The 72,089-nt window shown below is 31.7% G+C and overlaps 4 protein-coding genes and 1 pseudogene across 4 annotated transcripts; 3 read left to right on the forward strand and 2 right to left on the reverse strand.

Annotated features, from left to right (window-relative positions):
- Positions 1 to 3,209: 3,209 nt before the first annotated feature.
- LOC149878168 (uncharacterized) lies at positions 3,210 to 8,223 on the forward strand. Its single transcript, XM_090072496.1, has 5 exons — positions 3,210 to 4,025; positions 4,081 to 6,034; positions 6,137 to 6,217; positions 6,275 to 7,009; positions 7,574 to 8,223. Exons 1-5 carry the CDS (start codon positions 3,210 to 3,212, stop codon positions 8,221 to 8,223), a joined length of 4,236 nt encoding a protein of 1,411 aa, XP_089928622.1.
- Positions 8,224 to 13,907: 5,684 nt separating this feature from the next.
- On the reverse strand, positions 13,908 to 39,151 carry LOC149878169 (interferon-induced very large GTPase 1-like). Its single transcript, XM_090073383.1, has 4 exons — positions 39,032 to 39,151; positions 33,267 to 33,841; positions 28,824 to 29,096; positions 13,908 to 18,867 (listed from the first exon to the last, which is right to left on the reverse strand). The coding sequence occupies exons 2-4, from the start codon at positions 33,699 to 33,701 to the stop codon at positions 13,969 to 13,971; spliced, it is 5,607 nt and encodes a 1,868-aa protein (XP_089929509.1). The 5' UTR covers positions 33,702 to 33,841; positions 39,032 to 39,151; the 3' UTR covers positions 13,908 to 13,968.
- LOC149878170 (uncharacterized) lies at positions 21,112 to 23,408 on the forward strand. The gene has a single exon (XM_090073236.1). It carries the CDS (start codon positions 21,861 to 21,863, stop codon positions 22,167 to 22,169), a length of 309 nt encoding a protein of 102 aa, XP_089929362.1. The 5' UTR covers positions 21,112 to 21,860; the 3' UTR covers positions 22,170 to 23,408.
- Positions 39,152 to 40,197: 1,046 nt separating the features above from the next.
- Positions 40,198 to 41,574, forward strand: LOC149878171 (uncharacterized; annotated as a pseudogene).
- A 5,397-nt stretch (positions 41,575 to 46,971) lies between these two features.
- LOC149878172 (uncharacterized) lies at positions 46,972 to 48,445 on the reverse strand. The gene is made up of 2 exons (XM_090073105.1): positions 48,235 to 48,445; positions 46,972 to 48,102 (listed from the first exon to the last, which is right to left on the reverse strand). The coding sequence occupies exons 1-2, from the start codon at positions 48,321 to 48,323 to the stop codon at positions 47,859 to 47,861; spliced, it is 333 nt and encodes a 110-aa protein (XP_089929231.1). The 5' UTR covers positions 48,324 to 48,445; the 3' UTR covers positions 46,972 to 47,858.
- Between the last annotated feature and the right edge of the window lie 23,644 nt (positions 48,446 to 72,089).

Raw genomic sequence — 72,089 nt, forward strand, 5'->3', positions numbered from 1 at the left:
TTGATATTTTTTCAGTCACCTCCATAAACTTTTCTTCTTCTGCCGTCATACCCTTTTTATCGTTAAAAGCAACAAAAGACATGGAATACCCCGTCAGCTCTTTCGTTTCCAAACTGCGGCTTTCAAACACACCCAGAGAAAACAAAACGGGAGTTCTTAAAACAAAAGGACCTTTTCCAGTCGCATACTCATAATACAACCGAATCTTTTGATTCTGAATTGACTTTGTGGCTGCGTAAATCTCTCCAACCGATAATTTACTCTCGTCAAAATTTTCAATCGTCACAAAATTCATCTTTTTATATAAGAAATAAAATCTTTTAGATCACATTTTTTCTCGCATAACCCCTCACATAGTTTATCCATTTTAAATTCTTCGACTCTTATTCTGCTCTTTAATTTTATTTATTTTTTTGCGAGCATACTCAAACAGGTTTTTTTTCACAATACCGCTTTTTCCAAATCGTTTTCAAAGCTGTAAATTTTTTAATGGTACGTTTCAATCTCGGGCGTTTTTTTTTAAACTTCTTCGTAATCCTCGGTTTTAAGGTACTCATTAATAAAAGGCTCAGTTAAAACAATTATCTCACTCATTTTTAACGGAAAAGAAAATGATTTATATCACTCGAAAGCAGACTAATAAATTCTCTATTATCCACCCAAGTGTTGAACGAGTCTGGGTACCCCAGCCATTTAACCAGTGATTTGCTCTTTGTTTTTCGAATGATTTTTTCAATTCTAAATATTTCTTGATTGGTTTTTGCATTTCCTGCTCGTAAAAAGTGCCTTGAATTTCTTCTCCGTTGGCGTCAGTGATTTTATACGTGGGCGTATCCGTGTACTGAACATTTGACACTGTGAAAACCTCCTCAGTCCATCTCTGCGTGTACCCTTTTTCAAAATTAGACTTCTTTTTTGTAATTTGCACTTTGTCGCCCATTGAAAATTTATGAGGTTTTGACCTTTCTGCCTTTCCATATAGATTCATCCAAACCTTATTTTTGTTCTTTTATTCGCTGGCTTAAACTGGAGTCATTTTTATGGAAGAGTGCTGTGTATTTTAATTTTTCACCATTGCATCTAAAACGTCAATGTATTTATTAGTGTTGTTGGCTAAAAAGTATTTAAACATTTTCTCTTTCATCGTTCTGTTCCATCGCTCAACGACACAACTTTTTTCCTCATTTTCAGTGGAATACAATTGCACACCTAGCTCTTTCACATACTTGTTATAAAACTCTTTCCCTTTATCCACCCACATTTTTGAACATTATCTCTTTTCAAAGATTTTACTCAGCGCTTCAGCCACATCAAGACCTGTTTTGCTTTTTAAAGGAACAATTCATCCATACTTTGAAAACACATCAATCACCATGAGCAAGTATTTTACACCGTTGTTGAATTTTGAAAACAGTTGCATGTCGACCAAATCTGCAGCCCATATTTCATCAACGTCATTCACAATCACCCTTCTTCTTTTAAAATGATGAATCACTGGTTTATGAAGCTCCAGCTGCAAGCTGATCCGTCCATTTCAGGTTCGTCGCAGGAATTTTTTTTTTTTACCAACACCCATTCCGAATTTAGCTTTAGCTTTGATGACCGGCGTAATCAATTTTCTTTTGTTGATTATTTTTTGAGTGGGGTTGGGTATGGAATTCATCTCTTCAAGCATCTTTTCATCCGCCACATTCCTGTTTTGTCTGTCGTTAAAATATTTATTAGCCAAATCGTGGTGATACGCTGCAATGTCCACTCTGTCCCCCGGCTTGCTCCATTCTTGATACATGTCCGTTGAAGTCAGTCTCTTGTCCAAATTTGTTCCCGGCCCTGCAAAGTTCATGCCTTGAATATGCATTTCTCCTGGAAATTTTGCCCACGGAAGCTTAATTTTGCTTGACAGTTTATAAATCGATTCCACCAAATCTCCTCCTTTTGTCGAAGGAACAAACTTACATTTTGTCGTTCCACAAGCGTCGCAAGTCCCTTTCAACATATTTCTCTTGTTTCTAGACACTTCGTTCCTCAAGTGAATCGTCTCTGTTTCTTTTTTGCATTTAACGCAATACATTTTACGTATATAGAAAAAAATTTTAAATAAAAATGGAAGTCATTGATTTGTCATGGAACATCGGTAAATGCAAAAGGAACAACAACAAACTTTTGCCGAGAAGCATAAGAGGAATTATTGTCGGAAAGTCTGACAGTGGAAAAACAACTTTACTTTTAAATTTGATATGTATGTGCATGTGGTAATAATTGCTTTATAGTTGTTTTATCAATGTGTTTTTATAATAATGTAAAGTGTTTTTTTATTGTTTGTTTATGTGTCAATATGTGTTATATAAATGTTTTAAAAATAACTTTAAATATGTTATAAGGTATATATTTAACCTTATATACATATTTAAACACATTTATTGTGTTTGTAGTTGGTACATATGTTTATATTATGTTGTTTCCGTGTTTTCAAAGTGCTGTGACTTGGTAAACATCTACCTGAAAATCAATTTGTGTATTTTAGAGAAGGAGCAGAACAAATGGCTTTAGATTGTGCAGCTCAACGTGATAAGTACCTAACGGCATGGTTTAAGTTAAATACTGAAAATGAAAGAGCACATTGCTATTCTTATGTTGACATTCCTTATCACTTTATATTTGATGATAAACATTGTAAATGGAAGGTTAGACAAAGGGGTGGTAATAAGGTTGTAAAAAGTGTTTTACATTAGACGGCTTTTTGTTATTTATTACCGGTTTTATCTGGATTTTCTTGATTTTATTTTCTAACTGTAAAAGTTTTATTACAGTTATATTTTTGGTTAGTTAACACGATATTTCAACGAAGAGAGCATCCTTTCTCAATTATTGTCTAAAAAATAATTGTCCTAGAATTATTTACATGGCACCCGATGCAAAAAATAGAAACGAAAGCTGAACGAAGAATATTGCCAGAAGAAAAATATTTATCCAATTGAACTCAGAAAAAGAATCGATTCGACTTACAAAAGTTTTTGTTTATATTTGATTTGGTGTAAGATTTGAATTGTGTCAACAAACGTGCTGGTAGGAAATAACATTGTTTTGTTGATTGAAAGTAGATTTGTTGTTGTTGTTTACATATTTTTTCATTGCTCTTTGTGAGTATTGTGTGTAAGAGCGAGTCAGAAATTGTATAGAGACCGTATAGTGGTATTAGATAATAAGTTATGGCTGCATTATTAGGTAGGAAGATAGCTAAAAGGAAAGCATTAAGAAGTATCTTTCAAAAGAATGTTTTAAAAATTAGTGAGGCTTTGGAAGACCCTGACACCTCACAGTCTGTGCTTATAGCTTTAAAAAATAGTTTGAGTGACTCTTATACCAATTTAAACAACATTGATGAAGAAATAATTAATATACTTGATCCTAATGAGGTTGAGGAGGATGTTTTAGCGAGTGTTGAAATAACTGATCCATTTCACAATATACTTTCAAAAATAAGTCTTAGGTTAGAATCTGTTAAATTAGATTTGGAAAATAATTCTGAACAGAGTTCTAAAAATAAAATGAATTGTAGATTGCCAAAAATTGAACTTCCAATTTTTAAGGGTAATTTCCTAGAATGGCAAACATTCTGGGATCAATTTAATGTTGCCATACATAACAATGATGACCTAAATGATATTGATCGTTTCAATTATTTAAAAAAATATTTAGGAGGCCAAGCATTGACTACTATTTGTGGTTTAACCCTATCATCAGAAAATTATAGAGAAGCAGTTAGTTTATTGACTGAACGATATGGTAACCCGCAAATTTTAATCTCTGCACACATGGATTTATTATTAAAACTTGTGAAAGTGAAAAATAGTGATAATCTTGATGGCTTAAGAAAACTTTATAACGATATAGAGGCAAGTGTTCGAAATTTGAAATCATTAAAAGTTGAAACTAACACATATGGAAGTCTTTTGATTCCTATTTTAAAAGAAAAATTACCAGATGATTTGATTCTGTTAGTTTCAAGAAAATTTGGTGGGCAGGTTTGGACTATAGATTTATTGCTAAAATATTTTCGAGAGGAATTAAATGCAATAGTGTTGCTCAACGAATAGTAGAAATGTTGAAAACAGGAAAGTTAATTGTCAGTCTTTCACAACTGCAGGATTATATTCACATAACATTAATCAGAACTCTAAGAATAATTACAAAAAAGTTTTTCCAAAATCATTTGATAGAGATTATCAAAACAAAAGAAAATATAATTATCCTTGTGAATACTGTTCAGAAGATCACAACCCTTGGGAATGTAAAAATGTGACAAATTTCTCAACCAGAAAAGAAACTTTAAAAAAGCAAGGTAGATGTTTTAATTGTCTTAGAACAAATCATATATTCAGGAATTGTCAAGCAAATTATATTTGTAGTAAATGCAAAGAGAAGCATCATATTTCTCTGTGTGAAAAAGAAAACACTTTTGTTGGGCATGCGACACATAACATTTCCCAGCAAACTATCTTGTTGCAAACAGCTAAGGCAAACATCAGTGCAGTTTCAGAAAATAAATCTTTAAAGGCAAGAATCCTATTTGATAGTGGAAGCCAACGGTCATATATAAGTGAAAATATTCAAAAACGGTTAAATTTAAAAGTTATTAGAAAAGAGAAAATTATAATTAAAACATTTGGGAAAGATAATGAACAAACATTGCAATTATTGAATGTTGTTCAGTTTAAGGTCAAACATAAATATTCAGATTATAGTGTTTATATGGAAGCATTATGTGTACCTATTATTTGCAGTCCTCTGCAAAGGCAAAATGTGTCATTAGCCGGTGATCAATTTAAACAAATATCTAAATTTTCATTAGCTGATCATGATGATGAATCTCTTGATTTTCATGTTGATATTTTAGTAGGTATTGATTTTTATCATGGTTTTATTTCTGGAAGAATAATTAGAAGTCCAATAGGTGGTCTAGTAGCTAGTGAATCAGTCTTAGGGTGGGTATTAAGTGGTCCTATTCCACTAAAACACAACACAAAAACATTTCTCAGTAGTCATTCTATGCATTGTGAGGTTGAGAGTGAAATAGATGAGCTTAGGCAAGATCTAAATAAATTTTGGTCTGTTGAGACTATAGAATCTCCTGAGAGTTGTGTGATGCATCAGTTTGAAAAAGATCTTACACATAATGGAGAACGATATATAACAAAGTTACCATTTAAAACTGATCATGATCTTTTACCTGATAACTATCATATTTGTAAAAAATGTCTGGCCAATTTAAAAATAAGATTAAATGATAAACAATTGGTTACTGAATATAATCAAATTTTTGTAGACTATGAAAAGAATAATATAATAGAAAGAGTTAATGAGTCTGATATATTTAAAGAACCAGGGTGTGTGCATTATTTGCCTCATAGGCCTGTCATTCGAAGAGATAAGGATACTACAAAAATTAGAGCTGTTTTCGATGCATCATGCTCGACAACAGAACCGTCTTTAAATGATTGCTTGTATTCAGGTCCGAATTTACTATCTAAAATATTTGATATCTTACTAAAATTTAGGTTTAATGCTATAGGGATAATTGCTGATATAAAACAAGCATTCTTGAACATTGAAATCTCTTCTGAACACAGAGATTACTTAAGGTTCTTGTGGTACGAGAGAATATCTGATAAGGAGGCTAAATTAATTGTATATAGATTTTTTAGAGTTGTTTTTGGTTTAATAAGTAGTCCTTTTCTTTTAAATGCCACTTTAAAACACCATCTTAATAAGTACATAAAAAATGATAACAAATTTATTGAAAGATTAATAGATGATCTCTATGTTGATGACATATCCTCTGGCTGTGAAACAATTTCAGAAGGAAAAATGTTTTATAAAAAATCCAAAAGTATATTTTTAGATGCAGGGTTCGATTTAAGAAAATGGATTACAAATGATCAGGAATTACAAAATTATTTTAATAAAAAGGAAATAATTAAAAATGAAAACTCAAAATGTAATCTAAAAGTTGATGAATTAAAATTTTTTGAAAGTGAAATTATGAAAAATAAAAACAATAATAACAACAGTTTTAAAAAAATTTTAGGAATTGAGTAGGATATATTAAAAGATGAATTTGTTTTTGAATTTAAAGATTTTGTTAACAATGCAAGAACGCTAAAAACTACTAAAAGAAATATTTTAAAGATGGCAGCATCTTTTTTTGATCCCCTAGGTTTTTTAACACCAATAACTTCAAGAGTAAAAACAATTCTTCAATTAATTTGCTGAGATAAAAGTGGATGGGATGAAATAGTAGCAGAAGTAATAGAATTAGCTTGGACAGAATTTTTAAAAGATCTTGAGTTATTAAGTTTTGTTAGAATTCCAAGATTCGTGTTTGGGAGAGTTAATGAGAGTAGTAAGCGTTTTCAATTGCATGGATTCTGTGACAGTTCCAAATTAATTTATTGTGCAGTTATATATCTAGTTGTAGAAACAAGTTTAGGAGTGAATATAAAGTTTTTAGTTTCAAAGTCACGTGTTTCACCCTTAAAAGAATTAAGTATACCTAGATTAGAGTTATTAGGTTGTGTATTACTGAGCAGACTTGCAGAGGAAGTGTTAAGAGTTTTAAGTGGAAGAGTGCAATTTGTTGATGTAAGTTGCTGGTGTGACTCAGAGGTAGCATTGTATTGGATCAAGGGTAAGGAGAGAACATGGAAACCATGGGTGGAGAATAGAGTGAATGCCATTAGAAAAATGGTTGATAGAGAAAAATGGAATCACATTAATGGGGAGTTGAACCCAGCTGATTTTCCTACGCGTACAAGTAATTTTGTTGATTTAAAAAATTGGTCGAAAGGACCAGAATTTTTGTTAAATATGAATAAAAAGATTAATGAATTTAAAGTTGATAGCAAGTTTCAGGTCGATATTATGTCTGAGTGTAGGAAAGGGGAAAATGTAGTTGTTTGTAATGTTGTTTTGGACTCATCACGGAGTTTGAGTAGTGCTATCGATGCATGTAGGTTTAGTTCATTCGAAAAGTTAATTATTAGCACTGGATATGTATTTCGATTTATTAACAATTTGTTAAAAACAATTAAGAGGCTACCATTAAACAAATAAGTAACTTTGACTGCAGATGAGTACAAATTTGCACTCAATGAATGGATTAGAGACGAACAAAGAATTCTTCAAAACGATAAAAGATTTGATAAACTGAAAAACTCATAAAAATTATTTGATGGTGAAGACAAACTACTACGATTACAAGGAAGATTTGAAAATGCTAATTTAAATTTTACAGAAAAGCACCCTTTAATATTACGTAGCAAAGAAAGTTAGTTCACAATATTACTGATTCGTAACTGTCATGAACAAGTTTTGCATCATGGAGTCGAATCGACGTTGAATAAAGTACGATACCAATTCTGGATAATAAAAGGAAGATCGACGATAAAAAGTATTATTAGACAATGTGTAACATGCAAGAAATTCCAAGGAAGAACATTATTACCTCCTAGTAGCCCGGATTTACCTGATTTTCGAGTTAATAATTTATATTCTTTTCAATCAACTGGATAAGATTATGCAGGATCTTTATTTATAAAAACACTTAATAAGGACGCTGCCTGTAAGGTCTATGTTTTGCTATTGACTTGCGCATCTAGTCGAGCAATCCATCTTGAACTGACACCTGACATGAAAATTCCAGCCTTCACAAGAGCTTTTAAGCGTTTTGCAGCACGAAGAGGTTTTCCTGATCTTATTATCTCCGATAACTTTAAAACCTTTATATCTAAAGAAGTTAAAAGTTTTATGCTGAAAAATGATGTGCAACAGAGGTTTATTCTACCAGCTTCCCCCTGGTGGGGCGGTTTCTACGAACGATTAGTTAGATCTGTTAAAATTACAATGAAAAAAACAATTGGAAAAGCTTTTTTATCTTATGAAGAACTAGAAACGACACTATGTGAAATCGAATCTGTGATAAACAGTCGTCCACTAATTTACATAAGCCAGAATGACACTGAAGAAGCGTTAACACCATACCATTTAATGTTTGGACGAAACATTCATAATAAAACAAATGGAATTCGTATACCACCGGAAGATATTTCGAAAAGAGCTATATTTATTAAAGCAACGATATTTAACCTGGAAAAGATATTTAACCTTGGAAAAGATTTACAACTTCTTATCTTAATGAACTTAAACAACACCATTTATACGTAAAAGGTAAAACTTCATTCACCGAACAGCTAGTAGTAAACGATTTAGTTCTCATACGAGATGATACTAAGATCCCTAGAAGTCATTGGCGTATGGGAAAAGTTTTGGAACTTATTAGAGGAACTGATGGAAAAGTACGAGGTGCGCATTTACAAGTTTTATCCAAAGAAGGAACTAGAACAACCTGTTTCCGATCTATTCAAAAATTAATACCTTTTGAAAATACCAACAATTCAAACGAAATGAGTGAAAATAAAAATATTAGATTAACCGAAGATGAACCAGGTGTGATTGCTACTGGTGAAACGTGCGAGTCAATTTCTTAGCGGCCGATCAGACTGGCAGCGAGCGCAGGCAAAAATATACGGCGCTTAAAAGAATTATATTATTAGTTGACCAAGTCAAAATAGGGGTGTATGTAAAAAGTGTTTTATATTAGACGGCTTTTTGTTATTTATTACCGGTTTTATCTGGATTTTCTTGATTTTATTTTCTAACTGTAAAAGTTTTATTACAGTTATATTTTTGGTTAGTTAACACGATATTTCAACGAAGAGAGCATCCTTTCTTAATTACTGTCTAAAAAATAATTGTCCTAGAATTATTTACAAAGGTGATAGTAAGAATGAATAAAGTTAATCCAACTAGAGAATTGTTTTTTCTTAAACTGTTACTTTTGCAAGCAAAAGGAACAACATCTTGGGATGATGTGCGTACTGTTAATGGTATTGTCCTTGAAACGTTTCGTGAAGCATGTGTTTTCAAAGGTTTGTTGTAAAATGACACTGAATGGCAGAATACTCTTTCTAAGGCGGTTTTAACACGTATGCCAAAGCAAATTAGACAGTTGTTTTCAATTATTTTGACCTTTTGTGAATCTGACAATCCTTTACATCTCTGGAATACATGCAATGCTTTTATAATGGAAGATTTCATTCACCGCTCAATCCCACTTCTAATAGCTGAACAAGCTACTCTTCATAATATTGAAAAGATTATTAATCAAAGTGGTAAAACGCTGGCTGATTACAATCTGCCTGTTATTGATGAGTTTATAGGCTTAAATCTAGAAAATTTTGATAAAAATGTTAAACAGCTGAAATAGTAGAATTGTGTATAAACACAACCAGCTAAAATAGAAGAATTGTGTGTAAAATGTTCTTTGCATTGGCAATGGGTGCAGAAGTTTGCATTAACTGAAAATATGAGAGTACAAGATGGGGAAGGTGAATTTTCCCAATGACTACTAAAACTTGGGAATGGAACAATACCTGTCAAAGAGGAGGATCCTTTTAAAGGATGCATTGAAATACCAAATCAGTGCATTATTAGAGAAAATGAATCAGTTGTTGAAAAGATTTTTGGAGATGCTGATCAAAATGATTATTCTAAACGCGTGATTTTAACACCAACTAATGTTGATTCATTATCAATGAAGAAGTGCTTGAATGTCTGACGGGTGATGTCAAAATTTACTGAATTGCTGATCACATTGATACTGATGACCTTAATAAAAGAAATAATTTTCCTGTTGAATTTTTGAACAGCTTCACTTCTTCAGGTAAGCTACCTCATTGTTTAAAATTGGTATGCTACCTCATTGTTCAAAAAGAAAAAATTCTCATAAATGTTAATCATTGTTTTACATTTTATTATTTTGGTAAAAGACCTCCATCAAAAGCTTGATTACTCTTAATAAAAATAGCTCTATTCTCTTGACCACCATTAAGGCAAAAACGGGGAAGGGAGGTCCTTTACTAAAAACTTTTGAAACAAAGAAGGCTTATATAAAAATGGTCAGATTAATGCCTTATATAGTAATGGTCAAATGATCAGTTTTTTTAATAAATTTATTTGTGTGTATTTAATGTGTTAAAGACAATTTCCATTTTTAAAGAAACATGTATCAAGAGGATACCAAAAAATTAATAACTCATATACAATTTACGTTCGCTTTATATTAATCTTATTAATTTAAGTTCGTGTTATTAAAACTATTACAAGAATTTAGCTTTACTTTTTCGTCAATTTAAAGGATGACGAAGTGTTATTATTTTGTGTAAGTAACTAAAAACGTATTGTTTTGAACTTAGCAATATCGAGGAAAATGGTTCTGCCTTACACTGATATGACCTATGTCAGTTGTTAATTACTGAAATAATGTTAAATACTTGGTCAATTATTTTACCTCCGCATACTTTTTATTTTAGTTTTACAGATGGTTTAATTTTTTCAATTTGAAGGCGTTTTTCCAAAAGGGTATTAAGGTTTCGCAACTTTAAGTTGTGGAAAACAGCCACTATATTTTAAGTAATACACCGACCAAAACGGGTTGGTTTTTGCTAGTCAATAGAATCCATATAGAGGTTATCTGTTGCTTATAGAAGGAGACAGTGTTATCAGTTGGAGTTACCTGCTTCAACTAACTTTACTTGGAGACTCTGCAAAACCATCACTAGAGATACCTAGGTTTATTTTAGTTGGGTTTCAAACTGTAGAAAATGATGATCAGCTTCAAAATCCTGCCCTCTTTGATAATGTCAAAATACGTCACATTAAATGCCACTAATTATCCTACAGTTAATTATAATATCAATTTTACACAACAAAAGAATAGTAATATCTACGGAGACTCTGTTTCATTTGGATCATAGTTGTACAATATGGATAAACCTGTATCAAATCCACAAATAACGCCATTTGATTTTAACAAGTCTTCCATATTTTTTTTCTTGATGAAAGCAAGTTGAAAAAATAAAGTCATCTGTAACCAATACTCATATTAAATGCTACTTCTCACAAAATGTACTAGCAAATACTCAAGCTTTTGCAGTTGTTATTAGCAGTGGACTTGTCAACTGTCAATCTGATGGAGAGAAATTCTTACATTTAATAGAAATTTGAAGGATCAAAGGATCAATTAAATTTAAAAAGGACTTGTCATTTGATGAAAATAAAAAGGATTTAAAAAGGATTTGTCATTTTCAGTGAATAAGACATCTAAAAATTATTATTATCAGAAAAAAATAGTAAAGGTAGAAGATTGAGCAGAGCGCTATTAATATTTTCGTACAGATCAAAAAAGTTTTGTAAAATCTACAAGCCACATTTGCGTTTGTGGTGCAAGAAAAAAATTCAAAATTTTGTTTATTAAAGTCTCTAGAAACTGGAAAAGAAATTACTTTTCTTAGCTGATACAAAGCTACTCAATTTATAGGTTACGAATACAGAGCAATATCTTTATGGAATGGGCGCGTATGAAATAATAAAAATACAATAAATATTAAAAGAACCTAAACCATTGGGTTTAAAGTATTTATGAGATATTCATTTAGCATGATAAATGAAAATGATTTAAGAAAGTCTGTTACTTATAAAAATAGAAATTACATATCTAAAATTGCTAATGCTGCAAGGATTGCAAATCTAAGAGAAATTCGTTGCTAAGAAAGTCTTCCCTGATTAAACTGATAGATAACCCAATTAGCTTAATAAGAGCCAAGAAAAAAGAAAGAAAGATCGAGCTGATGAATTTAACATCAGATGCGAATGACATATTAGTTTATGAGTTAGGTTATTTAGTTGTATTTGATGATGAATTTGCAGATCCAAAGGAGCTATTAGTACTATCAGTTTTACATAAAATAATATGCACTCGTTTGCTGGGTTAAGTGGTTTGTCGAGGTTGATAAGGAAGTTAAAAAAATCAAGAGAAATCAAAATTAAAATAAATATAGATAAAGTAAAACAGACAAAAGAAACTCTCAAGAGTTAAACAAACCAAAAAAAAAAACTCCTCTTAGCGGAGTTTTACAACTATTTTTACCATTGATACTAATGTAGTAAAACGAATTAATGATAAAAATTTACAGCATCTTCAATCTACTTCTAAGCCTCTAAGATCAATAGTAAAATATTGTCTTTCTATTAACACAAAAACAAAGATTATGATGGTTCTAAAATTTTTTATGCAAGAAGAAGTATCAGAAAATAGTTAAAATTGTATTAAAGTAGTAGATGATGGATTTTCATTCTGATATAGAACTAAATTTAAAAGTTACTGATTTAGATGACTTCTATGGTACCATGGTTGTAATAATTATGTGGAACTTAATGGATATGGTAGTGGTCGAATCTTAAAACCGATGGAATCTATAAATTCACACTAAGAAATCCACTAAAAGCTGGCTCATACTACCTACTCCCAAGAATATAGGCTTCTAAATAGTTTATAATTAGCACTAAAAATGAGGATAAAAAAGCTCCTTTTATTCTGTATTACGAGCCAAATATCATAATGAGAAAAGTGTTGATTACTATTCTTTTTATATTACTGGTAGTATCCTGTAAATATCAAGAGACAAGTTTGAAAAAAAAAATTCAATCAAAGATTACGATTATACAAACATATCAATCAAAGTTTACGATTATAAGGATAGGGGAAAGGGTTACTAGCGCAAGTAAATGTTATGGAGCAGATTTGAGTAATAATTTATTACTTAAAAATGCCTTCCTTTAAAATTTATAAAAAGATGGTTAGAGTACCTTTTTTTGCATATGGTGACCTTCAATTCATTACAAAACCTATTGATATGTGTCAACCAAATCCTGAAAAGAGTTATACGAAAAAATGTTAAAAGCACGTACTCTCTAATATTTGTTATTACATGAAGTGTTTCGATGATAGTCTATACATTAGCAAACCGTTTACTTCTACTGCAATGACTGATGATGAAGATGTTGCTCACTGTTTGAGGAAAGATTGGAGCAAATAATTAAAAATAAAAATATTAAATTAAAAACATTAAAAATAAAAATAACAAAAGATAATCAGAAAAATTGTTTCGGGGATTTCTCATTCTTCTTGAATAAATTGTCAAATAACAGGGTGGACCAGCTCCCTCCTTTTGCTACTAATCACATTAGTACAGTCACTTACTTCTCTAACATTGTAAGGAGCAAATTCGTTTCATGAACAGCGATTGATAGTTAACGTTCACTTTAAGTGATATCAGACAACACAAGACCGCCTAACAGTTTTAGTAAAGAGACTTTGTAGTATCACTAAGTGCAGAACATCATTATTCTGACAGAAAGCGTTTGCTTAATTGGTGCTCTTTAAAATACTTAGTACCAAAAATATACCAAGAAATCATTCACACTGTGCCTTGTATCTACGAACACCTCAATCTGGTCCCGCAAATACGATTAGCAGCGTTTAAATTTTGTATACAGTTATGTGCCAATAGATTTGTAAATTATACATTAATAATTTTGGATCATTTATTGTTTTAGTGGTGAATACGATACCATTCAAATTCCTAATAAACATAATATTTTGATAATCGTTTACTTTTGAAGTTCTTTGATTAGAGGGAATCAAAGAACTTCAAAAGTAATCGATGATTATTTAAATTTGCTGAAATCAAGTATTTCTTTCGCTAAATTAAATTACAATTTTGATTAGGAGTTGTATAACAAAATTTGCACACACCACTTAATAAAACGGAAGTTAAATGATTTATACTACTGTTACTTTACAAAATCTTGAAAATAAGTAATAATTGTTTAAAAAAATCCTCAAAAAAAAGGAAAAAATAGAGAAAGATAAAGAGCGGGAAATGAAAGTGAGGAATGGTAAAATAGTAATGTTGATCAGATAAAAATCAATAACCCTCAACCATATAATATTGCTGATACAAGTTTTTAAAAATGCAATATACACAAAACAAAATCTTTAAAAATGATTTACACAATATGACGGCCGTTCACAATTCGAACGTTTGCTCCATCTAAGTAAAAACAATTGTTGATTACATTAATTGCCTCAACTTTTGTAACTTCTCTCCAACTACTTACATCTTTTTTTACAGCATCAGGATAAAACTTATCTAAGATTTGCATAGCGTGATATGTGATATATTTCCAATACAAATAGTGATCACTAGCTGTTCCATCGATTTCCCAGCTCAAATATCGCGGTCCAACTGATTTGTAATCTTTGTAGGGAACCCATTCATTTTTTGTATCATTGTTTTTAAAGCTACAGTTAGAAGTGACATAGTCATTACAAAAACCGATCACGAACTCAGAGCTATCTATTTCAGTATAGTCACCGAAGCCTTGAGGGCGATGACATCTACTCGAATGATCATTGCTATCATCCGCATGAGTTTGATTGCAAGGTGCTCTACAAAACGGGCATTTTACTTTACATTGAAATAAATGGTTTTTAATATCATTTATCAGTTGCGATTTCAACTCCCATTCTTCTTCTGGAGAAAGTTTGAGTAGATTACTATCTGCACATTCAATTAATGAGGCTACTTTTGTAATCAGTTCTTTTTCAACCTCCATTTTTTTTTCAGAGCCTAGCTCTACAATAACATCAAAGTCTTTCTCTCCAATTCCTAATTTTTTTATTACGGAATACTCGCAAATATTAACTTTAAAGGATTTGAAGCCATGTGCTACAAACTTATTCAGGCATTTTGTTTTTAGTTTTTCAAAAATTGCGTTTATTTTCAAGTTTAATTCCGTACTAATATCTGCTTCTTTGTTATCATTAATTATTTCAGAAATTTTATCTTCAAAAGAGACGAACGGGTCGTTGAAATAAGTTTCAACGAAAGTCATTTCTTCTTCAGTCTTTGATTTTTTTGAAACAATTTCAACTACATCACGAAGTACCAATCCATGCACATGGAGCTTTTGTGTGATCCTCTTTAAAACTAATTCTTTCAAAACGCTTCTAACTGAAACTAAAGCTTGTTTCTTTGCTGCAATCAGAAAAAGCGCCCTTATTTGACGAGCAGCAATTGATATGTCTTTTTCATTAGCTAAAATTGATAAAAATAGGTCTTTGGTTGACTCTCTCTCCCTTTTAATCTTTTCCATAAGATCATTATGCACAAAGTAACTTTCTTGTGCAAAACTAAATTTTTCAAAAGCAATTTGTGCTGCATAACATGCAAATAACGCTATAAAAGTGGAAGTTAAAACAAACTTTTCACTGCATTTAGCTCTCGAGTACGTATCTTTCAAAATATCAACTGCTCTTTTCATATACTGTTGAACAAACAGAGTGCAATCAAATTGCGCGTAAGGTTGGAATTTCAATTGTTTAACGCCTCCTATATCTCTCAAGCAAAGCAAAGTAATTTGTATACGATGAATAGCTAATGAAATCATGTCCTCGATTTCTAGCATTAAATCTCTTTCGATAGGTGTAGTGAACGACTTTGCTTTGTCATGTACAATATTAATATAAGCTAAAAACGATTTTTTCCACTCGAAATGTTCTGATAAATTAATCCACTCCACTTTGAACTTGTTTTCGAGTCTATCACCAAATCTTTTAATAGTGCTATTAAACTTTGCAGTTTGCCCATAACACATATAAAGTTCTTGCTTAAAAACCTCCGTCACATCAGCGGGAATGAACATTTTGTTTTGCCGCTTTGATAAGTTGCCGATAACACCATTCCAAAATATTTGAAATTCACTTTCACATTCTTCCTTGCTGAACTCTACATTACCGATATCTTGGTCCTTTCTCTTCTTTAAAAGATCTTCTGCCACTTTTCTTGTATGTTTTTGTAAATCAGCTTTGCTTTTCATCAATTCATTTTCAAACTCTAAACTATTCTGTTGATCATTAAAATATTTTTCAATGCATCCATGGCAATTTCTCACAACATTTTTAATGTTCTGTTCCATTCTATTAATATAGCGCTGTTTCCAATTTAGAAAAATGTTACGGTTATTGGTTTTTTTATCGATAAAACTAACAAAAGCTTCTGCATGTGCATTGTTTAACTCCACAGATTTAGCACTGAATTCATTCAGTTTTGTCGCTAAGTAATCTCGACAAGCGTTTGCTTCGAAGCGAGACTTAAAGGATGCTTTAATTTCATTATAAGCAGTTTCAAGATATTCGTTTAAACTACATTCTATTTTTGATCTCCATATGCTAACTTCGTTTTCAATTTCATATTTGACTTGAATCTCCGCATTGTTATTTAGACTCAAAACAAAGTTTTCTTCTAAAACTCCGTTCCACACCGTTTCTATTTTTTTACAAAGATCTTCTAAACATAGACTACCCATCTTGTTGGAGGCCATTTTGTTTATAATGTGATCTCTTAATTCTGAGCAAGCTTCGCTATATGACTGATTTGGCGGTGCCATTGAGCCAGATCCTTCCAAGAGTTGTGGGAAATAAAAAATATCATTTTCAAGTGAAATGTCAACGATATCTTGAAAGTGTCGATAACTCTTTTGCATTATCCTAGCTTGTGCTACAACCACTTCATCCATAAGTTTCATAAAGGTATTGCGACCAGATAAGTTTTTTTCTTTCGCAGACGGATCACAGTTTTGATGAACAAACACGACGTTCGGATGAAAATCAACCATATTCATTCTCATGAGCGCGCATATGCTTACTTCTAAAAAGTTTTCTATGTCGTTTGGCAACTCTCCGCGCACATTAACTATTGCAACATCTGATATCCCCAGAACGAACGTTGCTATTTCGTTATCGTGTGTTTTGCTACTTTTGTACTCAGGAGCGCCTAACCCTTCTGTGTCAACAACAAGAATAACATCATTCTTGTAGTTTTCCAAAAATACTGGAATCATTTGTAAGTAGGCTCCTTTCGTGCAGCGCCCAGCACTTACAGGAAACTGTATTCCAAACATGGTGTTCAGTAAAGTTGACTTACCAGAGCTTTGAGTTCCGAGCACTGTTAATACAAAGATTCTTGGCTCATGCTTTAGGTTATAATATTCCATATAGGATATTTTGAACACCTTGAAAACCTCTTTCAGCCAAGTTACTGGAACTGATAATCCGTCACCATCTATTAGTTCTAGTGCGATTCCATTCAAAAGCAAGGAAGCAGCTAATTCAGGAAGCATGTTCATGTACTTGCTGAGTTCTTTGTTTAAATTGTCCTGATTTCTATATAATGCTTCATATATCCCACCAATCTCACGAATAATCGTTTCAACTCCTATAGATATATTCAATAAATAAATGCTCAGGTTATCGCAGCGCATCTCTAGTTTGCGCTGTTCAATGGAAAATGATGATTCGTCGAATGTACTTTTGGTTTGCTTTCTCTTAAGTAAATTTAGCTCCTTTGTGGCAATTGAGTATTGATTTCGAACATCAGATAGATGCGAAAAAGACCAATCATCCATATAATCTTTAACATCACTTAAATATCTAATCTTCGCTTCTATGCCATTACATTTAAATATCTCCTTTAAGAACTTAGACATCAGATGAGGAAAATCTTTTTGGATTATTTCGGACTGCTCCTTTTTAACAGCTAGGATTTCATCACGGTACTTATATTTCTGATCAAGATTCCGAGTTCTAGTTTCCTTTTTTTGTGCTTCTGCGTATCGTTTTATTGTAGACTGTATTGGAAATAACTTCTTTCTAATTTGCGCTTTCTCTTGTGCGTTTGAGTTTTTCAAGAGATCTAATTCTTTTAGAAAGGACTCACTGATATCTCTTGCTTTTGAGTTTTTTAAAATATATTCTGGAGCTAATTGTGAAAACCTTTCGTTAAGACTGAGTATTTGTAAACTGCTTTCAAGAGTTTCTTCTATTTCAACAGTCACCGTCTCTAACAGTTTATGGTAGTTTTCATCAATTATCTTATATCGAACATTGGGACAAACATCATTAAACAGAACACGTCTACTCTTCACACAACTAGCTGATTCTTTTGTCATTAAAACCACAAGTTTTTTCAAGGTCGATTGGTTTTTGCTTTCGGCTAAGGCTATTAGAAAACCTAAGTGCTGTTCATCTTTGAACATATCTACTCCACAAAGAGCAAACAATACATCCGAAGCTGAAGCTAGTGTTACTGCCGATTGACCAAGATGTAGAGCATCTCCTCTTAAGTTTAACAATGAAAAAGGTTTAGAAAATTCCTTTCTTTTGTGTGATATGTTATGATACCATACTCCTTCAACAGTTCCCTCTGATGTTTTTCTGTTCATTTTACTTGAAAGAGAGTCTCTAGTGTAAAAACCACAACTCCCTTTTTTTGTATTGACATTGAAACCTAATAAATCGTTGCAGAGTTTTGATTTTGACAAGCTACTAACAGCCTGTTGACCGATCCGCATCATCGAAACAACGCAAAGCGGAGATTTCGTAACATTTTCCTCAATTAACTTATCGTTTTCGCGCCTTGCACATATTATACTTCTAAGAGACAAATTCATGTAAAGGTCTTGAACAGATGGAAACAAGACGGGGACAGAAAGATGACAAAACGCAAGCTTTTGGTAAAGCTTGCTTCTTAAAGAGAAGTCAGCTTTAAGAATGAAATCGTGCAAGATATCCATTGGGTGATTAACTGCAGAATGCATTCCCAGTTGGCCATGCCATTTTAATGGTATATTAAAAGATTGATATTTCATTCTTGTAATATTCTGTAACAATCTCATTGTTGAAATACTTTTACTTTTTGCTGGAGCTGATGAGTTTATTTCTAAAACTCTAGCATAACTTTTTATTGCCCAATATATATCATTATCAGTGATCACGTCATTTTCGTGGTAGAAGTTTTTTATGTCGTCGTCATCATAATCATGATCAATGTCTGGAAAGTCTTCATCCTAAAAAAGTGGCAGTTTAGTAAATAGCAACAAAGCAAGTTGTATTCGCGTAAATGTTTTGTTTTCGGTTTTGTTTGTCATATTTCTAATATAATGACGAATTCTATGTTCTTAGATAAAATATGTTTTTATTCAAACTTAACTGTCGGAAAAAAACAGTTTTCCGGCACTGCGCTGTATTTTAGTAAGCATGTCTACTTTTACGTATTGCTTATATATTTTTAGTTTGATTTAATTACATTGTGAAACTAAGTATAGTATTAAAATAATTATGGCTGCATAAAATTATCTGTAGTTAGTATAGTTTTTAGGAGGCAAAATTGGATTGTCGATTGCAAAGGAAAACAAATAAATTCAAAAAACTAAGCTTAGTGATCTTCAGGGACCTGCAATCTGATTTTGATTCTTATGTAGGTGCTGCAATCTGATTTCCACCTTAAGTAGGTGCTTTCAATAATGCCTCAATTTGCAGCTGCGCGATATCTTGAGGGATGAGAAAATATAACGAAGTTTTTAATTGCAAAAAATCTTTCCAAAGGATGCATTTGAGATTGCAAAGCAAATTCTAGTTTCTACAGCAATCTAAATATTTTATTGTTTGTGGTCCGAAAGCCATAGGAGTAATGGGATCAAAAGATTGGAATAGAATTTATGTTTTTAGTGATGATAATGACCCTCACAAGAAAACATGTGATGTTCAAGCTGCTGGTTTTGCAAAATACATTTCAAATTTAAGCTTCGAAAAACGAGCTTTTTTAGATCATTAGTTTTGCCAAGAAGAAACTGCCGAACTGAGAAATAAAAGCTAAGTGACCAAGTACGCTTTGACTGACAATGAGAGGAAACTTTAAAACTTTTGCACAATGAGATCACAGAAACCTTGAAGAAACTCACCATCAAGGAAAAATATATAAACCTGGCCGAGGAGTCCGTAGCCCATAATTTAAATCTGATACTATTTCACGCAAAACATGTCATCGGCCCAATATAAACTTTCCTGTCTCGAGCACTTTGCATATTTACTTCACACTCGGAGTTGAGAGAGTTGGAAAAAATAGAGCTGAATGAATGTGAGATTTGACTTTTTGATATGGTTTTATATTTTCTTAAAGTCAATGATTTTGAATAGTGTTCCAAACAATAATAATAAGTTTATACTTTAAATGTGCGGTGTTGCACATTCAGAACCCAGTTTTGTTTTTCAGGGTGTAATCGGATAAAGTTTGTTTTATTGACTATTCAGTTTAAGGTTTATCGCATACAAAGTTACTGTTTGATTACTTGCCGCGGCGTAAGTGGGTTTTGTTGTATACCTTTTTCTGTTATTTCAATTATTTAATAAAAAAAGAATACGGGGTGAGACCCACAGTTGTCCTCTTTTTTTTGCTTTTAGAAATTTCGAATATTGTGTTTCATGACTTGAGAACCCTTTGCTACTATATAATATTTTTAAATAGCTTGATAATGCCCAACAACAATGATTTTTTCGCTTAAATTTTCCGACTACCCTTTGTCCCATGGCAAAGACGTTAAGGTGGAATGCGGCAACTCTGAGCTTAAACTTTGTACTTAGGATTAATTTTACTCCCAGAAGTCAATGAAAATATCCCTTTGATAAAAATTTAAATAAAAAGCCACCAAATCCAATAATCCAGGAAATACAAATCATCTTCCTAGCTACCAGAATGATCATCAAGCACCGCAATTCAATCCATTTGAGGAGTTTGGTAACATATCAAGAAACTTGGAAAATGCCGCCCGAATAGAATTTTTCCCTCGTGTGATAATCTCCCAGAATAATATAAATGAAGGCAACCAGAGCAGTTAAATATTAACTGGAACGGAATTCCAGATTAAAATTACTAAGTAACCGTCAGACTACGGCAAGAGAAGCAGAATACTCAGCGAAGAGTTTGAACATAATCTTTCAAACAAATGCCTTCCATGACCACCTCAAAAATGCCATCAAAACAGATTGTGCAGCTGCCAATGTTGGCAGGCACACCACTTTGCCATCTACCTTTATATGTGTTCATGTAAAATGGATGAATATGCTCAAAATACATTGCGCTATATGCATATGTTAGGTAGGCCAGATCTGTTTATAACATTCACATGTCAAAACAACTGGTCTGAAATTAATGAGTTGTTCTTTCAATATTGAACTGCTGCTATTAGCCACAATTTTTCATCAATAACATATTAGTCTGTTGAATGTCCTCACAAAAAGACAAGCGTTTGGGCCCACTCAATGCTACATGTATAACATTGAGTTGCTAAAACGTGGTTTGCCACTTGTCCCCATTTTTCTTTCGCTGAAAAAAAAAACGAGCCAAAACCAAAAAGACACTGCAATTAGTGCATAAATACCTAATAATATTGATAATCCCTAACTGTTTAAATTAGTGACCAGTAAGATGATCCTTGCTCCATGTGGCCCAGAGCTTCCAAACGAATTTTGCATGAAAGATATCAAGTACTAAAAGCACTATCCACTGCATTTGTTTGCTTTAGCTTAACTGATGGGGACGGCTAACCCTTTTACAGATAGAGAGCGCCTGGTCTTGGAGACCACTCTTTCATTAAGACATTGTCTGTTTTGTCATGCAAAATGGTCAGCAGGTTTTAACTTGGCACAACCACACTCTAAAAACAATCCGTTAGAAAAAGTAACGGATTGCGTGTCTCCGTTAAATTAACAAAGTAATTCGTTTCCAAAAACAACAAAATTAACGGAGTAAAGTTAACAAATTACGTAGTCTTCGAAATTCCATTAATTCAGCCAAGGACGTATTAAAAGATGGACGCTCAACGCATTGTTTCATAAAAAAGATATGCGTGTTACGGTATTGTTTAGATAACAAAAGCGAAACAATAGGTGATAATTGCGAAACCGGGGAGTAATTTTATTTTATTCGACGTCGGAAAAAGATGGACTCGACTATCCAATATAAATATTTTTAAAAATATTTTTCTGAGCAGCGATACATAAAATGAGTATGACAGAAAACTTTGCTATTAATCAAGAAGATTATTCTTTTTTGATTGAAAATATTGAAAACGAAATTGAAATAGTTGTGGATAATTTTATTGAGATAGATCTTGAAGAGTTAGCGGACTTGTTATCAGAGGATTTTGAATTGGAGCTCATACCACCAGGAGTTCCTACAGAGAAGCTGATTGCAGAAGAAGAAACCAAAATGCTGAAAAAAACAGAAGAACTCTTAATAACTAAATTTATCTGTCCGAAATGTCACAATAAATATCTTAGAGAATCGAATTTTAAAAAGTATGAAAAGTAATGTTGCATTGGTACTAAAATTGTTTTTATACTTGCATGTTGTGGAACTTAATGTCTAAACTGGTGCTATTTTATATTTGCAAATACTCCCAGATTATGAAAATATTGTAAAAGTTCTTAATTTTGATTTTAGAAATTATTCAAAACTATAAATTGTTGTAATGTACTATTGAACTTCCATATAGAAAAATGCAATTTATCTTTATTACAGTTTTTACATATACTGGTGTAAGAAAATGTACACAGTTAAAAAATGGCTAGTTAAAGTTAATAGATGATTGACTTTCCTTACTCTTTAACCTGGATTCCATTAAAGGCAAGTTAGTATGGTAGGTGGTACTAAAATCACAACAGACTTCTGAACATATAAATGAACAATCTTTATGTCTCATAACTTTAAAGTTTTCAACTGTATTACCTTCTTTTGTTTCAATTATCCCAACATCCTCATTTGATGTGCTTCGGAAATTTTTAAAATCAGAAAATTTATTTCTGATTAGAAAAAAAGATAGTAGAAGTCATTATTACATCTACAGATGGTTATGCATGAAATGTTGGAGACTATGATATTAGCAGATTGAAGATTTAGTAGATCTGGAAGAGATTTGTTAACATTATTGGATAATGGTACTTCACAATTTAAAGCAATAAGTCTCCACATGCCATTTGATTGGCGATTATTGATTTTAACTATTACAAAATAATTTTTGTTATTTTAATTGTAACAGTCAAAATCATGTTTTGTTGTAAATGCTTTTAACTGTTGATGAATACTTATTGCATGTACTTTTTTATTTCTTCCAACTCTTGTGAGTGTGTTACATACATAACAGGTTTCTGTATGTTCAGAAAAAGTGAAGAATTTATTATTCCTCTCAACTTCAAAGCCTTTTTTTGATTTTAAATCTAACCTGTTTAAGACCATATAACATGATTTGCATAAATATTCAGGATGAACATTTTAATAGTCTGAGGTTATATCCAGCTTGTAAAAACTAAGAGTTGCTTGTTTAAAGATAACAACAGGTTTTATTTGATAGTGACTATCCTGTTTTATTATGCAGCCACACTTTCTACATAAATGTTTTAAATATTCCTCATGAAGATTCATTATTTATCCAGTAATGAGATAATAGATAGGAATATAAGATTACTTCTTTTGATATATCTAGAAAAGGTTAAAAATAAGGCTGTACACCACTTGTAGAAGGCTCAAGAATATGCAACGAAAGGTATGGTCTTATTACTTTTATTATCATGTTGTTACTATTTGTAACAACAATAATAGTAATAAAAGTAATAAGATCATTATAAGTTAAACTAGCTTTAAATGACTGAATGTTTAAAAATGCTTTATCAAAAATGCTCATTAAAAATACATACTTAATATTTCTTTCCAACTTCTGAAATCAATAGTTTTTTATGAACTTAAATCCTTTCATGCTCCAATTATTTTACCATAACTAACATAACCCATAAAAAATTGTTTACAAAATGACAGTGGTACTATGAAATGTTAAAGTAGACTTTTTCTACAGCCTTTTTCAACTCTCCTTTATAAAATATTGTTTTCAATCGGTTAGAATGCACTATTTGCATTGGGGAAGCTTAGTTTAATTTGTTTTTATAATACAATCCAGTGCATGAAAGGGATAAGATGCTTTTAGTTACAATACATTTAGATAAAATGCGATTTAGGTATCACAAATAAGAAAATTTTTAACAAGGACAAAAAGAAAATAATAACAAATTCAAGAGAAAAAAAAGCGAGGCAAATAAGTTCGACTTTTCCGACAAAAATAAGAAATACTCTCTGATTTGAACCTTAAAGTGGGAAGCATAATCTGAGAGTGGAGTGAAAAGAACACTAAAAATATATTTTTCGATCTTTAAACTATACCATAGCAATTTCAATTTAACAAGGAAAATTTGTTTCACTTTACTCTATCCATTCTTGTAAACCATACATAGCCTTTTTGCAAAAGCCTAGTTTTAGACGTCAAAGTTTAAACATAATTAAATTTTTATTAAGCAAAGTTCATAGCTCAAATCAACCTTTTTCAGATTTGTGAACTATTCTTGATTAATTTTTTTGTCTTTTATAACCATAAGCTTCAGTAAATGCATAATTATAATGGGTTTACTGAGGGAGGTTTTTTGACGGAAATTTGACGGGTAGAAGTCGGAATATCTGTATCATGAATTTAGAAAATTGACGGTAACACGCATAGCTTTTGTCTAATTGGCGGCACCTTTGATCTCAAACAATGCGTTGAACTTCCATCTATTAATACATCCTTGATTCAGCGGATTAAATAATAAAATCTGTCGAAAAATAAAAAATTTTTTTTAAAATGGTCTCCGAAAGAAATTATGAAGTGCTTCCTCTGTAGATTATATTTTCATCATTACATATCCTTTTTTCTCATTTTCGAAATTTACATGGATTGACTTCGAGAGGTTCAGAAGTCAAATGCACTTTTGATAAATGCAATAGAGTTTTCATTTGTTTCATAAAGTTAAGAAAATATTATGAAACCCAGCATTCCTGATGAGATCAAGCTGCAAGTTCAGCTACCACTAGTTAGTTTCATTTTATTTTGTTCAAGTGTATGTATGTATGTATATACGTGTGTGTGTGTGTGTGCGTGTGTGTGTGTGTTTATATATATATATATATATATATATATATATATATATATATATATATATATATATATATATATATATAAAACAGACAACTAAACATGGAATAAATTCCATAACATATCAGTGAATCCTTTCTTGGAACACCCTTCCGTATACCCTAAAAACAAATTTTATCCTTAGATCCAAGAATCTGTTCTTAAAGTCACTCCATCATTTTTACCTAAAAAGTTACGCTTAATTTTATTCTTTACTTCTATAACTTTTTTCTTTATGTTTATGTACATTTTATAATTTCTTGTTTGTGTATATATGTATATATATGTGAATACATTATAATAACTATTTGACCTATATTTTAACTCTTTTTAAAGTCTGTTTTATAAGTGTTACTTATAAATTTTTGTAAAGTTCTACTTTTACTATGTGAATAGTTTATTTCTTGTGTTTTTCTCTTGTCTTTTCTTTATATTATTTAGGTAATTGCGTTTTATTAGTGAGTTACTATTTGCAATGATCTGTGTTTTTTGTAACACTCTTAACATGAAATATATTGATATTAATTTATATATATATATATATATATATATATATATATATATATATATATATATATATATATATATAATAATTATTATTATTATCATTATTTATAAATTTTTGAAAATAAAAAATAAAAAGATATTCTTTTGATAAATTATCTTTTAAATCTTGTTTGTTAGAGTTTTATTTGTTAGCATATTGAAGTACTTAACATAAAAAATAAAGTTTTGAATCGTTTTTTCTATAATACTAAAAAAGTATATAGATGTGTTATTACTTTTTATATTTGTATTATTATCTTATATGTTTTTAGCTTTAATATATAGTTAAAGCAAGTTAAGGGCTTACATAGACATCAGCTTACAATGGTTTAATCATGTTCAAGTATTACAGCTATCTGTTCCTTGTTATTGTATTTTTTTAAAAATAAATTCGTCCGTTACATCAGACAAATACTATAAAAAATGAGTTGTTAACAATATTTTTTGTTTACAGGATCTTTAAATCACATTTACATCGTAGATAAAAGGTTTATTGCAATAAGTTTAACTTGCCAGTTTTTTTATAGTCACACAGTTTTAGTATAAACTAAATGGTTATTTACACAATTATCTGTATACGGCTTGTTTATATTCTTAGAATTTGCTACTTTAGACACAGCATTCAATATCACATCGTAAGTTTAAATTAGTTGTAAAATTAAAAATTTTAGACTTTGATTTGCATTTCTTCAGGTGGGGATATTTATTTAGGCTAGGAACAACTAAGTTTATGTATGCCTTGTTTACATTCGTTTAGAATTTACTATTTTAGACATGAGGCATGTGGTATCAAATTGAAAATCTGATGTTGTTATTTTCATTTCTTTTGATGTACTTATTTATTCTTATTTTGATTTATTGTTATTTAAGTAAGAAACCTTTTTTTTATTTTGTTCCTGACAGGTATTCAAGTATATGGAAATTATAGAACCTTTCAGTTATCAGATAAGATTATCTTTTGTTAAACATTTTTATTAAAGATATTATTTAGTTGTTGCATTGAACTTTATCTTTAGAAAATGCTATCAGAAATTAATAAAATAAAAAAAATTCTATTATCAATTTATAAATAAAGAATTAGCAATAACAATATTTCTTTAAGGTAATTAGTAAAATTTTATTTTCATTTCATACTATTTATATCATTTAGGTTCCATATTTTCTTTATTGTATTTTATGTTATATTTACCTTTAGGAATTGACAACACGTTGCTGGAATTGAAGAGTGAAACATGTACTAAGAACAGCAGCGTTAAAACGTAAAACCTAGTTTGTTAACAATTGGTTTAGTTTTAACATCTGTTGTGTATATGGGTGTGTGTGTGTGTTTTATACAGATGTTTTATAACCTCAAATATAATGACTATTAAAAATATATTTTTAAAAACTATTTTGATTGTAATTAAAAGTTTGTGTACTGAATAACATTATTATAAATATTTGATTAGTTTTCAATGTCAAGTTAAAAAGTTTTTGAAGCTTGCTAACAAATTGAGCACTATATTTCTCCCAACCATGTTAGTTTGTATAATTAGTACTGCTTGTATCAGATGGGTGGTAATTATTACATTTATAATGGTAAGAACCAATATGTATTAAGAATATCATAATGAAATAATCCATATATTAAAAAATGTAAGGATTATTTTGTTATCAAATTACAATACTATGTGGCTTAATTCATCTTTAATTATAATGGAGTGATTTTAACTTATTATTCCCTACAATAAAGTTATTTGAACTGAATAAAAACAGCGGATAATTTGATACACTAACGTGATAACTCCTTTATTTAAAAGGATTGTTTTATCGGAAAAATATCAACGGATTTCAATCCGTTAAAACTTTAATCCGTTAACTTAACGGAAAACCCGTTGGTGCAATAGCGACGGATTGATCTGTTACCCAATTCGTTGTATACAACGGATTTTTTTTTAGAGTGCAGTTGGCTCATTGCTGCCACTATTTGAATAATGGTTGCACAACCCATTCAACTTAAATTAGAACAAGACCAATTTTGAAAAAGTCAACAGAATTCTACTTGATCAAAGACACTCAGACCGACCTATGGGAGGAGTTTTTCTCCTACTATCAGGTGATTTTTGCCAAATGCTACCTGTAGTGCCATGTACCATGGCTGATGAGCTAAATGAATGCATCAAACAATGTTGCATCTGGAGTCAACTCAAAGGAATTATACTCTCAGCTAACATGAGAGCAAGGCTCTTTAGAGACACAACTGTCCAGCAATTTTTCAACATGCTTCTCCGATTGGGGTAAGGAAAGGCTGCATAAGATGTTGACGGAAAGGTCATATTCCCTGCAAAACTAGGCATCTTGGTACAAACAACAATGGATATGCAGAAAGCTGTTTTTCCAAAGATTGCTCAAAAGATGAACCAAGAACCAATCAACTACTGCTAGTGATTGTGTAAGAGAGCTATTTCAACTCCACGGAATGATGCTATGATTGCGATTATTTTCAATTTCGCAGGCAATCCGCCAGGCTAAGTCAATTTTATCATTCGAGAGATACAACTGCTGACAATGATTCAGTTGAATATCCTGCCGAACATCCAGTCGAACACACAGGAATGTCTCCACATTGCTTGGAGTTGAAAGTTGGCTCACCAATAAATCTTCTTAAGAACTTGAATGCCCAAACAATGTGCAACGACATCAATTTATCTTTACTCCAGGTGGAAAAACAGCGGTAATGTCTACCCATATTCTCTTACAACCGCATGAACCAGCACCAGAAAGTTCATTCCTTAAAAGAAGTGTTTTTGAACAACAAAAGTCTTCTACTTGGAAGATGTCTTCTTCAAAAGAAGTGTTCTTCTCAGTTGAGAAGAAATGCACCGAGTAATCCAGCTAGTTTTAAATGTTTTTAAAAGCGGGAAAATGTTAGCAGATATTTCACATAAGGACTTGATTTTTGTTTTATTAAGAAAATAGGGGTGGTTTCCTTTTTTCATCTGATAATAAATGGCAAACCAATCATTAGCTAGATAAACACTAGCTCTAGCCTGAAATAAATGACAGTTAGTAAATTAGCGTTACTGTTATCTAGTCAAATATGTTTTTTTAAAGTGGTTAAACATGAATCGCTCTAAAACATTATCCTAATTTCAAAAGATAAATCGTAGAAAAATTACCAATGATCACAAAATGCTTAAAAAATTGATAACTTTTAATAATAAGAAGCTATGCAGCTTGTAAAATTCTGTCTTGGAAGCTCTGATTTAGGATATTTTTAGCTAAGATTTGGCAAAAAACTTTAGCAATTTCTAAAGCGTTCTTATCGACATCAGTCGGATTTAAAACCTTGGATTGAAAAGATTTCAAAAAAGTTGCAAGTAAAAGAGCATCAATTATTTTTTACTTTTCCCATACAACCCACTGCATTAAAGTAATCAACTCACATCTTTGCTTTTTGAGTAACAGAATTCCTCGCTCCATTTACTTTCACCAAATTTGCTAATTGATTGAATTTGAAAACAGTAGTTTCCTGGTTTGTCACAACATAGCTTCACCTTGGAAAGAAGTTTGTCGTTTTTGTAACTCAAGAGAACGTTTTCTAACTCAATGAAACATACCGACCAATCATCACCTAGCTTATAACGGAAGCAATATTTTGAAATTTCGAATTTCACTGCTTTCCATTTTAGAATAACACTTTTCTCTTTGAGAGATACCTGCAAAGAAAAAAAAGCTTTAAGTTTATAATGGTAATTGGTTTAATGATGTGTGTCAAAAAAGAAATTATATGACTCCATAAGCAAATAATTAATTTGTTTTAGCAGGACTTACGAATTGAGGTTGAATCTTGAGAGGTTACATTTGGTTATTAGCAAGTAATTTATCGTTTATATTAATCCATAAAAGAACTCAGAAAAATATAAAAGTTTCATAAAATTTTCTTGCATAATCAGCAAAAATTAAGATAATAAGATATTTTCAGTTTAAGCCATTAACCTAATAACTCTAGGAAATCAATCTCTTTCTGATTTAAGTTGCATAGATATTCTCTATTCACCAAGTACCAGAGGTTAAGCGAAAGAAAAACTTTCAATCATCAGCCATGAAATACAAACCAAAAATATAAAAACCGTTACAAAATTACAAGCACTCTTATACGAATACGAGATATTGTATTTGAAAATAATACAACTTGAAATAGTAATATTCGCTCCTTCTGTTGAGCGCTCTACTCAAGTCGTCAAATCAATAGAGAAAATATACTTTAGATACTCAATCAAGTATAATCAAATATCATCTGAAAAAAAAAAAAAAGACATATTACAATTGCTAAAGAAAACGGAACTGATGATAAAAAGAGCAATATTAATCCTTCTTTCTTTCTATCATGACGCCAGAGGACACGACACAGTAATTTTTTGTAATTTTGTAATAGTTTTTATATTTTTGATTTGTATTTCATGGCTGATGATTACCGTTAGGAATGAAACTCTAAGTACCATACATAACTGTTGTTTCTTCGTTTTATATATATATATATATATATATATATATATATATATATATATATATATATATATATATATATATATATATATATATATATATATATATATATATGTACATATTGCTCTATTTATACAAAATATTGAGCACTCTTATACGAACACGAGATATTGTATTTGAAAATAATACAACTTGAAAAAGTTACATATATATATATATAAATGTATATATATATATATATATATATATATATATATATATATATATATATATAGTATGTGCCAAAATTGTCACCATGTTTGAACAAAAAAATAGTTTATATTTTTTTTAATAGAAAAGCTGTGAAGAAAAATGAAATTCTAGTTTTATTAATTAAATTTAAGACTTAGCTAACTGAAAATATTGCTTTTTATTAAATTTAGAGGATATTAAATTTTTTTTTTAATTTTTATATGAAGAGCTAATGGTGACAATTCTGTCGCAAATGAATGCAAATAACATGTTGTAGTAAATTAATATTGAGTGTATTCTCCCTTAGATTTAATTACAGTCTGAATTCTTTCAGGAACAATAGCAACCAATATGCGGCATTTCTCGGGTGTAATTGAGTACCAAATCTCTTGTACACGAGACCAAAGTTCATCCTTATTCTTAGGTGGAGAAGGAAAGTTGTAGATCCGTTGTTTACCAATTGGCCTTAAATTTTTGAGTGGGTTAAGATCAGGGCTTTGTGCTGGCCAGTCAACGACATTCAATTTCTTCTCGTGAAAGAATTTGATCCAAACATATTAGTTTTGCTTTCATCTGTCCAAATCCAGTCATAAAAGTCATCAAAAGTCATGTGTGCATAAAGTTTAGCATAATTAAAACGAACTTGGCGGTGACAAGAAACTAACAATGGCTTCTTGATCTTTCTTCTGGATCGAAAACCAATTCTTTTGAGCTCTCTATTGACTGTCCGCACTAAAGCATGAGTCCCATAGCTGTTATTCATTAAATTAGTAACATCCTTTACAGTTTTAGACTCTCCAGAATCATATAAACGACCGATTGTTCTATGGTCTATTGGTGAAAAAATTTTCTTTCGACCACTTTTAGGCTTACTTACTTCTAAATTATTGCGCAATTTGATTTTATATATCATATTATGAGACTTTCCGAACTCAGCACCAATTTCACGATAATATTGTACGGATGTATGGCTTACCACAATATTTTTTTCTAGTTCAAAATTTCTTTCCCTCATGATAATAATAACAATACTTTTTTTGTTTTCTAAACAAAATCAAACTTTTAATGATATTTAATCGTTAAAAATCGTGTAAAAAGTTGATAACTCAATCATTTTAGTCATAAGGCTATTAATTTATGTCATATGCCTTATTAACTGTGGGCAAATATGTTAACTGCTTTTATTCGAGACAAAATTGTCACCATTAGCTTTTCATATAAAAATTAAAAAAAAATTCAATATATTCTAAATTTAACAAAAAAGCAATATTTTTTGTTACCTATGTCTTAAATTTAGTTAATAAAACTAAAAATTCATTTTTCTTCACAGCTTTTCTATTAAAATATATATAAAATATTTTTTTGTTCAAACATGGTGACAATTTTGGCAGATATTGTATATATATATATATATATATATATATATATATATATATATATATATATATATATATATATTATTTATTTATTTATTTATGTATTTGCATATGCATATGTTTATATGCATATTTATAACATTATTTATTTCAGATAATATTATTCAACACTACATTTGAACATTGAGTTTGACTGCGCAGCAAATTTTAATTAAGTCATCATAATTCAATAGAACAGACACATGGCGAGCTTGTAGGTTTATCCTATTTAGGATTTTAATATTTGGTTTCTATTGCACATTACGTTCAGACTTTTTGTACTTACACTTATTTGAAAATCACTAGTACCCTTCTGGCCACACTGGATTTGGTATTTGCTATCAGTGCAGTTCTACAAAGTTGCTAACTTTTGTTTTTTACTTAGTGAAGACTGCATATAAGTTGATACGTTTGGGCATAAAAAATCATATGATTTTTTTCTCCTAGCAGGAGCTTGGTGTATGACAGTTACAACATTACCATAAAAGTTAAACTCTTAAACAATATAAAGATTTCTTCATATGCCCAAATCGCATCTCAAATGATGTTAGTTTAATTGACCAGCTTAGATCTTAACTGGGATTTTCAAAAGCCTTCCAGGGGAAAAAGCTATAGCAGTAACTTGATTGAGATCAAGTTACTACAGTATTGTAGTAGCTTGATTGAGATCAAGTTATTACTATAGCTTTTTCCCCTGAAAGGCTTTTGGTGTGAGATTTATTGTCATTTTCAGGTTGAAAGTTTGATTAAATTAACAATTAATTTTTTCCCATTTATCATATATACATTAATAAAAAATCAGTTTAAATGAATGGCCTTGTTTTAATGACTTAGCAACTTCCCTCAAGAAAGCTCACAGTTGTACAAAATTTATTTTTTTAAAATATCCCATAATTCAACTTAAAATCTTTTGTATTACACAAAATAGACTTAGAATATGAATATTAGTCACAGACCTAACCTAAAATAAGTTAACCAATCAGAGAGATATGTTTATATTGTATTCAAGACGGTATTTGCTGAAGATTTGTGTATTTAATATTTATTTAAATGTTCAATTATGTAAAAATTGTAATAAAATCTTATCTTAAAAAAAAATTCAATTAATAAAATATCCAGATTGCTTTTAACTTCTTTCGAGCGTAAAATAATAAAAACATAAAAAAAGTGTTTTGGAAACATCCTGATAGCAGTACCAGTTTTAATTACAGTAAAATTAACTCTTTGATACCCTTATGAGTCTGTATGTTCTCAGAAAAAGATTTTAGTTCTCACAAATATTCTGATCAAAATCAATGTCATTACTTTTTAATGCAATGTTTTAAATCAATCAAAGTTACGCCATAATCGAAATTAACCTAGTCGAGTGTCAAACTGGAAATAAACAATTCTGCTTATTTTAACCATCTCGCGTTCCTAAATCGAATATATAAGGCATTGTTATATAGCTTTTAATTCCTCGCAAATTAGGAACCACGCGTATCCATTCAAAAATTGATTCGAAATGTAATCACTGCTTGTAATCATACACTGTATTTCACACTAATTGTCTTAAGTATATCAGGCTATATTAACAATTATACTCAAAAAAACTTTGTCGTTCTGATTGAAATCCTATTGCTTAATAAACTTAATTGAGCAAGTGTATGCTAATTTGCCATGTTTCTCAAAATGAAAATTAAAACAGTTTTTACATGTTACGCTTAGCGTCATTCTAATTGCCTTTTCACTTACCGATATAATCTGCGGAGCATCTAACTCAACGGTTTTCTTGTGAACTGTTTCAGTCAGTAAAACCTCTCTGTGTCTGTCATCAATCCCCAGTAGTTTGAAGGAATATTCCGTCCCAAACAAAAGTTGATCAAATACATAAGTGTTTTCCTGTTTAGAAACATTAACCCTCCTCCATTCAATTTCTAGTGTAGATTCTTTGTAGTTCAGAAGGTAGCATTTTAAAATGATATCAGGGTGTTTCCAAGTTAACGTCACTACTCTACCATCCATTACAGTTGCATTGAGACTGCATAAGGGATTAACTGGAAAGGATTTTACGGTTCCATCAACCATTTCGCTAACAGCACTTTCTTTCATGCAATCTTCTATTTCAAACGTTTTGTCTTTTGAGATGAACCTGTTTTCATCATCATTAAAATTCATTTGGTTTGACATTTTGCAAATGCTCTTAAATGTCCGCTGCTTTAAGGTGTTGTTAAAACTTAGTTTTAGTTCGCGAAGAAAACCAGTCGAAAAACGAGGATAACTTTGCGATGAGTCTTTCAAAGAATCTTGAATGTAAGTTTTTTTAGTTTCTAAAGAAGATAAAAAACAAAATATTTTATTGCTTATATATTAAACAATCTGTTTTCTATACTGTTCTCCGTGGTGTAAAATCAAACTAAAATATTTTATAGGGCTAATTACTAAAAGTTATAAAACTGCGCTTTTCTAATGTTAAATACATGCTGTGAGGAGGGAAAATGATAAAATTGTAAACATTATCTTTAAGTTTTACCCGACTTAAGCATATAATATTCGAACGATGAAAAGAGTGAGTCAACCAACAAAAAAAGTACGCACGGAGACTTATTGAATTTGTCATATGAATAAACGATACAGCGAAAAGAAGAGTAAAAAAAGTAATGACAACCAAGAAAAGACGTACACGCAGAGAATTATTGAATTTCTCATATAAATAGACGATATACCGAAAAGAAAAGTAAAAACAACAACAACCAAGAAAAGACGTACACACAGAGACTTATTGAATTTGTCATATGAATAAGATGATAAAGCGAAAAGAAAAGTAAAATGTAACAACAACCAAGAAAAGACGTACACACAGAGATTTATTGAATTTGTCATATGAATAAACAATATAGCGAAAAGAAAAGTAAAAAAATAACAACAACCAAGAAAAGATGTACGCACGAAAACTTATTCAGGCTGTCATATAAATAAATGATGAATAAGTAGCAAAACCGTAAACAACCGAAAACTATAAAATGCTCAAAAATAGAAAAGAGTAGAAGTTTTAAAGAGTTTTGAAGAGGTTTTAAGATGGCAAAGTAAGAGTTAAGAAGAGTAAGAGATTTAAAAGGGAATTTTATGAGAAAAGAGATTTAAAAGAGAATTTTATGAGAAAAGAGATTTAAAGAGATTTAAAAGAAGATTTTATGAGAAAAGAGTTTTAAGAGATTTAAAAAGAGGAATTTATGAGAAAAGGATTTTTAAAGATTTAAAGAGAATTTCATGAGAAGTATTTATGAAGATTTTAAAGAGAAACTTACGAGAAGAATTGGTAAGAAAAGATATTTGAGTAACTTTAAATAAGCGTTATTATCTGTATTGATTTATTGATATTTGCATGAGTTAATTTTAAGAGAATATATATTGATGAGAATATTTGAGAATATTTATTAAGAAAAATAAGTAAGAGAAGAAGAACCAGTAGTAAGTATTTTTGTTTGCATTTCGATTATTAATATTATTGTTATTACTATATGCGTTAAATATTGTTATTGAAAAGTTTGATGCTTTACCGCGCACCTTAGCCTATCCGCGCCATTACACTTACGTCACACAAATATAAGAGTGCTTACCGTTACACATTAATAGAACATTTGTTGAGTTTTATATTATAGAATATACTGAGGACGGCGAATATAAGTTAAGCCTTTTTGATTAGACCTTGCCCATTCCTAACCAAACTATTCCCAAACCTAGCCCTTTCCTAACCAAATACTCCCCAGACCATCAACCTTGTTCCCAACCTCCATATACCTAATCCACAAACCGAACCAGACCCTTTCCCTTTCCCTTTACCCCTTTCCCTCAAAAATAAGAAAAACATAAACATTAAAATCAAATAATTAATAAAGTAAATATTCGAAAATCCACCGCCCTCACAATGCTATGGTAATTTAGAATGCTGGGTTCGTTTGATATAAAGGAAAATGTTGCAGTTAAATAACGAAAGAACTCGTCATTTTTAAAGAGAAAATGATTATTCATTTTGCATGAAGTAAGTCATGCGTCATAAGGTTAACTTTTTTTCATTTTGTTTTTTAAGTTTTTTAAAATATTTGTAGATTTTAAAAGATAACTGCCTTTTGCAGGGATTCCAAGTTCACTGCTCCCATAGCAAGTTTATCTTGCCATCTTGTTTAGCATTTGTTATTGAATTGAGAAGTCTTTTGTTATATGATTTTTGTCTCGTCTTGCGATTCTTTTCGAACAGTCTTAAGAGTTCGCGCTAGCTTGCGTTCCAGAAACGCATTCCGGTATTTAACAAAAAAATGCTCGCAGTTAGTATACTATCCGTTGGAAAATTGGAGGCTCAGTTTGGGGATTTTCAAACTCATAACATCTGTTTATAACTGTTGTCAAAGGTTGTGAAACCATCAAAATTATGTTGACAACTGAATTAGAATTCTTTTAAAAACTTTTAATGACAAGAACCAAAAAGCATTTCCAGCAGCAACAACACTGTAATTGGGTGTTCTTCCTTCAGCGTAAAAAAATTTTCCCAAGCGAGTGTCTTTAATTTAAAACTTCAACATAATTTGGAATATTTAAGCACATTATCATATTGTTGTATACAACAAGCTTTGCACCGTATGAAAGTAAACTGGTAATGCTGTCAGGTTTCGACACTTTTTTCACCAAAATATTGAGAGCTTTAAAGTACTAGAACTGGAGCGTCTTGGACATTTCCTTTGTTTTTGCATTGATTGTCGACTTTTCAATTGCTCTTTTGCATTTATTTCAAGTGCAACATGAGTAAACTTTTCTTGTTTCTCTTTGTCCTCAAGGATATTTTTGTAATCAATGTTTCATAAAACCAAATCTTAAGTTTGGGAAGATTATCGACTGTTCGGTGGTCGGAAAGATCATTGACTTTTCGGCGGTCGTTAAGTGAACGCAGGTTATTGATTCAACTATGATTCAACTATGTTCGTTACGAAAGCCATTTACCACAACTGGCTTTTGCGGCCATCAACTTGAATTAGTTTCTCAAACAATTAAATAATGTTCCTCATGGTGTATAAACTTATATACAGTTAGTTTTGGTCCCATAACTGAAATATGATGCATAATTACTTTTTTTTTCTTGCCCATTATCAAGGAACTTAAAAACCGAAGTATGTTATCAAACTTAGACCAGTTGTCAACAGTTATCATTCGATTGTTTGTTAAACTACAAACATTAATCTTAACTCCATTATGAAAAGTTTCAAAGCTAAGATTTTCATAAACTCATCACTTAACGTATTTCTTATGCCACTTAAAGAACTTAAGGGTACTCCCAGCTAAACAGATGGAGCATTTTTTTGGCCAATATTTTCCTCCATATACTGTAACTGTTTCAAATTTGGAGACCAATGTAACTCACAGATAACAATATTATTGGTAACAACTAAATTAGAGTTTGAACTAGCCTTTATCCATTTTTCACGCTGAACACAATCACTTGGAAATTAATACACTGATACTTTACTAGCTTCACTCGATATACATTTTTATTCATTTTGATTTGTGTGACAAGCATACACACAACATTTTTAGAGCATGACATAAAGATTTAATTTGAAATTTAAAAATATATATTATTTGCCTTAAATTGATTTTAAAACTGCACGTTTATATTATATATTATGCCATGTAACAATAAGTTTATTTATATTATGCCATGTAACAATAATTTAGAATATACAACATTGCATTTTCTTTTTAAAAACTATTCTGATCGTAGAGAAATAATTCTCTGCAGCCGTAAAAAAAATAGGCTCCCACAAAAAATTCCGTTTGCAAGATGAATAGACCTGTAGTAGAGAACGCCATGGTATCAATCAAAAAGTTGTTTGAAATATTCAGAAAACTCTTGATAGTGCTAAGTTCCCAACTCCTAGCGAAACAGCAATAAAAAATTCAATATTCAAACAGGCTGTTAAGTTGAAGAGTTTCATGAGAAGTTCCGCAAAAAACCATGGTCCCCGCAGTTTGATGGCAACTGCGTTGAAAAAGGTGAATATCGGGTAGTAGATCTTAAAAGTTTAGAAACCAAAGAACAATTTGGCGCACAGTGTTTGATAGAACTGAATTCACCGTTTTAGGATTCTCCAAAGTTGTTGATAAATAAGTTGAAATGCGATAAACGTTTTTAGAGAAGACTGTAGTGAAGCCATAACTTTTCAAATGTCTTTATAACTTTATAGACAGGAAAACTATCTGGTGATTGACGAAGAAATCTGTGATAACTAGAAACTATCGGTATCCCGACTTTTAATAAGAATCATGATTGAGAGGTTGTAAAAAAATCCCGAATAAACATCACGAGGCCTTGAACCTCAATCAATAATCACCAAAGATCATCTTGAAAAACTTTTCGCGCCTAACTTTTACAAAATGATGGCTAAGCCCATATATATAAAGACTTTTAAAAAAGGTCGACATTTTGAAGGCCAAAGCTATAAAAGTTAATAAAGTTGTATGACTTTGGTTCTCAAATCAAATGTTTAAAGCGTTCTATAATTCCCTCCTGTTCTTGTTCATGCACCTTTCCTTTCTTTGTTTTTAGTTCTAAAACTGGTCCCTTTTTTCTGAAACATTGGCCACCTGATCATATTCTTTTACTTACTGTTAAAGGGACAGGAATAGAACGAAGTTTATTCGACAACTTGCTTTGGTTTGCTCATGGACGAGGTTCATAATACCATATTAATATGTTGAACTGTTTGTTTCTTTTCATATTTTTTTCATATTTTTTTTTCATAATTTTGCACATAGACTGAGAAACTCGTTATTTTGCAGAAGGGCGTTTTCAGAGCAAGCATGCTTTAATCTTTTTTATCAAGTTAAAAGCAAATAACATCACATTGTTAAGTTGCATACGACATAATTACGAAGATATAAGAAAAGCAAATCAAAAACGACAGAATTAGAGCAATCAAAATATATGAGCTAATAAACAAACTCTAAAGTTTAGTTAAAACTAAGTTTTACACATCATCCATTTGAAAAAAACGCATTATAAACTTATCACTGATGAAACAATGATGAACATTGTTTCAGTAAGATAACGAACTTTTTTTGTGTTAAAGTAGTTTTTGAAGTATAAATGCATTTTGTTTCTGATTTAAACAAATCACATCTTCAGAATTGAATTGAAAAAGTTCTAACATAAGTTTTTAAAAAATTTGGATTTCGTGCAGTTAAAGTTAATTGAAAAATAAAACAAAAAAAAGTTGACTTTTGTATTAACTTGTAAAAAGTAGATACAGATCAATGTGCTACTTCTGTCAGGTTATTTAAGGATGAAATGCTATTTTAAAAATAACGAGTTTAAACGCAAAATTTCTTCTTGCCCGACAAATATTGTTAACAAATCGATGTATAAGAAGTTTTTGGTCAACAGAATCTACACAAACTACTTAAAAAAGTTGCAAAATAATTTAAGTCGTATAATTTATAATGAAAGGAAATATTACAGATATACTTACATTTGAAAAAAATTCTAAAGTTGATAAAAGTGTTAATACGCCAACCATCCAACCATTATGACTTTATCAAAAATTGCATTTTATGAAGGGTGTTTGTTAGTAAAATTCTTTAATTAAGTTGCAGTTGAGGTTAGAGCAGAATGCATTTATTTTAAACAATAAAAAGATAATAACTATTTTAAATGAGTAAAATAAATTCTTTGAAATTAATCTTCGTTATTGTTCATAGTTAATTACATCCATTTAGTTTATAAAACCTTTTTCATATGACATAGATGTTTAGATCGTGAAACTTAAGCAATATACTCACCGTTGGTATTTTTTTTTTCTTTACTTTAGTTGTTATTATTTTAAAACAACACTTGTTTAAAACGTCATAACCAGTAAAGGGTGTTATGGTTTCTGCCAACTTTGTCCTCAGATATTTTGATCTCCATAAAAGCGAGTAAGAACTAGACTTGTTATAGGGATTTCAGTCACGTGACTTTTTCCGTATTCTAAGTTCATCATATAAATAAACGGGTTTTTTTCGGCAACTTTTTCGGGAAATATTTTACAACTACCTAATTTCAAACCAAATTGCCCGTTGTATACCTTTAACAAATGTTAAATAAAAATGTTATTTTGTGAAGGTTATTCTTTGAAGTTCCTAAAAAAAAAAGCCATAAAATTTTTCAAGTCCGTTTAATCTCTATAGTTATCTACGTGGATATTTAGAAAGCGCTTATTAATGTGACTTTGATATATAATTAGTTTTTTATATCAAGCTGTTTGAAATGCAGAATAGAGATCTGTATTTCTGGTATCAAAATCTAGAAGACAAAAGCTTAGCCAATGTGTGCACAGTTTTTCAGACAACACTTTTTTTCCGATTTCCTAATTGCTAAAAACGACGTTACATTGTTTTCGAAAATTAAGAGTGATTCAAAAAGTTAGATTCCTCACTAAAAAAAAGAAAGAAGAATTTTTGCTTTTAAATTTTATATCACCATTATTTGAAACAAATGTTCAACCATTTTTACAATCAACGTCATCTGAAAAAGGGAAAAATCTTATGAAAGACCTACATCTCAAAATCAAAAATAAAACTCTACAGCGCAAAGTTCATGAAATCTAAATCTATTAAAGAATTTTTGTGTCAATGGCCAAATCCTAATAATCTACTGAAGGCAGTTAAGGAAGGTCTATCAAATACATTATTTTTAGCTGAATCTCTTGCACTAGTTATTTTTTAATAAGCTCATTACTGGTCCTCTTTGGAGACTTATTGAAGAAAAGAAAAACATTCTTAGAATGAATAAGTTTTATTTCGTTTAAAAATGAAATTGTCAGATCTTTGGAAAGATGCTTCTCCAACGCTCCCTGCAACACTTGTATTTGACCCAAGAGATGTTGAAATACATAAAAATAAACTTTATTAAAAACTATTTTAGGATACTGGCAATATAGAATTTGATGTCTTGGTGCAACAGTCATTAGAAATAATTTCCCATGCATTTCTAACAACACTTGAAAGAAAAGCAATTGATCAGCTCCCAGGCGGTAAATATTGGAACTCAGATGATCAAATTCAAAATGCTGCTGAAAATGTACCAACGACTAACAAAGCTTCAGAAAGTTATTTTACAATTCTGGATCTTCTTATTCGAACTAAACCAAATGCCAAAATTCAAACAATTCAAACATATACTATGTGGTACCGAAACAAAACCCTAGCATGGCTGAATGCAAAATCAGAAGAAGAGCGTTACATTTTTATTGAAAAAGCTTTTCATAGTGTTGAAAAAATGAAATTAAAGTATACAGAGCGACAAGTAGAGTTAATTTCAAAGAAAATGTCAATGTTGAGAATAAAACAGCAACTTAAAGCAGATGCAGAAAAGAAAGCATCACTAAAAAAAGGAAATATAGTTAATGTGCTTATTCAATTGAAATCACAAGTTTGGCTAACAGTGGAAGAAGCAGAAGATAAATCTTCAAAAATTGATAATAATACTTTAAGGAAGCAAGTTATTAGAAGTAAATTAGATTTTTATCGTTATGTAATGAGGGCAAAATGTTCATTGAAGCTGTTTTTTAAAACTAAAGTTTCTGGAAATTAAGTTATTGATTTAAATTCAAGTGAGCTGATGGAGAACTTGGTAACTATCATTTGCACATGCAACTTGCCTCCACCAGATCAAAGGAACAATACACTAAAAGAAAAAAGCCAAAGCAATAACTTGATTTAGAAACAAAAAGAAGAGCTGTTTAGAAAGTTAAAGTATTCTAGAATGTCACATCTTGCAAGACAAAAAAAGGTCCAGTTTTTACCAACTTTATTAAATGATCCAGGTAGTTTAGTTAAGCGATTTGTTCTTCATAAAATAAAAGAAGTTGATGAAGAAGAGTATTTTTGGTGCAAATCAGATGTTAGAATAGCGGAAGTCGGAAAAAAAATCAAGCAAACATTTTATGATGTTGTTTATGAATCAGAAGCTGGAAGTATTTCCACATTTCCACTGTTATCTGACTTTGATAAAAGAGATACGATCTTGTTGTAAAAGATATAATCACTGAAATTTTTTTTCAGTATTTATCAATTTAAAATCTTGTGATTGTTATTTCAGATCCTTCTATTTAAATGTAAACAAAGATAAATCTATTATATTTTTTTAATGATAATCGAATTTATTATTAACATTTTACTTTCAGGAACATATGAACACTATGAAATGCTTTAAAGTTTGAAACAGCTCTTGTTTCGACTGAAGTTGTTTTTTATGGTTTTCACAGAAGTTTTATTGCCTATGATCCACTTTGATATTTTCTTCATATTCATAAGTGTATATGAGTATGTTCACTCTAAAAATAAAAAAAAAAATAGAAAAAATTCTTGTTTTTTTACAGCTTCTACAGAAGTTGTATTTTTAAAATTTGTAAAATTAAATAAAAGTTAATAAGTAATAATGTCTAAATTAAAAAACATACTAACAAAAAAATATATCTAATTGTAAATCAAAAGTTTCAAATACAGAGTTTTGATCATTTATAAATAAACTGACTATAAAATTTTCCTCAATCCACCTGTTCCTCGCATTAATAAAGGAGCAAGAAAATTAGGAAGAAAAGTTATAACAATGCACATTTAAGTCAACGTTTTAGCTAACTTTGTGAGTGGTTGAGTTCGTTGACATATATGTCATAGTTTCTTTTTGCTGCTTTCCATATCCCAACAGCCTCACTAATTACAGTTTCAACTCCTATAGATAGTGCAAAAAAAAAAATAAATGTTTTGGTTACCGCAGAGCATTTGCATATGACGCTGTTCATTAGAAAAAGTAAATTCGCTTGTATTTTTGGTTTCCTTCTTCTTAGGTAAGTTTAACTTATTTGTGGCAGTTGAGTATTGATTGCAAACCTCAAATAAATTCGTAAATGACCAATCATCTATCTGGGTTTTAAGATAACTTAAACTTCTTATCCTCGTCTCAAAGCATTTTCTGTTTTATAACTCCTTCAGGAATTTCGGGAAACGTCAGGAAGACTATTTCGGGAAATTTCGAACTGCTCCTTTTTAACAGCTGAGATATTTACATTTCCGATCAAGATACGGAGTTCAAGTTTCATTTTTTGTGCACCAGCAAATTGTTTCATGGTATACTGCATTGGAAATAAGATTATTCAAAATAGCGTTCTCTTTTCTGTATTTGACTTTTCCATGAGATCTAACTCTTTAAGAAAGGACAAACGAATAAGTTTTTCTTTAGTATTTTTTGGAAAAATGTTCTGGAGCCACCTGGAGAAATTCTATTCCGGAGAAAACTTTTCGTTCAGACAAAATTTTCAATGTTTTTTCCAGATTTTCTTTTATTTCAATAACCAACATTTGAAATATTGTAATGAAATAATCATCAACTACCTTCTCTTTAACATTACGAAAGAGTACGGTTACTTTTAACATAACTTGCTGAATCTTTTGCAATCAAAGTTACCAGTTTTTCATGTTTGATTATTTATTGTTTTTAGCCAAAGCTTTTAGAAGATTTAAATGTTGCTCATCTTTGAGCAAATTTATGCCACAATGTCTGAACAATACATCCGAAGCTAAATAAAGTGATAATGTCAATGAAATGAGTTGAAGGGCATGTCAATAAAACAGATGATTGCGTTAAAGCCCACTTCAATAATACCTTCTGAGGTTTTTCTGTTTATTATACTTGAAAAAGCGTTTCTAATTTAAAAGAATCACTTGGCATCAAATCCTGTATCAATTGAACTTTGAATGGAAACATTTGAAGACCTCACTGTATGCAACTCAAAGTATTGCGAGCGATTCCCAGCATTTGAGTAAGGTGTTGAGTGGATATCTCTTTGACGGAGGTTTTAATGAAAAATATCTTTAATTAAAATGTTGCATGTCCATGTTTGAGTTAGAACAATTGAGCGCTGAACATGAAATAAATTTTTGTTAGTGTAACGCCAGATACACTTTTTTGTTCTAATGACAACTCCAGCGCAATCATATTGCGCTCATGATTGATGCTTTCCTTCCGATAATCTCCGCTAATTAAACAAAAAAAATTGCTGTTTATTTTTCTTTGTTTACAATGCCAATTCCTTTTATAAATCACAATATTTCTATAATTGGTCATCATTTTCTTTGTTCTGCATCGCTGTCATTTCTATTGACAATACAGAGCATACATTGAACGCTCTACATATGTTCGTCATTTTAATAGGAGGTAAGACATGTAATTGCTTTTTTATTTGATTTGTTGGCGCATCCAATCTTTCTTAAGGATTCTTTATTTTTGTGTAACAACTGCAAGGACCTCTTCTTGATCGTTGGCATCTAACGAAGGGATGCGTAAAGAGTCAAAATCATCATCAAGCGTAAAGTATCAAAATCATCATCATGCCTGTTGTATGGCCAAATACTGGTATATTTAAAACTATTTCTTGATTGCAGATTTTAAAAGCAATATCCTTTCAAACTGATTTTGAGCATGAAGTTCCCAACAGTACTCATCCAGTATTGTGTTTAATTGAGTTTATAGGATTTGTTATGAACCAAGATGATGAGACTTTGATATAATTGGTTTTAAGAAACGTAAAAAAGTTTGTTTCCAAAAGTTAGAGCCGGTGGGTTGTTTAAGCTAGAAACGATAACGTTTACTCCATATTCGCACGCTAGCTTTAATATTTTTTGAATGAGTGTGTCTATCCAAAAGAGGAAGTATTTGTTTGTTGCTACTCTACTCCAACCTTGTGTACTTGATGAAATGTTTTAATCATTGAACAAATAGTTCTGACGTTTCCTTCCGTTTTTAGAGCATACAAACATATTACTCACTGATGCTCCTTGGTTTAAGCAATCGTTTATCCGTCGGTGTTTAAATATTACGAGAGGAGGTTTGAATTCATCTGCAGCATTCATACACTTGTTTTGGATAACACAGCTAATAAACTTGTTTTGTTATCGCTACATTTCTGATTAGAAGTGAACTTGTATTCATCTAGTATAGGTTTGTATATATCAAAGAACCCATAAACCCATTCATCAATGAAAACCCCAGCCCTTGTTATGATGGTGCTTCTGGACTTTGCTAAGATAATCAAGGATTATCTTTTGTAAACTTATAGCAACACTTCGAGCCCGAAAATTCTTCTACTCTTTTAATATAGGCAATTGATTAGCAAGTCCTTTTAAATCAGTTGCAGTAACCTCAAAAATGCTTGATTCTAGATTAATAACATGAAAATGAAAAAAATGCACAAAAGTTGGAGAACGCAATTATCTTTGCAGCCTTTTGAGCATTTTCTTCAAACATTTCTTTACAAAACAGTAAAAAAATGTAAAACGACCTGTTTTCAAAATGGTTTCACTATTTTACACAAATTAGACGTCCACATCTGCTCAAGACACGCGGTTTGAGTGTCTCTTTGCAAATTAAATCTGTGTGGCGTGAAATTAATAATAATTCTTTCAAAATATTATCTCTGAAAGTATTGGCGAAATCTGTTTTTACTTATTTAGCAAATAACCTTTCGTTGCATCCTCTAAACCATCTCAATTAGTGAAGTCTTTTCCCAATGTCTTGCTTTGAAAAGATAGCACTAAATGACTTCACTTTTATAATCACTGTTTCCATTTGGTTCATCTGATTGAGCCTTGCCAAAATCTGCGAAGCACCTGTTTTTCGTAGACAAGGTCATTGGTCAATCAACTGTTAGGGTATTAATACCATAGCTTATAACTTAAAAGAAGCTAACACCATAAGTGATGATATTGATGTTGATAACAATCAGCAATACTTACATTTTATTATTCGGAAACTTGTAGCGTTCCTAACACACAACACTTCTGGATTTTGTAGAAGTAGACTTTAAAAGTAGTAAAAATATTTTGAACTTTTACTTTGACCAAAATGTCTTAAAACCCAAACTTCGTTTTTAAATTATTTAAAACTTGTAACTTTGTAGGACTAGCGGAATTAATGCCATCAGTATCAGTTTCTTCTAAAGGTCCCGCAACTCTTAGTTACTGTTATTATTTTTTCCTTGTGAAATCGCTATTTATAGAAACTAGCAATAAGCAACCCGTAATACGGGTTATGATCGGTCTGTTAATTTATAGTGGCTGTTTTCCACAATTTAAAGTTGCGAAACCTTAACTAATAAACTTTTAGAAAAACCCATTCAAATTAAAAAAATTAAACCATCTGTAAAATTAAAATAAAAAGTAGGCGGAGGTAAAATTATTTATCAATTATTTAACATTGAGTAATTTACAACTGACAGATCATATCAGTGTAAGGCAGACATTTACTAAGTTACTAACACAAAACAATAACACTTTATCATGCTTTAAATTGACGCAAAAGCAAGGCTATATTCTTGTTATAATTTTTATAACATGAACTTTAATTAATAAGATTAATATTAAGCGAACGTAAATTATACATGATTTATTAATTTTTTGGTATCCCCTTGATACATTTTTCTTTAAAACAGGAAATTGTCTTTAAGACGTTAAATGCACAACCAAATAAATTTATTAAAAATAACTGACCTTTACTATATATGGCACTAATCTGACCATTTTTATATATATGTCCTCTGTTTCAATAGCTTTTAGTAAACGGTAATTTACTACCATTTACTAAAAATTCCTTTTGTTACTCGAAATTTAATTCTCTTAAATATTTTGACACTAATAAAGGACCTCCCTTCCCCGTTTTTGCCTTAATGGTGGTCAGGAGAATAGTTATTTTTATTAAGAGTAGTCAAGTTTTTGATGAAGACCTTTTACCAGAATAATGAAATGTAAAACAATGATTTACGTGTATAAGAATTTTTTCTTTTTAATATTTATAAGAACTTAACATATATAAAAATTTTTTCTTTCCTCAAAAGTGTTGCAAATGCAAACTAAGCTAATTAATTAGTTAAACACCTTATAAAATTTAAGTAACTCGATATTTGAAAAATGCGCTAAACTACAATATTAACCACCCATTTAAAAAGTTTCCCTAAATTACGTACAGCAAATTATTAGGCTTAAAATAGAGAAAACTTTAAAAAAATTGACCTAATTGCATACATTTATATCATTTTAACTGACCAAAATTTACAATAAAAGGTAATCAGGTTTCTTTTTATAAATCGTATAAATGCTCAATCGTAAATCCTAAAGAAAAAAAAAATGGAATTATGATACTATAATTACAACAACAACAAAAAAAAAAACAAAAATAAAACACCACATAAAAACTTAAAATCGATTTACCTATTTATAGTAACCCATTTTGACATGGCAGTTAATATAAACATTTATCGAAATGTAACAATAAAATCTGTTTCGAAGTACAAAAGCATGAACAATACTATATATATATATATATATATATATATATATATATATATATATATATATATATATATATATATATATATATATATATAAACCAATTTAAGATATAAATTGCATTTTTAGAATAATGTTGTCTTGGCTTTCAGTAAATAAATAAAAGCAGTAAGTACCAATAATGAAACAACCTATTATTCATTTTTTACAATAGTCACCAACATGAAGGTGTCTATTGTTAAAAATGAATACCAACACAAAACATCACAACAATAACACATAACAATAGAATATTTACATCCTTGATCCTAAGATCCAGTGAAGATAACAAACCAAATTAAAATATGAAAGGCAAAATTAGAAAACCAATTTAAAGTTAACTATATCTATCTTTTTACTAAACATATAAATACATAAAAGTATATTTGTTTTTATGTTCAATATTAGTTATTTAATTACTTCAAATTTAGGACATGAAAACACCCTAGATTTAAAGATCAAGGTTGCATACTCTCATACACATTACGCTAAACATTAACAGACATTATTATATATTTTTTTTGGAGAATAATTAAAAAAGGCTAGACAACACAACCTAGCTCCAAAGCAGGTTGACAACACAACCAAGGCTAGACAACACAACCTAGCTCCAAAGCAGGTTGACAACACAACAAAGGCTAGACAACACAACCTTGCTCCAAAGCAACTTCGCCTGGCACTAAATGCTGCCAAGTCACAACTCTGCTATAAGTACATTGCTTGGCTGGCAAGGTTATCAATCTTGCTCAACATAATGCCAAATCGCACCACTTTGAAAACATAGAAACAACATAATTTAAACATATATACAACTATAAACAAATATGGTTTTATATAACACATTTGATTAATAATCTTTTCAATTTGATGAAGAGTAGCTTGTTCAGCTATTAGAAGTGGGACTGAGTGGTGAATGAAATCTTCCATCATAAAAAATTTCTATGTATTCCAGAGATGTAAAGGATTGTCAGGTTCACAAAAGGTCAAAATAATTGAAAGCAACTGTCTAATTTTCTTTGGCATATGTGTTAAAACCGCCTCAGAAAGAGTATTCTGCCATTCAGTGTCATCTTGCAACAGGCCTTTCAAAACACATGCTTCACGAAACGTTTCAAGCACAATACCATTAACAGTATGCACATCCTCCCAAGATGTTGCTTGTTTTGCTTGTAAAAGTAACAGTCTAAGAAAAAACAATTCTCCAGTTAGATTAACTTTATACATTCTTACTATCACCTTATTACCACCCCTTTATCTAACCTTCCATTTACAATGTTTATCATCAAATATAAAGTGATAAGGAATGTCTACATACGAATAGCAATATGCTCTTTCATTTTCAGTATTGAACTTAAACCATGCCATTAGGTGGATATCACGCTGAGCTGCACAATCTAAAGCCATATGTTCTGCTCCTTCTCTAAAATACAATAATTGATTTTCAGGTAGATGTTTACCAAGTCACAGCACTTTAAAAACACGGAAAGAACATAATATAAACATATGTACAAACTATAAGCACAATAAATGTGTTTAAATATGTTTATAAGGTTAAATATATACTAAAATAAATACCTTATATACATATTTAAACACATTTTTAAAACAATTATGTAACACATATTAACACATACACAAACAGTAAAAAAACACTTTACATTATTATAAAAACACATTGATAAAACAACTATAAAGCACTTATTCACACACATACATATCAAAAAAGCATATATGCAAACAATAAACGTGTGCAAACAAAAATTCTAAAAATGACGCAAGAAAATTTAAAAAGATACAAATATATATTTACAAACAATTCTTTTTATCTTCTTTTTTTTCTCATAAGAACTGTAATCTTCATAACAACATTTAACCTTTACATACAATAACATGTGACATGCATTGTCAGTGTTGGCACAAAATCTTAATTTATTTTTCTAAATTTTCTAAAAAAGAACAAAAATAGTTAATAGCATCACAGAAATTTCAAAGTAGTGATAACCATTTTATGAAAATAGCATCAGTATAACTTTAAATAACATCCATACCTCTATTTTCCTTCTAAAAAATAAAACACTATAAATTAAGTAATAGACCGACCATAAACCGTATTACGGGTTGCTTTTTGCTAGTGAAAATAAAACTGCTAAAAGAAAAACTAAAACAAACAAAATATAAACGATTTAAAAAATTAAAATCCTTTCTACTTTTTCTAATAAAAATTTAAATCCTTTCTACTTTATCTAAAAAAATTGTATATATAACTATTTTTTATATAAATACTTCAACTATAATATGATCTTAACAACGATTATTTATCCTAATATGATTTTTTATGTAATAATATCTAAACTAATAATTAAATTCCAAAAGGAAAAAAGTTTTAACTCGCTCAAGAGATCTTTCTCCAATGGCCGCGTGCATTTAGATAACGCGCTATTTCAAAGCCTAGTAACTAATGACGAAACGACGTTAAACATTAAACATTAAGCATTTCTGTAGGAATTATATTATGACAAGTTTAACAATAGTAGTAGGGAATTGCTGGTTCTGGCTCATTTTTATTTTTTGCAAATATTTATCGCGTGCAGGATTTTTGCGTGCAGGATTTTTAGTGAGAATTGCGTTTCTGGTTTATTTCGACCATATGTAACCATGAATTTTTTTTGCGTGTCACTGCCGGTTCTGGGCCATTTTCATTTTTTGCAAAAATATTTGCGTTCTTAGTTTTTAGCGTGCAGGATTCTGGCTGAAATATATAACTTACCTTTTTCTAGAAGATTTTCCAATAATGGATCAAGTTAAATCTGTTTCTGTAATGCCCGTGGGCGAATTGAGATAAATAAATTCTTTCTTTTGTTAAAAATGTTTTTTGCGAGAATAAAGCATGCAGGTGAATTGAAAGCGCTGTTGGAGCTTTTGTTTAATAATATTAAAACGGTGAGTTTTAGCATTGACAAAGGGATATTCATTTGAAGACAAAGACGAAGATAAATTTGATGTTTGAAGTTGATCTTTTTTCGGATTAGTTTGAGGAGTATGTGTTTGATTTTGAAGAGCCGTTGTATATTGGCATTGAGAGTTACATCAGCAAGGAGTTTAAAACGATGAAAAGTGACAGTACGGTGACGCTTTCTATTGTTGATTTGGGCACTTTAATGATTGATGTAAGATCTTCAGTATTAAAGTGGTGACGGAGAGCGTTCAAAAGGTGATTTTATTTGATCATTATTCCTTTTGTTCAGAGTCTCAAAGGAGAATTTTGGTTTCAAAATTCAGTGACATGTGCAAGATGATTTAGCCGACTTCTGAATTTAGGGTGACACGGGAAAAAGGAATGCTGACATTTTCAATGGATAGTCAAGGTATTTTTTCAGAAAGCTTTAAGTTTGGCGAGGAGGATATGTCAGACAAAATGTATGTCCATCGCGTGCATCGATTGAAGCGGCTGTTTCGAATTTCAAAAATCGTTTCAGTTTCAAGCGTGATTGACGTGTTTGTTGAATAGGACAAGCCGCTGATGATTTCATCAACCGGGGAAATTGGAATGGTGAAAGTGTATTTTCTTTGAAAACATTTAAACGTTTTCAAAAAAATTTATGCAGACCTAAAGAATTAAATTTTAAAAAGGGATGCTGGAAAAAGGTGAATTGGGTCCGACCAATAAACCGGATCCAAATAAAGGTGAATTCGGTCCGACCAATAACCGAATCCGCCTCTTATGAACAGTCCATCGCTATTGAGAGAGGTGTTTTTCAGCCAAGGTCTTAAAAATAAACCAGATCCTGCTGCAGTCAATTTCATTCCTTTTCCATTTTTGTTTATGTAAGCAAAGCCTCGTCCTGCATTTTATCCACCATGGCAGGACCGGCAGACGAACCGACTTCTGCCACCAGTCCTGTGGCGAGAGCTGGGACGACTCTTGTGGCGAGAGTGCTTCCGAGCATTCCTAATAATGGCAAAAGAGCTCCGATAAATCCTCCTTCTATTTTTGCGTTGTGCATGAGCTGTCTTTTGCTCAGTTTAAGTGTGATGCCTTCACCATTGCTGTACCTTTTTTAATTTTGTTCAGTTGAGATTTTGTCATTGCCAGGACGTGATTTCCGTCCAAGTCTTGATGAGAGAGCCTTATACTGACGTCGCTTTCTTCTTGAATGACTTTTTTTATTTTATCAGCATGACCCTGTGAAATATTTAATTTAATCTTTTGATAGTTGCTCATTTTTTTAACAAAAGAAAAAGATTTTAAGATTCTTCAGATCCGTGAATTTCACAAGTGAAATTTACCGATCGGAAGCACTGCTCGTGAAAAGGTCTTGCAGCACCTAGGATATTCGTTCTCTGATGTGAAATCTCACGATGATATCTTCCCCTCTAAAGTCGATTAAATGCTCATATTGATCTACAATTTGCTTTTCCATTCTTGAAATTTTGTTCACCACGATGGGTTAGTATATCAAGTGGAAAGGCTTTTCACTGATTTTGTATCCTGGAGGAGCTTCTGGATAAGAAGAATATATGTCGTTTGTAGTTTTTCCATCTGAATAAGACAAGCCTATAAGGTCGTTCTTCACTCTGATGACTCCCAATTCTTCAATCCATACAATATTTTCCGACTCGTAGACGTCGATAACTCTCGTCACTTTATCAGGATTTGCTAAATCTTCTTTCTTCCCCACGTAGGTATATTCCTTTTTATCAAATCCAAGGAGTTTCGCCAAACTGATATTTATGTTGAAATCTACCCAATATTTTGTCGTCGCTCCTGGCTTTCCAAATGTTAAAGTGGATCTCGACGTAAAATCGTATGTTCCAATAACCACTCCGTCTAATCTGTATAAATTTCCAACTTATTTTTTCATTTCTTTTTGAAGATAATCGTTATTCTCATTTATTTCATACGCTCTTCTTCAATGTTAATGGTGTAACTACATTATTTTTAGAGTTAATGTTGGTGTAGCTGCGATAGGTCTCAAGCCCCACTAAGGCCATTTCATTCTTTTTGTCAAAGCCCAAATCGATGGGCGTGTCAAAGTAAGTTCTGATGATGCTGCTTTCTACCGTCGGAGTTTCTTTTTTCGATTTTACAAAGAAAAAAAATCCAGACATGTTTTTTATACACTTGGAAAATAAAAATCGTCAAATCCGCTGCGATATTTTTCATTATTCTTTTTGGAGGACAAATGAAATACAGAATTTTTTACATACACCCCTATGTTGACTTGGTCAACTAATAATATAACTCTTTTAAGCGCCGTATATTTTTGCCTGCGCTCGCTGCCAGTCTGATCGGCCGCTAAGAAATTGACTCGCACGTTTCACCAGTAGCAATCACACCTGGTTCATCTTCGGTTAATCTAATATTTTTATTTTCACTCATTTCGTTTGAATTGTTGGTATTTTCAAAAGGTATTAATTTTTGAATAGATCGGAAACAGGTTGTTCTAGTTCCTTCTTTGGATAAAACTTGTAAATGCGCACCTCGTACTTTTCCATCAGTTCCTCTAATAAGTTCCAAAACTTTTCCCATACGCCAATGACTTCTAGGGATCTTAGTATCATCTCGTATGAGAACTAAATCGTTTACTACTAGCTGTTCGGTGAATGAAGTTTTACCTTTTACGTATAAATGGTGTTGTTTAAGTTCATTAAGATAAGAAGTTGTAAATCTTTTCCAAGGTTAAATATCTTTTCCAGGTTAAATATCGTTGCTTTAATAAATATAGCTCTTTTCGAAATATCTTCCGGTGGTATACGAATTCCATTTGTTTTATTATGAATGTTTCGTCCAAACATTAAATGGTATGGTGTTAACGCTTCTTCAGTGTCATTCTGGCTTATGTAAATTAGTGGACGACTGTTTATCACAGATTCGATTTCACATAGTGTCGTTTCTAGTTCTTCATAAGATAAAAAAGCTTTTCCAATTGTTTTTTTCATTGTAATTTTAACAGATCTAACTAATCGTTCGTAGAAACCGCCCCACCAAGGGGAAGCTGGTAGAATAAACCTCTGTTGCACATCATTTTTCAGCATAAAACTTTTAACTTCTTTAGATATAAAGGTTTTAAAGTTATCGGAGATAATAAGATCAGGAAAACCTCTTCGTGCTGCAAAACGCTTAAAAGCTCTTGTGAAGGCTGGAATTTTCATATCAGGTGTCAGTTCAAGATGGATTGCTCGACTAGATGCGCAAGTCAATAGCAAAACATAGACCTTACAGGCAGCGTCCTTATTAAGTGTTTTTATAAATAAAGGTCCTGTATAATTAGAAATGGTCGGACATGGGCCAAATTGTGTCCGTTGTGCGACCGAGTCAAAAAAATTTTACAAGATGATTGATCGGTTTGATTTGAAAAATTTTCAACAGTGTCCGTGATCGAAATGTTCAATTCTGATTGAAGAATATTTTGTCCGATGTCCACCATTGTCCGACTTTTTTTTGGCCGCCATGTTCGGCGTCCGACCGGGCCGGCGTTTGTGGGCCAAATCGATTAAAATTGATTGACTTTTCCGAAAGTGTTCGACTGTTCGGTTGTACGACTTGTTCAGCATTGTTATCTCTCTTGAATTTATTCCATTTTAATCCAAGTTATTCACCACAGTCTTAAATTATTTCAAGACTTTTGCTATTGTTTCGCAATGGAAGCTATTAAAGTTCCACTACTTATTTGGAACACATCAGGCCGTTGTAGTTCTGAGGGAAGAGAAGAGATGTTTTACATAAGTGCTAGAGAGTGCAAGGTAAATTACCATATTCGGACAGGTGTCCAGTATTGAGAAGTGAATTTCAGAGGGGAATATGATTCAGTGTCCAGACCTGTGTACAGTAAGTGTCCTTTAACTGTTCTTTACGTTGTTTTGATTATTGTGTTTTGACGTTTCTGGGGTGATTATTTAGTTGATGTTTACCGGAAAATAAATGCGTAACAATTAATAGTTAATTGTTATAGTGGAAATATTCATTTTTTTTGGAGATTCTAAGTTATGGTTACTGTATATATTAGTTTATAGTTTATAGTTGATATCGTTTAAACCTTTGTTTTATCCTAGTATAAGTTTTTTTATTAAAAATCACGATGTATGCGAAACTATGCTACGGTTTTACTCTTGTTGCTTGAGAACAGATATCTGAAGAGCATGAAACGTGCGCACATATAAACGTTAAATATTTTGTTTATTTCGATTCTATTGTTATCTTGTTGTAAACTTTTAATGGTCTATTGTTCTATATACGCATCATAGCTTTGTATGTGACAGCAGAAAAGTTGAGTAATTCTCCAGGTGTGTTTTTCATGCTTTTTTTAATGGGAATTATTTTTTGTTTGTGGTTTTATTTTCGATTATTCACCACAGCTTTAAATTATTTCAAGACTTTTAAAAGTTTCATTCTCCTTGGACTACAGGATATCGGTGAATATTAGTTACACATTTTCGAGAACTTATTATACAAAAATAAAAAAATGGCGCATGTTATAAAAGATATCTATGAGACTTCAGATGAAGTCATTGAACTTAATGCAATTTTAAATGAACAAATTTCCAGTGGTTCTGTTCTTTTAAAAGCGAAAACTACTGGTGTAGGCAAGTCAGAAGTTTGGATGAATTTTTCTTTGCATTTCAAATTACATGCCACCAAACCTGCCAAAAATATTGCAGTTTGTAACATTTGTAAAAAAGCTGTTCACCAAAAGCTAAGTAGCACTACTACTTTGATCAGACATTTAAAAACACATGCTCCAACAGCTCAAGATCCTTCACAGTCTATTTTGCCAGTAATAAAAAAGGAAAATTCTACCTTCAAAACATCTATGCAAGTTCATAAAAACCACAAGAATGCGATGTTGAATAGTTGTCTTGCGTTATTTAGTACTGATCTTCGTCCATTTGTAACAATTTATGGGGAAGGATTTGAATCTGTCATAAACACTGCTATTCATCTTGGTGCTACTTATCGGGGACATATTACTGCTAAAGACATTCTTCCTTCCAAACACAAAGTTGCTGAAGCCATGAAAACTAGTGTTTCAAAGTCTAGAATCACAATCAGCCGAATACTCAAAGCGAAACTAGAAAGAAGTGGTGTAGGCATAACTACTGACATTTGGACTGATGATTTTCACAGAAACTCATATCTATCGATGACGCTGTATTGGATTGAAAATAATCAAGTACAGGAGGCGGCAATGGCTTTTTCTGTGTTACCTCCTATTTAAAAAATGCCACTGTCGTCTCTCGATATCTCATAGACAATATTAAAAAGGTAGATGCCTATACTGCTGGCGGACTGAGACGAATAATTTTCACTACTGATCAAGTTTCTAATATTTTGAGTGCTTTCAAAGATGGTGTCTTTGTAGTAGCAATAGAAGATATAGACATTCGTCCACAAATCTTGCAATCGACAAGAATTTCATGTAGCAGCCAAATCTTGAACAATGTTATGACAAAACTTTTTAAACTATCTGAACTGAAAATTCACTGCTTATCTTTGCATGATCTTCTTCACAATTGTTATCAAGTTGTTACATTCGTGAAGAGTGGAAATATGAAAGCAAAATTAAGCCGGACTTTAAAAAATATTTAGCTACACGTTGGAATTCACATCTGGCACTCTTTAAAGGAGTCCTTCTAGTGTATGATGGATTGTTGATTCATTTACGAGGAACTAATAAAATGGTAGCAATTGAGGCAATCGACAAAAATCAGTTGGAGGTTTTGGTTAAATTTTTAAAAGTTTTCAAAGCTGCAAGTGATGATTTGGAAGGGTCAACCTATCCAACAATTTATATGCCAATTTTGTTAAATTTTAGTATGCAAGATTACTTCAAGTCTTTCTTCTCATCTTTTGCACAGATTCCTTTGAACATTACTCCTGAATCAGACAATCCTGAGTCTTATGTAATTGATGATGGCACTGACTTGGCAAACACTCTTCCAGTTGAAAACTTCTTGCGTTGGGTTAATGATTCTGACTTTGAAACTCAATATGATTCTCAGGTCTTCACACAGGTCTATGAAAACCAAAGAGATATTATTACGTACTCGTCAAGTTTTGCAACTGACATTTTGTCTGATAAATTCAAAATTAATCATATTCATTGCATTGGTTTCTTTCTTATTCCTTTTTGCAAGTCTTTCAAAGTCTTCGGACAAAATGCTTCTACCAAGCTTATAGAAACAAAGGAAAACCTGCGACGTCTTATACAATATTGTAATTTTGAAAAGACAAACTCATCACCGACCAACTCTCCACCTCAGAAAAAGCAGCACTCCTCTATCAAGCCTTTTTCTAACCACATTTTGCCTTCACTTTCTTCCTTTATTGACTCAACAGCCCCTGTTGAGAATAATGAAATTGAACAATATAATAGAACTGAAGTTGTTGCACCAAATGTTCAAGATTTAAAAAATTTGGGGAATGAAGCACTAAAGTGGTGGGTAAAAAATAAAGAGATATTTCCAGTATTGTTCATTGTATCTAGCTTTGTTCTTGCCATTCCTGCTACCTCAGCCCCAAGTGAACGAATGAATTCCATTGCAAAGCTGATTACTAATGACAGGAGAGCCAATCTTGCACCAGAAACAATTTCACCAGAAACAATTTCGATGCTATTTCGAATGAACAAGGAACTGCAAAATTCCCATTTCAATGCAAAGGACAAACACTAAGAAAACTTATTAAAAACTTACTCAACTTTTTTTTTTAATTTACTACCGGTATATACTTCACTTATATCTGTACTAGAAATTACTACGAACCTGTAAATATGAAATACCAATAAATATGAAGAATTACAACAACAACAAAAAATTGTCCGATTCTTGTGTCATTTTTTATTTTTCATTTTTTTGCATGTTCGACGTCCAACCGCGTTCGAGATTTTTAGTTCAATGACTGTTCGGTGATCGATCGGTGTTCGGTTCGACATTAGTTTTTCTGTCCGGTGTTTGGGGTGTCCGAGTTGTCCGGGTTGTTTGACAAAATTATTGTTGCTCGTGTTCGACCGGTTCGGTGGTTCGGACCGTACGAACACGGGCGAACAGAAAAGCTTCAATCAGTCCGAACATCTCTATGCATAATCTAATCCAGTTGATTGAAAAGAATATAAATGTGAGGAAGCTAAACCTAATTAACCAAGATGCTATTGATAACAATCAAAACACCCAAAATCAACCATTAATATTTTACACGCTATCTAACGAAAACGAAAAGACGCCAACGCCCATAAACAAAGCAACAAATATAAAAACGAGAAACCCGAAGAGAAAAGTGGCAAGGGAGGTGGAGAAAGAGAAGTAAGGAAAAGAAAAGAGAAGGGGAGAAAGAACCTAAGAGATAGGTTAAGAGAAGGTTTTGAGAAAACTACGAAAATTTTTGAAAGTGGGGAAGACAAGTTATAGTCTTAAGAGATATACGGGTGGGCATTTAGGGTAGGGAGATTTATAGTTGGTTACATGATAAACGACAAAAGAAGGAACAGAAGAATTAGTAAGAAACAGTTTTTTTATATAGTTTAAAGTGGAAAATATATTATTTGTTAATAACAAAAAAAAGATTTGTTATTCATAAAGAAAATAGGGAAGAAATATATCGCGCGCCAAAGAAAACGCGCGTATTATAATACAAGTAAGAGTGCTACCATTACACAGAACCAAGAGGCATCCATACATCTATACACCCTATCCTCCTAAAGTACAAACCAGTAAACCCCATCCCATTTTTAAAATAAAACCTCGTCTCACACATTAATATACATTTAAAGAAAATTATATAGAAACACCCGCCTCACATTTATATATATTAAAAGAAACATGATAAGCCTCGCCTCACATAAATTATTAATTCGAAAATTGGGTAAATTCGGGCTACAAGGTGGTAACAATGTTCTTCATTGGAATTTCTTGCATGTTACACATTGTCTAATAATACTTTTTATCATCGATCTTCCTTTTATTATCCAGAACTGGGATCATACTTTATTCAACGTCGATTTGACTCCATGATGCAAAACTTGTTCATGACAGTTACGAATCAGTAATATTGTGAACCAACTTTCTTTGCCACGTAATATTAAAAGGTGCTTTTCTGTAAAACTTAAATTAGCATTTTCATGTCTTCCTTGTAATCGTAGTAGTTTATCTTTGCCATCAAATAACTTTTATGAGTTTTTCAGTTTATCAAATCTTTTGTTGTTTCGAAGAATTCTTTGTTCGTCTCTAATCAACTCATTGAGTGCAAATTTGTACTCATCTGTCGTCAAAGTTACTTGTTTGTTTAATGGTAGGCTTTTAATTGTTTTTAACAAATTTTTAATAAATCGAAATACATATCCAGTAGTAATAATTAACTTTTCGAATGAACTAAACCTACATGTATTGATAACACTACTCAAACTTCGTGATGAGTTCAAAACAAGATTACAAACAACTACATTCCCCCCTCTCTTACACTCAGACATAATATCGACCTGAAACTTGCTATCAACTTTAAATTCATTAATCTTTTTATTCATACTAGCAAAAAGCAACCCGTAATACGGGTTATGGTCGGTCTGTTAATTTATAGTAGCTGTTTTCTACAATTTAAAGTTGCGAAACCATAACTAATACCCTTTTAGAAAAACGCCTTCAAATTTAAAAAAAATTAAACCATCTGTAAAATTAAAATAAAAAGTATGCGGAGAAAAAATAATTTACCAACTATTTAACATCATTTGAATAATTTACAACTGACATAGGTCATATCAGGTTAAGGCAGAACCATTTTCCTCGACATTACTAAGTTCATAACAATACGTTTTTAGTTACTTACACAAAATAAGAACACTTCATCATGCTTTAAATTAACGAAAAAGTAAAGCTAAATTCTTGCTATATTTTTTAAAACATGAACTTTAGTTAACAATATTAACATAATATGAACGTTAATTATACATGAATTATTAATTTTTTGGTATCCCTTTGATACCAGTTTCTTTAAAAAATGAAATTGTCTTTAAAACGTTAAATGCACACAACTAAATAAATTTATTAAGAATATCTGACCATTTGACTATTGCTATTTAAGGCACTAATCTGACCATTTTTATGTCGCCTCTGTTTCAATAGTTTTTAGTAAACGGTAATATGCTACCATCTACTAAAAATTCCTTTTGTTACTCGAAATTTAATTCTCTTAAATATTTTGACACTAACAAAGGACCTCCCTTCCCCGCGTTTGCTTTAATGGTGGTCAGGAGAATAAAGTTATCTTTATTAAGAGTAATCAAGTTTTTGATGAGGACATTTTACCAGAATAATAAAAAGTAAAACAATGATTTGCATGTATAAGAATTTTTTCTTTCCTCAAAAGTGTTGCAAATGCAAACTAAGCTAACTAATTAGTTAAACACCTTATAAAATTTAAGTAACTCAATATTTGACAAATGCGCAAAACTACAATATTCATCCCCCGTTTAAAAAGATCCCTTAAGTTACGTACAACAAATTATTAGGCATAAAATAGAGAAAATTTAAAAAAAATTGAACAAATTGCATATATTTATATCATTTTAACTGACAAAAATTTACAATAAAAGGTAATCAGGTTTTTTTTACAAATCGTATTTTATTACAAATCGTAAATTTATACAAAATCGTATAAATGCGTCAATCATAAATCTTAAAGAAAAAAAAAAAAAAGGAATTATGATACCATAATTACAATAAGAAAAAAAACACCACATAAAAACTGAAATTGATTAATCTATTTATAGTAACCTACTTTGACATGGCAGTTAATATAAACATTTATCAAAAATGTAACTATAAAATCTGTTTTGAAGTACAAAAGGATTAACAATACTAACATATCTATATATATATATATATATACAAAAAAAAAATCAAATTAAGAAATAAATTGCATTTTTCGCATAATGTTGTCTTGGCTTTAAATAAATAAATAAAAGCAGTAAGTTCCAATAATGAAACAACCTATTATTCATTTTTAACAATAGTCACCAACGTGAAGGTGCCTATTGTTAAAACTGAATATCAACATAAAAATCACAACAAAAACACATAACAATAGAATGTTTACACCCTTGATCCTAAAATCCAGCAAAAATAACAAACCAAATTAAAATATGAAAGGCAAAATTAGAAAACCAATTTAAAGTTAGCTATATTTATCTTTTTACTAAACATATAAATACATAAAAGTATATTTGTTTTTATATTCAATATTAGTTATTCAATTGCTTCAAATTTAGCACATTAAAACACCCTAGATTTAAAGATCAAGGTTGCATACTCTCTCATACACATTACGCTAAACATTAACAGACATTATTATGTGTTTCCAGAATAATTTAAAAAGGCTACACAACACAACCTAGGTCTTGTCATTGAATAAGCTAATCTGACAGGACTCTGACAACGTTTCAGAACAAAAGGTAAATTAGAATATGATGGAGCCAACTGAATTCGAGGAACAAAAACCCGTTTACCACCAGAAACACCAGTCAAAACCTCTGCATCAATATAATTATTTTGAAGAGCACAAACTTTCATTTGAGTGCCATTGCATAGCTCAGCTTTGAGATCTAAATTTCTAAGTAGCATAATTACACAACCAATTTTCAATTTTAAACTATGAGGTAGCATACCTGAAGAAGTGAAGCTGTTCAAAAACTCAACAGGAAAATTATTTCTTTCATTAAGGTCATCAGTATCAATTTGATCAGCACTTAAATTAATTTTCACCTCACCTGGCAGACATCCAAGCACTTCTTCATTGATAATGAATCAACATTAGTTGGTGTTAAAAATCACACGTTTAGAATAATCATTTTGATCATCATCTCCAAAAATCTTTTCAACAACTGATTCATTTTCTCTAATAATGCACTGATTTGGTATTTTAATGCATCCTTTAAAAGGATCCTCCTCTTTGACAGGTATTGTTCCATTCCCAAGTTTTAGTAGTCATTGGGAAAATTCACCTTCCCCATCTTGTACTCTCATATTTTCAGTTAATGCAAACTTCTGCACCATTTGCCAATGCAAAGAACATTTTATACACGATTCTACTATTTCAGCTGGTTGTCCTATTTTCACAACAGGCAGAATTTGCCTAAAGTCACTACCAAAAAAAAAGGTTTATCCTCTGAATGGAAAGTTGTTGTTGCAAATATCTTTTAACAACCTATTAATTGCATTTAATTGTTTACATGTTCATGTAAGACATTATACTGCTCGCTTCTTAGTTTGTTTTGGTTATTTCTGATGAAAGCAAGGCGCTGGTCTTCAATTTTAACATACGCATCAACAGCATATTGCTGAAACAGTTTTTTGCCATAAAAGAGTGAAGAAAAAAATTGTCTAACTGAAGGTTTACAATTGTAATAATGAGATAATGTAACATGATTTCTAACCAATGTAGCACGTTCAGGGTTGTGAACCAATTGATTATGCCAACCAGCATCACCCCTTGGAAAAAAGAGAGGATAAACCATAGGATCTAAGTAGGCAGACATACTTGATGTAGTGTTAAGAGGATGACCTCTTGGGTAAATAATATCTTCCCTTGAAGCCAGTAGTGCACCATTTTCACCAAAAAATACAACTGCAACTTCATTATGTGAAGGGAGATTATAGCGACTTGTAGCAATTATAGCAATTTATGCTGTAAGATCATGATTCCAAAATATTTATACCAAAATCATGTAGTAAAACAAATTGTATATATGGCAAAATAAATTGTATTGGCTTTTAGTGAATGATTAAAAGCAGTGATTTTTAGTAAAATTACCTATTTACCATTTTTAATAATAGAAACCAACATGAAGATTAGCCAAATGTCTATTAACTCAAAAAAAAACAAAAAAACATCACAGCAACAACACACAACAATAGCACACACCATAAGTTAATATAATATGGATATAATATAGCTTAAGTAAGATAACATTCATATATAACAAAACATAAGTAACAACATTACACAAAATGTTATTAAATTACATTATTATGTATATTTAGCATAATTAATAACAAAGGCTTGAAAACAGCTAGACCTTAAGCAGTAACAGTTTGACACTAAACACTATCGTATAACCCTCTGTTAAAAGTACATCACTTGGTTGGCAAAGTTGGCAAAGTTGGCAAATCTTGCTCTACACATTTACCAAGTCACAGCACTTTGAAAACACGGAAACAACATAATATAAACACATGTACCAATGTGTTTAAATAAGTATATAAGGTTAAATATATACCTTATACACATATTTAAACACATTTTTAAAACAACTATACAACACATATTAACACATGCACAAACAATAAAAAAGCATTTAATATTGTTATAAATACACATTGATAAAACAACTATAAGGCACTTATTACCACATACACATACATATCAAAAAAGCATATATGCAAACAATAAACATGTGCAAACAAAAATTTTCAAAATGACGCAAGAAAATTTTAAAAAGATTCTAAGTAAACAAAATATATATTTCCAAACAAAATTCTTTACCTTCTTTTTCTTTTCATAAGAACTGTAATCCTCATAACTAAATTTAACCTTTACATACAATAATATGTGACATGCCATGTCAGTGTTGGCACAAAAGTTTAATTTATTTTTCTTAATTTTCTAAAAAAGAACAACAATAGTTAATAGCATCACAGAAATTTCAAAGTAGTAATAACCTTTTTATGGAAATAGCATTAGTATAACTCTAAATAACATCCATACCCCTATTTTCCTTCTGAAAAATAAAATAATAAAAATAAAACTGCTAAAAGAAAAACTAAAACAAACAAAATATAAACGATTTAAAAAATTAAAATTCTCTCTACTTTATCTAATAAAAATTTAAATCCTTTCTACTTTATCTAATAAAAATGCATATATAGCTATTTCAGGTGCTACTCCACTTTCTCCCCTCTCCCCCCCCCCCCCCAAAAAATTTTTTGATTGATTCTGATTGGGAATTTTATGCTGATTAAGAATCGTATAAAAACATGGGTCTCAAAATCAACGGAAAGTGCTCTAATCTGAAGCTGAAAGTACAAAAATATATCACAAATCGCTAATATTCGCCTTCTTGAAAAGTGATTTTTTTTTTTGTTTAAAAGTTATCCTTTCAATGTATCAACAACCTGGTTTTTATTTTTTGTATTAAAGATTTCGAATAATAAAACAAAGAACCGGTGCGTTAAGTTCATAATCAGGTGTATTGACCGCATTTTTTTTTCTACTAACAGGTAATGGAATTCAATGGCATTTACTTTTATCGCGTCAATTTGCTTCAACTGGATTCTTAGTTTGTTAGCTTGAGTGTCTTTTAAAACTTTTGTCAAATAAAACTATTTAAAACTATTGACTTTCTTTTAATACTTCAAGTTAACTCCCCATGAATTTATTTTCATTATGTTTGTCATATAAAAAGGAGTGCTTCAGAATAGTTTTTCTGCTTCTTCATTTATCTACATATCATGGCTCTTCGAAGACCAACAATAGACGCTTTTGACTCACTTTCTTTGACAGAAATTGGAGCAAAATTCAAATACGATATCGAAGCTACAATTCACTGGTGCAGAACTTATGGTTTACTCGCTGAAAGTATGAATTGTAGTGCATGTAACGTGCCCTGCACACAGCAAACAAAGAATGGGTCAGTTAATCAAGTTATTTGGAGATGTCCAGTCTAGCGCTGCAAAAGAACCTTCAACATTAGAAAAGGCAGCTTCTTTGAGAAATCTCACCACAATTGTGGCAAATATTGGACTTAACTTACGTTTGGAGTGGAAGTGCAGGTAAGAGCCGGGGATTATCAATAAGTGATTTAAGACAAGAGTTAAATATCGGAAACGACAGCACCATTGTTGATTGGAATCAATATTGCAGAGACATTTGCGTCTCATATTTCCTCAATAACCCTGATCCTATAGGCGGTCCAGAGTGCATTGTTGAAATAGATGAATCTGTTTTTTGTCGAAGAAAATATCAAGTTGGTAGAATAATCCCGCAGCAGTGGATATTTGGTGGGTATGAACCTTCAACGAAGAAAGGCTTTTTGGTTTCTGTCCAAAATCGCGATGCTGCAATTCCTATCATACATCAATGGATACTTCCTGGCTCTATTGTCTGGAGTGATATGTGGGCAGCATATAATGATTTGCAAGCTCCTGCATATTTACATGGTACCGTTAACCACACCCTCAACTTTGTAGATCCACAGACAGGTGTAACAACAAATCACGTGACACAGGCAGGTGTAACAACAAACCAATGAAGGGGCCTACTAATCGCAAAATGGTAGCTGATTATTTATCCGAGTTTATGTGGATGGAGAGATTTTCCAAACATCGGTTTTTTCACTTTTGGGATCAAGTTGTAACCTGTTTGATATCCAGTGTACATCAAACGTAACATACATTATAGTTCATGCCTAAGGTTGTGTAAATCAAAAACGGCTGTTTTTATAGTCACATAAAATTAAGAACATTTTTTGCAAAGAACGTTAAGGAGTCTCTTTTTTATTACTCTATGAAAGTTTGTCTTTCCAATTAATTTTTTTCTTTAATAACAAAAAAAAAAATAATCGAAAAAATAATCATAAATTCTGTTATAAAACTAAAATTCATAAGAAGGAATCTCATTTTCGCAAGAGCGACACGTTTTATAACTTTATAGCTCGATCATCTGCCTGATAGCTCTGGAAAGAACTTACGCGTCTATATTAAACCAGAAACAATTTCGTATAGTAAAAACCAGGCTGGCAATATTAGCGATTTGTGGTATATTTTTGTACTTTCAACTTCAGATTAGAGCACTTTCCGTTAATTTTGAGACGCATGTTTTTATACGATGCATAATCAGCATAAAATTCTCTATCAGAATCAATCATAAAAATTGGGGGGAGGGGGGGGGGAAGAAAGTGGAGTAGCGCCGTTATTTCCTACCAACACGTTTGTTGACACAATTCAAATCTTACACCAAATCAAATGTTAACAAAACTTTTGTAAGTCGAGTCGATTCTTTTTCTGAGTTCAATTGGATAAATGTTTTTCTTCTTGCAATACTCTTCGTTCAGCTTTCGTTTCTATATTTTGCATCGAGCGCCATGTAAATATTTCTAGCATAGATTAATTTTTAAGATAATAATTGAGAGAAGATGCTCTCTTCGTTGTAATATCGTGTTAACTAACCAAAATATAGCTGTAATAAAACTTTTACAATCAAAAAATATAATCAAAAAAATCCAGATAAAACCGGTAAGAAATAACAAAAAGCCGTAAAATATAACACACTTTTTACAGCAGGAGTCATTTTGATGGAAGAGTGTTTTGTGTTGTTGTAACTGCTCACCATTTCATTTAAAACGTCAATGTATTTTTTTGTGTTGTTGGCGGAAAAGTATTTGAGTATTTTCTCTTTCATCGTTCTGTTCCATCGCTCGACGACGCAACTTTTCTCTTCGTTTTCAGTGGAGTATAATTGCACTCCACGCTTTCACATGCTTGTTATAAAATTCTTTTCCTTTGTCCACCCACATTTTGGAGCACCTTCTTTTTTCAAAGATTTTACTGAAAGCTTCAGCTACATTAAGACCCGTTTTGCTTTTTAAGGGTGCAATCCATCCATACTTTGAAAACACATCAATCACCATGAGCAAGTATTTTATTCCGTTGTTGAATTTTGAAAACGATTGCATGTCGACTAAGTCTGCAGCCCATATTTCATCGATGTCATTCACAATCACCCCTCTTCTTTTGAAATGATGAATCACTGGTTTATGAAGCTCCTCTGCAAGCTGATCTGTCCATTTTAGGTTCTTCGTGGGATTTTTTTTTTTTTTACCGACACCCAATTCGAATTTGGCTTTGGCTTTGATAATTGGTGTAATAAGTTTTCTTTCGTTGATTTCTTTTTGCGTGGGTTGGGTATGGAGTTCATTTCTTCGAGTATCATTTGATCTGCCAAATTTCTGTTTTCTCTGTCGCTGAAATATTTGTATGCAAGATCGTGATGATATGCTACGTTGTCCACCCTGTCGACGGGTTTGCTCCATTCCTGGTAAATGTCGGTGGAAGTAAGTCTTTTAACGAGGTTTGTACCTGGACCTGCAAAATTCATGCCAGGAATGTTCATTTCTCCAGGGAATTTGGCCCACAGAAGCTTAATTTTGCTGGACAGTTTGTTAAGCAATTCTACCAAGTCACCTCCTTTTGTCGACGAAACAAATTTGTTTTTGGTCGTTCCGCAAACATTGCAAGTTCCTTTAAGCATATTTCTGTTGTTTCTGGAGACTTCATTTCTCAAACGGATCTTCTCTGTTTTTCTTTTGCATTCAACGCAGTACATTTTACATATATAAAAATTTTTTTTAAGATAAAAATGGAAGTGATTGATTTGTCATGGAATATCGGTAAGAGCAAAAGGAACAACAACAAGCATTTGCCGAGAAGTATACGTGGAATCATCGTCGGAAAGTCCGGTAAATTTGAGTGCCATTGCATAACCCAGCAGTGGACGACTGTTTATCGCATCCGTGACAAGCAGTTGTCCACTATTTTACATAAGCGAGAATGACACTGAAGAAGCGTTAACACCATACCATTTAACACTAAGATCCCTAGTAGTAATTGGCGTATGGGAAAAGTTTTGGAACTTATTAGAGGAACTGATGGAAAAGTACGAGGTGCGCATTTACAAGTTTTATCCAAAGAAGGAACTAGAACAACCTGTTTCCGATCTATTCAAAAATTAATACCTTTTGAAAATACCAACAATTCAAACGAAATGAGTGAAAATAAAAATATTAGATTAACCGAAGATGAACCAGGTGTGATTGCTACTGGTGAAACGTGCGAGTCAATTTCTTAGCGGCCGATCAGACTGGCAGCGAGCGCAGGCAAAAATATACGGCGCTTAAAAGAGTTATATTATTAGTTGACCAAGTCAACATAGGGGTGTATGTAAAAAGTGTTTTATATTAGACGGCTTTTTGTTATTTATTACCAGTTTTATCTGGATTTTCTTGATTTTATTTTTTAACTGTAAAAGTTTTATTACAGTTATATTTTTGGTTAGTTAACACGATATTTCAACGAAGAGAGCATCCTCTCTCACTTATTGTCTTAAAGAATAATTAAAGCTAGAATTATTTACACCTGCTGAAGCCAGCAATGAAAAGAACAAGAATAAGGTCTGGATGAACCTGTATGGATCTGAAAGATCTAACCTGAATGGAGATCCAAAACTTTTCATGGGCGACAAAGTGAGGATTACTAAAAAGAAGTCTTATTTTGAAAAAGGGTACACGCCGAGATGGACTGAAGAGGTTTTCACCGTGTCAAAAATACAGTACACGGATCCACCCACGTATAAAATCACCGACAGTCAAGGCGAAGAAATACAAGGCACTTTTTACGACCAGGAAATGCAAAAGACCCATCAAGACATATTCAAAATTGAAAAAATCATTCGCTAGCAAAAGAACAAGTCATTGGTAAAATGGTATGGATATCCAGACTCATTCAACTCGTGGGTGGATAACAAAGAATTGATAAGTTTGCAAAAATGATATAAACAATTTTCTTTTCCATTAAAAAAAGAAATGGAGAATAATCGTGTCAAAATGATGGTTTTAACTGAACCTTTCATTAAAGAATACCTTAAAACCGATGATTACGAAGAAGGATATAAAAATACACCTGATGGCAAAACGTACCATTACAAAATTTACAGCTTTGAAAACGATTTGGATTTTACCATAACTCGTCAACATGATACTTTTGAATTGAAAATAAAGTGCGGAAGGATTAATTTTGTAAAAAGTGGAATTGTAAAAAATGATATTTTTGAGTATGCTCGCAAAAAAATAAATAAAATCAAAGAGCAAAATAAAATATATGAAGAGTTTAAAAGTAAAATGGTGGAAAAAATATATGAAGAATTATGGTGGGGCGGTTTCTACGAACATTTAGTTAGATCTGTTAAAATTACCATGAAGAAAATAATTGGAAAGGCTTTTTTATCTTATGAAGAACTAGAAACGACACTATGTGAAGTCGCATCCGTGATAAACAGTCGTCCACTATTTTACATAAGCGAGAATGACACTGAAGAAGCGTTAACACCATACCATTTAATGTTTGGACGAAACATTCATAATAAAACAAATGGAATTCGTATACTATACACAAAAAATGATATAAAAAATAGTAGATTTTCCGCGGATCATAAAAATAATCTAAAAGATTTTATTTCATTTATAAAAAGATGAAGTTTATCACCGTTGAAATTTTTGACGAAAGCAAATTATCGGTTGGAGAAATTTATTCGGTAATAAAACCAATTCAATATCAAAAGATTCCGCTGTATTATGAATATTGTTCTAGAAAAGGTCCTGTTGTTTTGAGGACTCCCGTTTTGTTTTCGCTGGGTGTGTTTGAAAGCCACAGTTTGGAAACGAATGAACTGACTGGATATTCCATGTCCTTTCTCGGTTTCAATGAAAAAAATGGAATAAGCGAAGAAGAAAGAAAATTCATCGAGGTGACTGAAAAAATATCAAAATTTCATCGCGAACAAGTCATCAAAATGACGCCTTTGTTTAAAAAAGGAGGAAGAACGACAAAAATGATCACAGAAGACTTGTCCATATTTAAAACAAAAACAAACAGCGCACCTTTATTTTTTAAAAAGTTGTTCACAAAGAAAAATGGAAAAAATATGGAAGTGACTTCTTTGTTTTACAAAAAGAAGACAAAAGAGGAGAAGTGTGTTAAGGAAAATAAAGCGCTCGTAAAGATCAACCCTTTGGAATACATTCGGCAAAAGTGCTATGCCATCGCCTCTTTGAAAATTGAAGGCGTTTTTATCGGCTCGCAGATCGAGTCCATTCAGGTAAAACTTTCAGAAGTTGTCATTACAAAAAATGCACCTTCTTTTTAAAGCATCATTGGCGACGATTTAGATTTGGGAGAAGTGGAATCTGATGATGATTTTAAAATTTTTATGCGAGTTTAAAAATGATTAATGTCGAAGGAATTGTCTTACCTGACGAGGCTTTAACGAATTTTCAATTTATAAAGGCAGCAAAAAAATTAAAAATAAAAAATTTAGGGGTGTTTTTGTCAGAGGCGAATTGCCTAAAAAGCCAAGGAAAAAAGAATGTGGATTTGTCAATACGGGGGACTCGAGCACAAACGGTTTTCATTGGGTCTGTTGGAGAAAATACGGGGATGAAAAATACAGCTTTGACTCTTATGCTCAACCACCTCTAGTCGAGCTGGTTGAATATTTGAAAAGTCCCGTCTTTTACAACAGCGAAAGGGTCCAGTTTGGAGACACGTGTTACTGCGGTCACTTGTGCCTTCACGTCTTGAAAAAAATTGAATGAAGGAAACGACTTTCAAGACGTCGTCAATACTTTGTAGTAAAAAAAATAAAATCGGAAGTATATAAAAATGATTGACAAATTTGGTAGGACAGATTTGGGAAGGTATTTATACAATCCTTATTCAACCACTGCATCAAGTGAGCTATATGTCAGAAGAGATGGAAATAGCACCATCATGTCGGACATTGGTTTCAACTCTCATAAAATTATCAACCTGGCAGAGCCGACCACGAAAAATTATGTGGACACTCATTCGTCAGGCGGAACTTCAGTGGGAACGGCAGACCTGGATTTTAATTTTCACAAAGCGATTAATTTGAACGAACCGACAAGTCTTCACGACGCCGCCATGAAAAATTACTCGACGTAAGTTCGAGCATGCGCATTAAAACAGACGGAACGAGCTTTATCACGAGAGATTTGGATTTAAATTCGCACAAATTGCTCAACGTCTCTGATCCCACCACTTTTCACGACGCCGCCACAAAAGGATATGTGGACACTCGAGTGACGTACTCAAGCATCAATTACTCAGACATTAACATGACATCACACAAACTTAAAAATCCGGCAGAGCCCACATCATCCTCAGACTCTGCCACAAAAAATTACTTCGACACGCATGCGTCAGGTGGAACTTCAGTGGGAACTGCGGACTTAGATTTGAATTCGCACAAACTCATCAATGTGCTCAACTCAGTAAACGCGCAAGATGGAGTGACGAAAAGCTATTCTGATTTTTCATCGCGAAAATCCAACTTTTTGGGATTTGTTCCAAATTCCAGCTTTTCATCCTTGGGGCAAAAGTTGCAAATTTTAGCAGGGGGATCAACCAGCGCAACAACAGTTTTTGCATATTCAGACGGACCTGGAGTTCTGAGAAGATTATGGTTAGCTTTACATGGAACAGGAACAAACGTCCATGGAAATGTGTTTATTCAAATATATGCAGATGGAGAAATCGGCGTGGGGAGTTATTCGACGGTCATAGACGTTGATGGTAAGGACAGAGTTGGCAATGCATGCACACCTCTCGGAAGACTTTTTTATGCAAACTCTTTGCAAGGATGCAACGTTTTCAGCACCACCTCCCTGGGAGGGTACCTCACGCTTGACATGCCGTTCAGGACGTGCTTGGGCATACAAATGTTCAACAAAAATGCTTCCGCAATCACTTACTGGATTCAGCCCTTCATCACCACCACATTCACCACCATCCCTCCCTCCTTGACTTTTTTCAAACTTTACTCGAGAACGTTCAGGTACCTCACCACCACTTATGGAAACGAATATGTGCTTCCCAATTCATCAGGAAAAGGAAATGGCGTTTTTCTGAAATACATCAGAGTACACATCATCGGCGCCTCTGGAAACTGGTGGGAATCCAGAGTCAGAATGCATGATGGAAATTTACCTCCTGGAAATGGCACCTTCCTCAGCCCCTGGACACCTTACAGCACAAACAATTACACCATTCTCTCTGGATATGACAGAGACAGCAAGTGCATCTTCTCCTCGTCTGGATTGGAAGATTTTTACTTGTCCTCGTGGAACGGTTCAAACTTAACCTTGTTCAACAACAAGTCGACTGGACTGCTGTACCAATCCACCGCCTCCATTTGTTCCACCACCACTATTTCCTTTAACAGAAATTTTGCAGAGGCGGACTCCATGCCCAGCGTCGCAGCTGGCAGAAGACTCGTTGTCACGGTCAACTCTGGCGACGCGCAAGTCGATCAATCTGGAAGCTTTTATCCGCTTCTTGGGCAGGTGTATTATTATGCATAGGTGACTTAAATAAATTTCTTCCCAAATGAAAATGAACTCCCCCAAAAATGAAAAAACAATTTTTCACACTTTAAGAATTTTAAGCCAACTCAAATGGAAAGAGCAAGAAATATATTAATCGATTCTCAGAGAACGAATAGAAGACGAAGAATTTCTTGCCAGACAAAATGCAAGAAAAAATAGATGTTTTCACAAAAAAAATTGAGAACATCACGTGATGAAAAAATGCGAGAAAAAAGATAATTTTTTAAAATAAAAAGATGGAATCGCAGCGTGTGATAAAGATTCATTTTGATAAAAAGTTTAACAAGGGATGGAATAAATCCGCCATGTTTTCCGATAAACATCTGATCACCCTCTGGATCACCCTCCAGTGAAAGTGGCCTGCAGATACGAAATATTTGCACAAAGAGAAATTAAATGGAATCGATTGTCTCATCAGAAAATCACTTTTATGTTTGGAATTGAAAGCGGAGTGGCCTTGGTGAATTTGAGGCAGAGCATAAATTTAAAGCTGGATTTTTTCAATCACAGCCTGGCGATTTTAGAGCTGATGAATAATGTCATCATGGAAATTTACAACAACAGCAATCAAGACGTCATCGTTAAAAAAGGCGAAAGTTTATGCTTTGTGAATTTTGTTTAAAAAATTTATTTTTTTCGCTTAATAAAAAATGGAATATAAATGCAATTATGAAAAGGGAGGACTGTATCCGACTCTTCCGACGGCTCCGGCGGATGAAGGGCACATTTACCGCCTTCAAAAAATAAGCGAGATAGAAAAAGAGATTGAGGATGAAAAGGTAAAGAGAATGGCTCTCAGCAAAAAGTGCCATCGCACTTTCAGAATCATCTCGAATGTGGACAATTTGATGCAGGTATTTTGCATCGCTCTGGGGACTGTGGGCATTGGACTTTTGACTTTGAAGAAGTACCACAACCTGTTCTTATCTCTTATTTTTATACAATGAAT

This window comes from Hydra viridissima, unplaced genomic scaffold (genome assembly GCF_058129835.1).
Source record: "Hydra viridissima isolate aposymbiotic clone 2 unplaced genomic scaffold, HvirCarnegie_v1 scaffold_15, whole genome shotgun sequence".
NCBI classification, from domain to species: Eukaryota; Metazoa; Cnidaria; class Hydrozoa; order Anthoathecata; family Hydridae; genus Hydra; species Hydra viridissima.

What these genes read in the sequence shown, in the direction of transcription:
- LOC149878168 (XM_090072496.1), top strand. Translation starts at nt 3,210, where the DNA reads ATGGCTGCATTATTAGGTAGGAAGATAGCTAAAAGGAAAGCATTAAGA. An exon ending in TGAATTAAAATTTTTTGAAA is followed by an intron (nt 6,035 to 6,136) that starts GTGAAATTATGA and finishes TTGAATTTAAAG; the next exon opens with ATTTTGTTAACAATGCAAGA. An exon ending in GAGTAGTGCTATCGATGCAT is followed by an intron (nt 7,010 to 7,573) that starts GTAGGTTTAGTT and finishes CAACTGGATAAG; the next exon opens with ATTATGCAGGATCTTTATTT.
- LOC149878170 (XM_090073236.1), top strand. Translation starts at nt 21,861, where the DNA reads ATGAGTATGACAGAAAACTTTGCTATTAATCAAGAAGATTATTCTTTT.
- LOC149878169 (XM_090073383.1), bottom strand. Translation starts at nt 33,701, where the DNA reads ATGTCAAACCAAATGAATTTTAATGATGATGAAAACAGGTTCATCTCA. An exon ending in ATGCTCCGCAGATTATATCG is followed by an intron (nt 29,097 to 33,266) that starts GTAAGTGAAAAG and finishes TTTTCTTTGCAG; the next exon opens with GTATCTCTCAAAGAGAAAAG. An exon ending in GTTACTCAAAAAGCAAAGAT is followed by an intron (nt 18,868 to 28,823) that starts GTGAGTTGATTA and finishes CCACTTTTTTAG; the next exon opens with GATGAAGACTTTCCAGACAT.
- LOC149878172 (XM_090073105.1), bottom strand. Translation starts at nt 48,323, where the DNA reads ATGGCTTTAGATTGTGCAGCTCAGCGTGATATCCACCTAATGGCATGG. An exon ending in GAAAGAGCATATTGCTATTC is followed by an intron (nt 48,103 to 48,234) that starts GTATGTAGACAT and finishes GTTTTTTCTTAG; the next exon opens with ACTGTTACTTTTACAAGCAA.